The sequence below is a fragment of the Adiantum capillus-veneris genome, chromosome 6 (assembly GCF_014529385.1).
Source record: "Adiantum capillus-veneris isolate H3 chromosome 6, ASM1452938v2, whole genome shotgun sequence".
NCBI lineage: Eukaryota > Viridiplantae > Streptophyta > Polypodiopsida > Polypodiales > Pteridaceae > Adiantum > Adiantum capillus-veneris.
In genome coordinates this window covers 74836621-74908709 of record NC_140936.1, presented here as the reverse complement: position 1 = coordinate 74908709, position 72089 = coordinate 74836621, and the positions used below count along the sequence as shown (strand labels likewise).

General features: G+C 41.4%; 2 protein-coding genes and 2 pseudogenes across 2 annotated transcripts; 2 read left to right on the top strand and 2 right to left on the bottom strand.

The window, feature by feature from the left end:
- The first annotated feature begins 8195 nt into the window (after positions 1-8195).
- LOC147455710 (origin of replication complex subunit 5 pseudogene) lies at positions 8196-9843 on the top strand (annotated as a pseudogene).
- Positions 9844-9899: 56 nt separating this feature from the next.
- LOC147455709 (protein TORMOZ EMBRYO DEFECTIVE-like) lies at positions 9900-11861 on the top strand (annotated as a pseudogene).
- Positions 11862-59522: 47661 nt separating this feature from the next.
- Positions 59523-62662, bottom strand: LOC147455708 (uncharacterized). Its single transcript, XM_086514416.1, has 2 exons — positions 61255-62662; positions 59523-60719 (listed from the first exon to the last, which is right to left on the bottom strand). The coding sequence occupies exon 1, from the start codon at positions 62660-62662 to the stop codon at positions 61775-61777; it is 888 nt and encodes a 295-aa protein (XP_086370542.1). The 3' UTR covers positions 59523-60719; positions 61255-61774.
- A 76-nt stretch (positions 62663-62738) lies between these two features.
- LOC147455707 (uncharacterized) lies at positions 62739-64315 on the bottom strand. The gene is made up of 4 exons (XM_086514418.1): positions 63983-64315; positions 63876-63906; positions 63632-63797; positions 62739-63399 (listed from the first exon to the last, which is right to left on the bottom strand). Exons 1-4 carry the CDS (start codon positions 64271-64273, stop codon positions 62739-62741), a joined length of 1149 nt encoding a protein of 382 aa, XP_086370544.1. The 5' UTR covers positions 64274-64315.
- Positions 64316-72089: the final 7774 nt, after the last annotated feature.

The following is a 72089-nucleotide window of genomic DNA, read 5'->3' as shown; positions in this document are numbered from 1 at the left end:
AGAAGTGTGTATTTAATGTATTTCAATCAAATTTGTTGTATCAACATTTCCACAGTTGAACAATCTTCCGCACTTAGGCCACATTGCTCTCCACATGCAACTATGTCCACACCAACCATTTGAAACATACCGCTGAACATTGGGAAATTGTGCGTACTTGCTTAGGAATACTTGATAGCGTCCTTCAAATTCCTCTTCTGTACCACTATGCATAAGATTGGACAAGCTTGTATAGATGTCATTTCTTATCTCTTTGGGGACCTGCATATAGATAAATCTTAAAGAATTGATGAGAGGATGATAAGGTCATGACAACAATGCGTAAAATTTACTTACTTGTGGAAGAAGATTCTCCACCCATGCTTTCTTTACATGGAACCAGCACAACAACACTAGACAGGAGATTTGTTGCCAAGTTCCATCTTCACTAATGGCCCAAGAATGAGGATCCTCATTTATTGCCGCTAAGCATGCTTCTAGTTCTTGCTGGGATTTATCAATTACAATTGCACTTGGACGGATACCACCCATTCAAGAGAAAATTAGACTTAACATCCTTTCTAAAGCAATAACCTCACGGTGAGACCCCGAATCACATGTGCACATCATAACCATATGGGTAGGCCATTTCCAAGTTGTTTTGGTAAGACAGCAGCATATAATGGTAGAACATATATGTTCATTCTGAAAGTACTATCAATGGCCCATGCATTATTATGTGAAAAACGTATCACCATTTGCAACATCCAGTCATCTTGAATGATAAGTATAAATGGATTATCTTTATCATCAACAACCTCTGGATTATAAGGTTGACAATATAAAACCTATAATATTTCATGATGTTATTTTTAACAAAAGGACGGCAACAAAGGAGTAAAATCACAAAAAATGTGTACATACCTTATTTTGTTTCTTGAGATCCAAAGCTTCATTGTACATTGACTCCCAATTATCCTTGGACACGTCCGCTGCACTTTTATATAGGGATTTATGATCTAAATACATCAATCTTTCTATTACCAAGAGAAAAAGTAAAGATATCTACCTGCCTGGCGTACAAGATACGACAAAGAAGCAATCTCTTGGGGAATCATGAAGAACCTGAAAATAGTGCACTCAAGGAGAGATGCTTTTTGCATATGGAGTTTTTCTTTGTACATAGACATTTGAGCTACATGTCGAGAGCTTCTCACATCAAATAAATCTTGTATACAACTTTCCAATATTGAACGGTGGACAAGGAGATGGTATAGGTCATTTCTGGTTCCTAGTTCATGACCCGTATGGTGAGGATGAAGAAGTATTTGAACATTGTCTAAGTCTTGCTTATACTCTACCTGGACTTTGAAGCTACAACCACACTTCTTGGATGTACGCAATCTCTTCTTGCCTCCTTTTCGTCTAGGTTCACCTCCCCTATGGCATTTATAGTCAACAATGGTTTTCAAAGAGCCATAAGTCTTTGTTGAACGTACTTGGAGCAACCTTGCCTTGTACTCAATCATTATAAACTTAAGTTGCTCTTCCACAATGGTCCTTGTTGTAGTGAGTATCATGGGAGGCTCCCTATTGAGGTCCATCCTTTGGCGCCATGATTGTGGAGCGGTTTAGTTCCTAGTGTGATTGCACTCACATGCATTGACAAAGTCCCTAATGTAAGTAAGGGAAATGCCATGCTTTTGAATACCAACATACCATTTTGACTTCACCTCCTCTATCGTGTCATTAACATCACGATGTCTACCTTGAGTCTCATCAAGATGGGCTTGTTGGGCAATACTTTCCCAATCCTCAATGCATGCAATCCGCAGATTGGGAGCTATCTTAAGAAAAAGGCAAAGAACATTACCTTCTTTCCTTGCAAGCTTTAAATTATCCTTTATTCTTCTCCATTTCTTTAAATCCACCAAATGGGTACAACTTTTGAGATGTTCCAATGTTACACATAGATATCCTTGCAATGCTTCAATCATAAGGTTGTATGTGTCTTTGTTGCAGTAGAGAGAAACATGTGACACGTATGAGAATGGATCAAGAGTACCTCTTTGAGAAGTAGAATGGCTAGCTTCAAGACTTTGAAAGGGTCGCAAAGACCCCCGGTGCAACCCATCATCACTTGAGGATTCAATTGATTCATAGTTGGAAGAAGATGAGGAATAATCACCAGCTTCTTCTCCAAAAAGGGGTTCCATTTTCTGTAGACTCGTGCTCCATATCATGCATATAGATTTTGGGTTTCTTGATTAGCCATGAAAAGTAATGTGAACCCAACTCGACCCGTCACTGCTAAAAACTAATCTCGGGATCCTGAGATTAGATTTACCTCCCGAGTTTAATTTGGTAGGTGGTGCCGTCACATTTGATGACATTAACTCCCACTTTTGTAACTTTATGGGAAAGATCTTTTTTCTGGGAGGATAATATCCTTAAAAGTCTATGACAGCATTCAAGTCATTAAGAGCGCTTCCATCCGTAATCCCTCTTGCCAAAACTAAACTCGGGAAAAAAACTAAACTCGGGATCTCGAGTTCAGTTTTTAAAGATCGACGGGCCAGATTCCGTGCACCCCTCTTTTTGAATGAGCGCCATTGATCCCATGCTTTATACGACCCCGTGGCACTTAAAGGGGAGGGTCCGCGCCGGCGCGGAATGGTGGTTGCAGCAAAAGACCAGGGATGGGAGGGGTCATGTGAGTAGGGTGAACTTTTTTAATGAAACGAGTGTGAGACCTTTAAGTCTTTAATGTATACAACAAAAATTCTGACCTATCCTCCCCTAGTCCCTCCTCGTTGAGATCCTTACCCTTGTTCCATGGCACACCCTATGCTTGACAATAGATGTCATCGTTGCATGAGCTCATAGGAACAACCTCCCTCAAGAGTGGATCCCCTTCGCCTCCCTCGGGCACGTGCCATTGTGGACCTCAAGCCTCGGCCTTCACTTCGACAGTCGAACGTAGCTTGCCTGCCCAATACACCCCAAATAGTCATCACTCACTAAAACTCCAACCAACATGCCAATGAAATGGAGCACGCAACCATCTTGGTTGCAACTACTTCAACTCCCTACTAGAGACAATTTTATAAAAAAGAAAAAACTTGCATTGTTTATCGTAAATATACTGGAACAGTTCCACGCCAGTGCAGGCTGGTTTCAACAGGTTTCACAAAGGCATAAGAGACAATGTGAGAGGCTAGCGATCAGAAAAGGCTTTGGCAGCGTAACCTTATAGTATGCACACTCTACACAAAAGGTGCCTTCCACCTTATGATACAACATGAGCCAAAAACAGTAATATGTGCTTTTTCTAAATATACACTCACTATCACGTGCCAAAGAGGAGGCCCAATGTGGCGAGGTCTTTAATGATGCCACATGCTTATGTCATTGTCTCCACTTTAAACAAAACTGTGAGAACAACCCCAACAAGGGCACATGCAATCTTTCCAATGGGGAAAAGTGTAAATGCCAAAAAAACTACAAGAATCCATAATGCCAAGAAGGAAATGGAGCCGAGAACAACTCCTCAGATAGAAGCAAGACCCATGTCAATGTGCTAAAAATTTGCATGAACGATATTTGAATGGACGTGTTCAATTAGAAAAATTGAGCACGTTCAATATTTGAATAAACGTGCTCAATAAGAAAAATTGCAGAAGTAGGGCAAGGGGTTGATTGCAAAAACAAAGGGTGTCATATGCACATAAGTCAAAGCTACTTCAAAGATACAATTGAAGATCATGTTTTGTCGAGTCTTAACGCTAATACGACAAGTGACTTGTTGTGCATGCTACAATGATGCCGCAATGTAGGGCACCCACAAAAAGTAGCCAAACTTTTGCACTCATATTATAATCATGGGCATGCATAACATGATCATTGATAGCCAGTGCATTGAAAAGGATGTGGAAGACTTAGTGCGTGTGCATGTATGATAGGTACATTAAAGTTACAATTTGCAAGCCCAAAAAGAGTTGAAGGAAGCTGATTGCTCGTCTAGGCTCCATTGATGTCGCTTGTATTGCCAACCCACATTGAAAACTCTACCGTAACAGTCCCACACCAACACAGAATGGTTCCAACAATTATCCGTTGAACGGATTGGGTCTTTTTTTTTGTTCTTATGAATAAATTGCTCTCTTTAATGTCATGAATGTTTTGATGTCATGAATGCAACAACTTGGCTTATTTCTTCATGAATTTGTTGATAATTAGAGTAATTTGCTCTAAATAATAAAGAATTTATGTAGGGACTTGCTCAATTATTTTGTTGCTCAAAAATACTCGCTCGCCAATTTGTATAACCCCAATTGTGCACCCATGGTATTCTCCAAACTCCCCACCAAGAAGAGAGAGTACCTAGGAAAGCTCCTTGTGAGACTTCCAAAAGAGAACTCTCTCTCATAAGGGAAGAAGAGGAGGATCCGTACGAAGGGCTCAAAAATTTACTACTTGATGACACATCTCCTTCCCAAAGGAGAACCCAAATTTCAACGGTAGAGCCCCCACCAAAAGAACGAGAAAGAAGTGAGTCTCTTTCCACATCGGAAGAGATGGCTCCACGAAGACGGCAGGCAAAATGCTCTCCAACACCCCCTAAATGGAGAAGACCATCTCATACCTCTCTACATCATACCTCAAAGAGGGAAGACAAAAAACAAGAGAAGAAAAAGGCGAGAAAGAGGTCACCCTCTTCTCCATCTTCTTCCTCTTCTAAAGAAAGTGATGGTGCAGACAAGGAGTAACAAGGGAAGAAAAAGGCGAGGAAGAGGTCGCCCTCTTCTCCATCCTCCTCATACACTTCCTCTTCTAAAGAAAGTGATGGTGCAGCTCTTGAACCACTTAAAAGAAGAGGCCATAGGAAATCCTATGCTGCTTGGAAGTGGTCATACAAGCTCAAAAGTTCAAAGAGGGAGGAAAGAACATCTCTTTCCTTACCTACGATGGCACCTTTGGTGCTACAGACAAAGTCTTGGCCTTTATCCAGCAATTTGATGCGGCGTTTGGATATGAGGGCTTCACGGATTCCTCTAAGCTACGTCATGTAGCTATGCATTTTCAAAAGTCCGCCAGGCAATGGTGGTCTAGTCTACGAGCAAATGGCGAAGCTCCACGAACATGGAAAGCTTTAAGAGCTTCCATCATGAAGCAGTTTTTGGCTACCGATGCCAAAGACAAAGTACTCACCGAATGGTGAAGCTTGAAGCTCTCTCCCTATGAATCTATTCACAAATAACTTGTAGAAAAGTTTTGAGATTTACACCTCAAAGCCACTGTCTTCAAAAAGATGGATTTGGAGAGGAAAAAAAAAAAATTGTGCGGGTTTAACTGAGGATATGGTGGAGTATGTTAACTCCCAAAGGCCATGCACCATATCTGCGGTCATACACCATACCATGGTGGCTTCAAGAATCAACTTCCAACAAGGGGCTAAGAGAAATCTTAAGCCCACAGAAAAGGACCGTAATAACGAGCCTAAGGGGAAGGACAATGTCCAAAAGTCTCCCAAAGGCAACGCCAACAACAACAAAGCTAAGGAGGAGGGAGTTTATAAAGGCAAAAATAAACTCTCTCCTGAAGAGCTAGAGTGTTATCGTAAAGATAACTTCCGTTTTAAGTGAGGGGAGCAAGGGCATGCCTATCGTGCTTGTTCCCACAAGAATACACGTAATGAGCCTCCTAGAGCTACCTTGGTTGAAATTCAAGAAGAAGATGCTCATCACAAAGGATCTCCTTTATGCCATGCTTGGGGAAAGGTAAGAGAACATGATGCTTTTATTGTCTTTGACCCTGGTTCTACTCACAATTTCATATCCACATAGTTGGCCACCAAGCTAGGCATCCAATCCTATGAGATGGGAGATGTCCTACTTGCCGATGGTGCTTTCAAGGGGCAAGAAGCCTCAGTCACTCCCTTAATTGGGAAATTGAGGCTCCATGTCCAAAGCTACATGGACAATGAGGATTTCTTCATCTCTCGTCTCAAGCATGAGGATGTAATCCTAGGGGCACCATGGTTTGATCGCATGGCTACGAATGTTAAATTCCCTAAAAGGTAAATCTACTTTAGGTTCAAGGAAAAAGATATGTACATAAATGCTAAGGAGTTGGGTAGTACCATACCCCTTGTACATAAGCAAGCTTTCAATAAGTCAATAAAGAGCTCTATTTTAGTGTACATGACTTTTGTTAAAGATTCTCAAAATAAACCTAATGCTTTAGCAAAAGAAAATATAAACAATCAAAAGGAACTAGAGTTATCCAATTTCCTCAAGGGGTTCCAAGATGTTTTGATTAACGATATCCCTTGTGAACTACCTCCCAAATGAGGCAATGACGACCATGCAATTGAACTTCTTCCAGGAAGCTCACCGCCTAATAAACCTCCTTATCGAGTTTCTCAAGCTCAACAAGAGGAGATTATGTGGCAAGTCCATGAGTTGGTTGAGAAAGGCATGGTTAGGCCTAGCTCATCTCCATTTTGTTCACCAATGTTATTAGTGCAAAAGAAAGACGGCACATACTGTATATGTGTCGACTATAGAGTACTAAATAGGATCACTATAAAGAACAGGTTTCTCATCCCACAGGTAGAAGACCTATTTGATATGCTACAGGGGTCGACCAACTTCAGTAGGATTGACCTAAAAAGTGGCTATCATCAAATAAGGATAGTTCAAGACATTGTAAAGACCGCATTTCGTACTACGTTTGGTCTTTACGAGTACATTGTCATGCCTTTTGGCTTGACCAATGCACCAGCCACATTCAACCGTATGATGGAGAAGCTATTCAAGACTCACGGAACCTTTACTGGGGTATTCTTTCATGATATAATCATCTACTCTAATTCATTAGACGAACACAAGCAACACCTGTAGGTAATATTTCAAGTTTTATGAGAGAATAAGCTTTATATTAATCGAAAGAAAAGTAAAATTTTCTTACAAGAGATTCAATATTTAGGTCACATTATCTCTCGTGATGGTATCCAAATGGATCTCTCAAAATTAGAGGTAATAAAAGGATGGCCTAATCCAAGGAATTTGCATCAACTAAGAAGCTTTATAGTATGTATGCATACTATAGATGCTTCATAGAAAAGTTCTCACAAATTGCAGGACCATTACATGACCTAACAAAGAAAATCGTTAGGTATATATGGTCCAGCAAGGAGAACAATGCTTTCAAAAAGCTTAAAGAGAATCTTACCTCTCAACTTGTGCTTACACTCCCGGATCTCTCAAAGCCATTTGAGGTCCAATGCAATGCTTGTGGTGATTTCCTTGGAACTGTTTTGCTTCAAGAAGAGCAAGCCACATCCTAAAAAAGTTGAAGGCTTGACCTTGTTGAGTAAGCTCTAGGGATATATGAGAAGGAACTCTTAGCAGTTCTACATGCTCTAGACTCGTGGAAGCACTATTTATTAGGGACTCCTTTCATTCTGCGACGCTTGTGGTGATTGCCTTAGAGCTGTTTTGCTGCAAGAAGGACAAGCCATAGCCTACAAAAGTCAAAGGCTCGACCCTGTTGAGCAAGCTCTAGGGATACATGAGAAGGAACTCTTAGCAGTTCTACATGCTCTAGACTCGTGGAAGCACTATTTATTAGGGACTCCTTTCATTCTGCAAACGGATCACCAAAGCCTTAAGTAAGCTCTCCGACAAATAAATGAGGTGGGAAAGTTTCCTTTCGCAATTTCATTTTCATATTGCTCACATTGTTGGCAAGCATAATCAAGTGACCGATGCACTCTCAAGACGACCGAGAGTGAATGCGGTATCTATAGCAATTCATAATGATCTATCTTCTATGATAGATGAGTACGCTATTGATCCCGATTTCAGAGATGTGATTTTAGCCCTTGCACTAGGGAAGAAGGAAGAACCATTTACCCTACAAGATGGTTATCTTCTCTCTGGCAATAGACTATGTGTTAGTAACTTACTAAGTGAGAAAGTAATGTATGAATCCCATGCTCCTCCTTATGTGGGGCATAGAGGGATTCAGTTCACCCTAAAAGGGATAGAAACATGGCCTGCCATGAAAGCAAACATACAAGAGTATGTTTCAAAATATGTGGTATACCAGTTCACCATGGGAGAGCATATCCATGGATTTTATCTTTGGATTACCCAAGTCTATCCATGGGAATATAGAAATATGGACGATAATAGAAAGGTTTAGCAAACATGTTCCCTCTCTTTGTCTATGGTGGAGCTTCCACAGGTAAAACCTCCATTCTGCTGGAGATTTTTAGGCAGATGAATCGGCCATTTGCATACACAAGTTGTCGCTCATCTCATACACCCCGCATTCTGTTTGAATCCATCCTCAATCAGCTCAGTAAACATGTACAAAGCCCCTCAAACAGCCTTGCTAGCGTAAATAAATGTTATAAGTTTTTAGACTTTCTGGATTTTCTGATTGACGCTTGCACCTTTGCTATCTCTGACAAAGCTGGAAGCATCGATAAAGGGCTTGTCAGTCCACACAAGTAAGAAGAAGGTATGAATGTCAAAATGAAAAAAAATTAGTCTGACCACAATTTTTTATGTGATTATTAGTGCTTTTGCTCTACTTTCTAACTCCTTAGAAGACAGATGGCTCATTACCAGTGGTCTATTTGATATTTGACAAATGTGGAGCTCTTACTGGATTGGTTAGAGGGGGTTCTGGCTCATTTATGCACTATTGAGGCTCTCTGAGCTCTCTGGGCTGGAAAACTTGGGACTCTTTTTCATCAGCAGCTTGCAGGGCCTAGATGCATTCTTCTCAGGCACAGGCTCGCTAGAAGCTATTCCAATCTATATGAGGGATTATACTGATGACGAGCTACATCAAATCCTATTGAAGAAAAGGCCCAATAGAGAACTATACTCTGCTTTTTTGAGGCAAGCTTCTAAACTCAAAAATTTATTATTTTCTTGCTTTTGCCTTTGACTTCTGGCTTTTGCATTCTCTTTAGTACTTCTAGGTATCAACGCATCCTATGTATCGAACCATGAACACTTTCGAAGAAGTAGAATTGTGGTGTTAGATGTATAAAGGAGAAAATAATGCAAATGACATTGGAATTTTGAGAAAATGAAGATAGATAGTCGTGTTTTTGTCTAAAACCCTTCCGTTTATAATAGATGTTTCTAAGTGGCACATAGATGCCATTCTTGCTAGACGTGGTAGTGGAAGATGGACGAGAATGGCTAAAAACAACGACAATCGATGGACAACCTCTCGACTTTGATGGTGGATAGTAACAACCTTCAAGAGCAACATGCATGCCCTCAATTGCCAAGGAACTACAAGTAGAGGGGGTTGCCTAGGGCAGATAAAGGCACGGGTGCCGGGAGGGCAGCTTGCATGTAACACAGAGATAGATACAGATTTGGCAAAAATGGCAGAGAGAAAATGCTAGAGAGAAAACGCTAGCATAGGATCCAAAGGACATCCCTTTTGGCATGATTCAGGACATCAATGATTTGAGCCAACCTACAGATGATGAGCTGACTATGGCCAGCTGAGTGCGAGTTACGTCACGTCTTAGACTCTATTGTTGATAGAGTAAGATATCACCTTTTGTGGAGGTTGATAGGAAACAAATACGCAAGAGTACTCTGGTGAGTCATTTAAATGGAAATACTAATCTATGTAAGGACAAATTGACCAGGGTGAAAAGTGGGGTTTATTATTCATTTGATAAGAAGGTCAATTTCAAAGTAGAACATGTCTTACAGTAGGCCCGTGACTTTAGTAAGTTTTTGTGTGTCTTTTCACACATGTATGTGGCCCACGGGCCTAATTTCTGTGTTTGTACTTAATTCTTGCAGATTCAAGCCTTGAGTTTCTTCATCAACAGTGTTAAGCTTTTGCCAATACTGCTCGTCTTTACTTGAACGTGCAGGCAGGAGCTTTTTGGTCATAAGGATATTGTACTTTTCCTCGATTCTTGTATTTATTATTCAAGCATCACTTTATTGGCTTCTGGGGGGAAGGATCATTCAGTAGGTATTACAGTTCTGCGGTGCTATTTTATGCTTGTTCTAACAGGCCAGTCAAGCCTTTTGTCATTAATGCTCAAACCATTTTCAGGTCAGATTGTGAAATGTCGGAACATGACATTGTGTAGCCATTGCTGAGGGAGATATGGCAGTTGTAGGACCTCTAGCTTTCTCCAAGAAGACTACATTGCGAATTTTCAATCGTCATTATCTTTTTGCAATTGTTTCAGGATAGAATTGCTCGCATATGGAGGCTTCCAGAGCTAGTCCCAGGTGTCACACTGCGTGGGCATAAAAAAGGTATCTGGTCAGTGCAATTTTCTCATGTGGACCAATGTGTTTTAACAACATCTGGTGACAAAAATGTCCTCATATGGTCTTGTCTTAAAACATTTGAAGGCCACATAGCGAGTGTACTCAAACTCACGAGGAATGAAAATCATATCTGCAGGTAGTTTCTGACATGTTTTGTGGAAGGACTTCAATATTTCGCATAATGTTTTGTGAATGACCTTCAACATTATGCACCATGATGATGTTTTGTGGACGACCATCAACATTGCACACCATGATAAGGTCTCAATGAGCCTATTTATGAACTGATTGTAGGAGCTGATGGCTTGTTAAAACTGTGGACCATCAAGGCAAATGAGTGCATAAACACGTTTGATCGTCATGAGGACAAGGTGCATCACTAGTGATAAGTAGTTTAGTCGAGGAAAATTAGCTTCTTATTTTCTATTATTTTGCAGATCTGGGCTTTAGATGTTTGTGCAACTAACGAAATGCTTGCTACTAGTGGTAGTGATTCAGCCATAAACTTGTGGATGGACTCTGCTCAAGAGGATGAAGAGGAGGCATTGCGCAAAGAGGTGCCAAGTCATCTCAACTAAGAGTTTATGTGGTCGTGAAGCTTTAATTTCTAATCAGTTTTAATTTTATTTAGCAAGAAGAGACCTTGAAAGATCAGGATTTGTCCAATGCTCTAGCAAATACTGAATATGCAACTGCATTGCAACTTGCGTTTGAGTTGAAGTGACCTTTTAAGCTCCTAAATGTCTTTACTGAGCTTTTCAGGTTGGTTCATAGCTGATCTTTGATGTTGTGGCCTCATTCCCTGGTCATGAATATATGTGCTGGCATTGCTTTGTAGGAGCAAGCAAATGGGGATGCAGGTACACAATGTTCTAAAAAAAATAGATAAAGAACACCTTCGATTACTATTATCTTATGTTCGAGAATGGAACACAAGACCCAAGTTTTGCCATGCTGCTCAACGTGTGCTTTTAGAACTTTTTTATGCTTTTCCTCCAAAAAGTTGGAGGTGAGTTCATGCTGCTTCAAATTCAACCAGCACATCTCTTTATTTTACTTATGAAGATTCTCTACCTACTCTTTTTCAGGTATCTAGTCTTCGTGAGCTCATTGAAGGCATTTTGCCTTACACTGAACAACATTTTAGTAGGCTTGACCGGCTACATAGGAGTACTTTCCTTTTGGATTACACACTCGCATCAATGTCGGTATTGAATCCTTTGGAAACTCACAACCCCTATCAGATAGTCAAACACAAACGAAGAGGAATCTTTTAGTACTTTCAATCAACTCACTACAACGGATACTAGCAATTTAAAGCAACTCACTTCAACGTTAGAAGAAGTTAAGCAGGCTAAACTTGGTAGCAATAACAGGATTGGTGAAGGTGAAGCAATTTTTGAGAGTGAGATGATATCGATAACTGATTATCCAGAATCGAACATGTTGCCTAGGAGGTTGAAGAAAAAACAAAGAAATCTTTCCATTAGTGAAACAAATGAGGATTTGCCAGCTAGAAAAAAGCATAAGCAGTGGGGAGGTTAGCTGTTGGCAGTCAGCTTGATAGAACAACTGAAGTTTCTTGAAGGAGACCCTCCCTCTTTTGGGAGTTTCCAAATGCTGTGTAGCCTTTTCTGCTCATGGTCTTAGGCTGTTTTGTCTCCTACAAAATGTTGTCCAATGCAGTGAATGAAGCCTTGAGAATCAGTGATTTGTCTTGGGTTATCAGTTGTAATGGATTGAATTTGAGTCAAGTAGCATGTGCTATCATTGAAGTTTGTGGCATAATTGTTACAAGTATTGTGTTGCCAGTTCTTGATTGACAATTTTTTTTTGTTCTCCCTTTTAAAGCTTACCAACCCCGTTGCAACTTTAAGAACTAAGTTTTTTTGCTGGCCATGGTGAAATGTACTCAATGCTATCTGAGGACTTGCACAATTCTTCATCCTACAAATAACCTCTAATTGGCTATAATAAGAGATCTTCACAAGGTTTGGGGCTAGTCTTGAAGAAACTTGACATTTTAATAAATGTGCAATTCAGTTGCCATTTTCTAGGCTTTATCTGTTAAAAAGTACTTGTGGCAACGATCGTTTAAATTACCTACCACAGTAGATGTTAGGATCTTTGTTAAATGACTTTTTGGTCTCTGCCTAGCCAATGCCTATGTGATGTGTCTGTAAGGCAGTTAATTCACTTATCTTCATTTCTCTTGAAAACGTTGATCCCCCCTCCCTCCCTTCCCGCCCTGGAAAAAAAAAGTAAGCTATTAGAGTATTACCTCATGTGTCTGGTGTAGCTGGTCTCTCTGTGGATTAATCTTTCATTAAAGGTATTTGATTGTTTTGTACCAGACCATGGCTGTAGGGCAGGTTGCAAGAGCTAAGAATCGATCACGATACTTGACCCTGTCACTCACACATTTCAATTCTGAGAAATGTGGAGATGCTTTCTAGGGTAACATGGGTATTTTCAAGGATGGGAAAGGTGCCTCCCCTTCTTCTTGGGACACAATTGATTCTTTCTAAATCGATGATGATTGGTAGGCGAAGCATAGGCGATGGAGCATCGAGATGTTCGCAAGGGAGAATTGTTTATGACCTAAATGTTTTTCCTAGTAATCAGCAATGAGTAGGCACATGTATGGGCTAATATTTTATGGAGTAACAAAGTGTTGCTTGTTGGCCATCTTTGACAAGTCTATACTACAACTCTAAGGCTGCTATTGACTTAGGGGACAATTGTGATATTTTCAACGAAGAAGATGTCCCTAAGGATAACCAAAGTGAGAAAACAGCATCCACCAAACCAGAACAAGTGGGAACGGCTGCTGCAGCATCGCTTTCAGCCATAGAATACATGCTCAAAAGGATGAATGACATGATGAATAACATGCAAAAAGCACCTGTGAGGGGACCAGGGCAAGGGATTCCTCCACAGGGACAACCAATTAGGCCACAGAAATGGTGTGCAATCGAGGATAAATGGACCAACCATGAGACCAATGAGTGCTATTACCGACCAAAGTATGATGGGAATGTTCAATACGTGCCTATGAGATCACAAGAGCAACCCATGTACAGATATCAGCCTAATATTGCCACAGCTCAAAGACCACCGATGAGTATGGAAAAACCTCAGATTGTGTAGGGTCAACAACCTCCATATTTGGTACATAATGCAGTGCCTATAAAGTACATGCTTTCAGAGCGAGTCATAGATGAACAAGCACTAGTGCCTGTTACACCCTATGCTGAGCCTAGTCCATCTACAGTAATGGTAGAAGGAGATTGGTATAATTCACATCTACCACCAATGGAAGAACCTGTGACTTATACTACACCAGAGCTTGCACCAATGTACTATGTAGCTAATCAAGGTGTTAGACCTCCTATGGTAAGACCCATGATTAAGCCAAGAACTAGAAATTGTCGTAACTGTGGTGCACATGATCATTGGAAAAATGAATACCTAGAGCCTGACAAGAACCTCAAGTCAGTTGAAGCTTATTGCATACAATGTTGCAAAAAGGGAGGACACTTCCCTAAAGATTGTCCTAAAAATCCTTTAAACAAGGGAAAAACAGTAGTGAATGTAGTCCAAGTGATACCTAGTAGCTCGTCGGAGAGTGAACTAATTGTTCCAATCAAGGTAATCACCAGAGCCCAGGCTAAGAAAAAGAAACATAACTCCTCTGATGACTCGGAGAATACAAAAATTTCCTCTCAAAAGACCAAGAGAAGCAGAAACAAAAGTTATGAGATGAGAAAACAAAAACAAAGGGCTAAAATCGAGGAGAAAGCAAAGAAACTATTCCAAAAAAGTGGAAAGAAACTGGAAGCGAAATCAAAGAAACCACCGTGAAATCTGGAGGATCAATTTTGGTTGACAAACTTTTTGAGCCAATTAATGTAGCCTTGGAAGCTTACCAAGCAGGACTTAAAGCAAGCCAAAACATGGAAAACAAATGGAAAAACAATCCTTCTCCAAACATGGAAGCAGCTAAGCTTGAAGCTTATCAAAATTTGGTAAGCTTCACTCGAGAGATGCTGGAAAAACAAAAACTCAACCTTGAGAGTATGGAAAAACCTGAGGAGCTTGTGGTAGGAACCAATAAAGAAAAATCCAAAGTGGTAGTAGAATCCCACCTTGAAACAAAAGAGCCAGAACTTATAGTGCCGAGTAGCGAAGATGCCTTAGACGGAATTCCATTTGTAGAAGAAGACTTGCCATGACACTTACGGGAAAAAGTTAGAGATATTAATGATGGGAGCCTAACTTTGAAGTTAGCTCCTATAGAGGAAGTTTGGTTAGACAATCTACCTCCTTATATGGACATCGATGTATAATCCTTGTATGGAGATTGCGGATTTGAAGCTTTAGGAATGTCTAAACCATTGACCTTGAAAACATTACCCTCTTACTTGGGAGATAACGAAGATGAATCCATAGTGTGTAAAACCACTCAGATAAAGAGAGTAGAACAGACCCTAGACTAGACATTCAATCATGTATACACCCATCCAATGCACTCTTACTTTAGGAGAACTGTTAAAAATCTGACCATATTTATGGAATGATCTACAGAAAACTCTAGAGAAGGTGGGAATAATAGGGCTAATCGCCAAAAATCTGGGAAAATTAAAACACGAATTGGATACGGAAGAGATTCAATTTGTTCCAATGAACAAAGTCGGAAAATACTACGAAGGGGAAGAAAGAAACACAATCCTTCCAGTGAGATATAATGATATAGAAACCATGGGGGCAGGCATAGCCATAGCCACGAAAGTAGTATGGGAATCCTGGGGACAACCAGCCATTAGACAAAGTCGAATGAAATTGCAATTGGCTAATGGAAATATCGAAAGACCCTTAGGACTACTTGAAAAAGTGATAATTAATTCCTGTAGGATTGAATATCAACACACTTTTGCCATGGTAGACTTTGGGAAGAAACTTAATTATGAAATTATCTTGGGAAGACCTTTCATGCGACAAGTACAACTCATCCAAGACTAGGGAAACAATTATCTGTACTTGAAGCAAGTGGGATCAATAACAAGGGTTAATCTTAAAGATCACACTTATAGAGACGTCATGAAAACACCCATATAAGAGTTCAATTGAGTCTCTTCGACTGAAACTAAGCTTCCATCTTGGCTGAACAAGGAGACACCTGTTTGGATGTGCGAAGCCTCATAAAACGGGAGCTTAAAACGAGAAGAATGTATCTTAGAAAGGGATTGCACAGATGAAGCCTATGTACCTGAACCCTTTCCAGAGAATTTTTTCGAGCCATTTGAGTGGACTCAAATTTTAGCAACAATGGATGTATGTGTAAATACGTCTATGTCTACTCAATTTTGCAATGAGGAAGTCTATGAAATAATTCCCATACAAAAGATCTCAACCCTTCACGTTGAAGACAAAATTCAAGAATCCAAGGACTTGATGAAAGCTCAACAAGTCTTTTCAGACCTCTACTATGATGCAACAGATGAGTTATAAGAACATTCGGCTACCTCAGATGATTCGGGGTCGGAAAAAGAACATGTGAGAGCTAAGCTACTCATGAAAGGAGGGGAGGAAAAGTTTTTTTACTTTCCAAACCAGAAAACAAGAAGACAAAAATGGTATAGAAGAAAAAGAGACACAAGAAACTTGAAAGCTAGATCTATGCCATCAGTCTCCAGTAAAACACAGTTTCTGATGCAGATAGATGCACATGATCGTGTCAAGGACAAAATCACTTGTAGATATCCTTTAAACAAAAAACAGGGAATGTCAAAAACATTGAGAAAAACAAGAAAGGAAACTCAAGCAAAACCAAAACACTAGGACAAGGGTTCAACCATGACACGAGGACACGGGTTCAACCATGACACGAGTTGAACGAAGAAAGAAATACCAAGAGTTTAAAAAAGCTCTAAAGGAGATATATACAACTGAAATGGAAACCACTGAGGAGGATGGTAATGATGTAATGAGTGTTCCATCCCATTATAAGAAGTATACTCTCCAAAACCAAAAAATCATAGTCGAACAACCTATCAGGGAACTACAAAAACAGGGGGAATCCTACGAAGGACCTGAAAATGCCAAAAAGATAGATTTGGATGAACAAGGGGAAGAGCCTAGACCTTCTTACATTGCAAATGACCTTACAGAAGAAGAAGAAGAAGAAGAAGAGCTTTTGTTAAGCTTACTGAAAGAGTACCGAGATATCTTTGCATGGTCTTATAAGGATCTCAAGGGTGTTGATCCAAAAATTTGTCAACATACCATACCGATGAGAGATGATGTGAAACCAAGCAGACAAAGGCCATACAAATATAATGAAACATTTGCCAAAAAGATTAAAGAAGAGATAGAAAAGCTAAAGGAATCCAAATTCATTTATGAAATTGAACACACAAATTGGGTGTCTCCAATTGTGATAGTCCCCAAGAAAAATAGAAAACTACGAACTCGTATGTGTCAATCTCAAGAAAGTGAATGCAGCTACCATTAGAGACAACTTTCCTATTCCAATCACTGAGCATGTTTTAGAACGAGTTATAGGAAAAGAGGCTTACAGCTTTTTAGATAGATTTTTGGGATACAATCAACTTTTGGTTGACCCCAAGGATCAGCATAAAATTGGCTTTGCAACTGAATGAGGTATTTTTTCCTATCGAGTTATGCCTTTTGGGTTAACTAATTCTCATGCCACCTTTCAAAGATTGATGAGCCAGAATATCTTCAGAATGTCTTGGAAGTATATATGGACGATCTATGTGCACATTCATCAATCCACGCTGATCGTTTTGAACACCTCAAAAAGGTATTCGAAATATGTAGACTTTATAGGATTTGCTTAAATCCTATAAAGTGCATATTTATGGGTAGACTAGGAAAAATTCTTGGACATATAGTGTCTAAAAATGGCATAGCTACTGACATGGATAAAATTCATGTAATTGTTGATTTGCCTTGACTATTTTGATTTGCCTAGACCGACAACAGTCAAGGGGGTTCAAGTTTTCATGGGACATTGTGGATATTACAGACGGTCCATATACATGTACGCTATAATTTCAAAACCCATTTATAGCTTGATACACACTTTGAATGGGTTGATGAGTGTGAAGAATCCTTCATGAAGCTTAAGCAAGCTCTCACCTCAGGTGCAATATTGAAAGCACCATATTGGAATAAGATATTCCACATACATGTAGATGCTTCCAATTTTGCCATTGGGTGTATACTAGCTCAACCAGGAGACATCAAAATTGACTTTCCCATTTCTTATGCTAGCCGACAGTTGAATATGGCAAAGAAAAACTATACCACCACCGAAAGGGAAGGATTAGGAATGATCTATGTCGTAAAAAAGTATAGACATTACCTATTAGCAAACAAATTTGTGTTCTTTGTGGACCATCAAGCCTTATTGTACTTGGTCAACACGCCATGCAACACAGGAAGAATAGTGAGATGGTTCATCATTCTTATGGAATTTGATTTCACTGTAGTTGTGAAAAAGGGCACCATTCACCAAAGAGCAGATTATTTGTCAAGGATTGTTTCATGAGAACCACCTAAGGGAGTAGATGATGATCTACCAGATGCATATCTGTTCTCCGTGGAAATGATACCTCGATGGTCGGAAAGCATGGTATCATTGATGACCATAGCTCAAGTGGATTCGCAAATACCACTTCCTATTACAATTAGATTAATTGAGCAATCGGCTATGTATCAATTACTAGCTGGAAGGTTGTACAAAAGAAATCGAGATGGAATATTGCTTTTATGCATTAACCTTGAGGAGAAAACCCAATACCTAAGTCAAGCACATATTACCATAGTAGGACTTCACTTTGTGGAAGACCAAACTATGCAAAGGATCTTGAAACTTGGAGTATTTTAACCAACTATGAGGAGGGATGTTTATTGTTTTGTGGAAGATTTTCCTCAATGTCAAAAAAAAAACACCCATACCTCATGTGACATTGTTCCAAATATCACTTGTTCCTAAGTGGAGTAATTATCTAGTTACTTACTTATCAAGGCGAACATTTCTTGAGGATATGAATAAACACCTTCAAAGAGCAATTGAAATTGAAGCAAGAGACTATGCTCTTATTGGAAACCAATTGTATCAGAGAGGTAAGGATCAACATTTGCATCTTTGTGCAAATGAAGACGAATATATTCCCATTATAGAACAAGCACATGCTGGATTAGCTGGGAGTCACTTTTCTAGTGAAACCACCGCAAGAGCAATCTTAATGGCAGGCATATGGTGGCCAACACTGTTTGCAGATGCCAAAGAATATGTTCGAAGGTGTGATGCATGTCAACGAGCAAAAATGCCAACCCATGTAGATAGCATGTCCTTAAGACCAATGATGGGGGCTAGAGCTTTCGCAAAATCGGGTATAGACTTTGTTGGGCCAATACAGCCACATACTTATAGAACCCAAGCTCAATATATCATTGTAGCAACGGACTATTTGACCAAGTGGGCCGAGGCTAAAGCAACCCAAAATAATGATGCCATAACCACAGCCGCATTCTTATATGAGTACGTGTTCACAAGATATGGACTGCCAATAGAAATTGTGACTGATAGGGAAACTCATTTCCTCAATGAGATAATTGAGTATCTGCTTAATGAATTCATGGTCATCCATAATAAATCGGCTCCCTATCACCCACAAGCAAATGGACAAGCTTAGCATACGAATAAAATTCTTAGCTCGATATTGACTAAAGTGGTTAGTTCAGGAAGGACATATTGGGAAATGAATCTCCATGCTGCTCTATGGGCTTATCGAGTTTCATTCAAAACAGCTTTAAATGCTACACCCTTTAACCTTGTTTATGGTCTTGATGCAATACTGCCAATAGAATTTCTATTGCCGACACACTAAGGGTAACTAAGGATCTTGAGTAGAATGGACATGAATTGTCAGAGAGACTTGAAGATTTAGAAAAGCTTGATGAGCAAAGGCTAACAGTTGTAGCTCACATCTATGCACAAAAGCGGAAACAAAAATAGTTTTTTGATTCGCATATAATTACAAAAATATTTGAAAAAAGGGGACTTAGTTTTAGTCTATTCCCTTAAGCAACACATTCCCAAGTTTAACAAAAAGGGAAATGGACCATTCATCATTGAAGATGTATTTCCAAGTGGAGCAGTTAAGTTGTCCACCCTAGATGGTGAACCAAATGGCTAATTGGATAAGTGGATGTCGTTTAAAGAAGTACAATTTGCCACTAACCAATGAATTGCTAGAAATGATGCACGCAGCTAAGCAAAGAAAGATAAAATGATAGCAGGTTATTGATGAAGCCCAAGAAGAAGCTTGTCTTTGAGTACTCAAAAGAAAATCTCCTCTCAAGAATCGACAAATACCTATTCCCATCAACACGCTGGAACCAAATGACCGACAATGGGAATTGCAGAAAGATATAGTGTCAACAGATGATGAATGGTTAGATGGAATGGACCTTCGTATCAAAGTACAACGGAACAATTATAGCACAAATGCATTGGTCAATACAGGAGCTCGAGTAAATACAGTCAATTATTCCACGTACAAGAAAGTAACAAGTCAGTCTTTGACAATAGAAATAGCGACTATTAAAGAATGCAACAAGAACCGAACACCAACATTGGGAGTAGTCAACTTAAATGTGACAGGGATGTTCATATCCTCATCAATTTGTATGCTTGCTAGATGAACACATGAATGAGACAATGATTCTTGGAATCTCATGGATGTGGACGTACAAGGCAGTACCAGATTGGGATACCAATCAGCTCAAGCTATCACCTAAAGGCGGACAACTCATGGTTCCAATTGCACCAAGCAAGGAGGAATGGAAAGGAGGTTACCTGCAGAGAAAACCACGAAGCAATCAATCTTCTCCATCCTAAAGAAAAGAAAATACTACAAGTAGCATGCAAGGAGTTAGGAAAATTTGGGTACCAAAGGCACAGCTTAAGGACAAGCCAATTCAAATCTGGATGCCCAAATCATCATCTATAGTACCAAAGACGGCTCCAAGGTTCAAAACACAAAGAGGAGCATCTTCAAACAGGGAACCTAACACGAAATGGATTTGGAAGAAAAAGGAGCACTTATCTTCTCCGCAAACTGTAAAACCAATCAAGCAATGGAGAGTTAAGTCTCAAAAGACTCAACCACAACAGTCTAACCGAAGCAAACCAAGATACCAATGGTGGGTAAAAGCTCGACAACAACCATTATTGGTACTGACAGCTTAGGATATCAACATGCCAAAGCATCCTGGTGGTACAATCAAGCAAAGAGCCCACAAGCTACAAGATTTGCTCTTTGGAAGACAGCAAAAGAAAACCTCGACATCAGAAACCCTTGAGTACTCAAGACCCAACTCTTGCACAGCATAATGGTTTGAACTGCAGTGATCTTCAAAGCATGGTAGAGCCAACTAGGCTATGCATAGACACGATTGTTCAACCCATGCACACAGTCGTCCCGGAGTACGCCATCTCGGAGGGGTGGAAGGGAACTAAGTAATTAAGGGCAATGTTTGAAGAGGGAGGAAAAATTTTGATGTTAACGTGTGATTTTTTGCAAAATTACCTAATAATGCCCTTACAAATCATCAACGGGGAAAATTAACCTGATAACATCTCCCAGATGAGTGTAAATAGAGTATATACTATGAGAAAATCATCAAAAAATAGTCTTTTGGTTATTTTTCATCATTTTTCTTAATATTGGGACTTAAAAATAGAGAAATCCAACAAAAAACAACAAAGCTGTGTTTTTCAATGGATTTTTCTAATTATTGGATTTTTACTTTGCTTTTTTAGAGTACTTTGTTATTTTCTTTGATTTTTTCAATAACCAGGTCAAAAATTAATAATAAATAGCAAATGAGCTCAGATGAAAAATTGAAGATACGCTGATGATCAGAAGGACAAGGCGGATAGACCCATAAAATTCAATCAAATTGGCAGACGAAAGCAAGAAGCCTAAATTAGGCGGCCAAGGCCTCTACTTTTGCAAACTTCTTGCAAAATGAGCTACAAGAATCTGATTGGGGAAATTTTTTAGTCTAACGTAGATTTAGGACTAGCAGAGGGATTTAGGGGAAAATGGTTTAGGTATAGATATCCAGGTTAGTCTAAAATCACCTCATTTCCACTTGTCGCCGCCCTTGGAGAGAGAGCTTTCTACCTTCTTTGCGCGCAATTTTCGGACTCCACAGTCGCCCGTTTACGGCGCCGTCTCACACGAGACATGAGGGGTAAGTTCTATAGTTATCAATGATCCATTCTGTATGGCTAGTAGCTAGTCTAAACCCCAAGAAAAGATCCTAGAATCCGAGCAGTGCACGAAGTCCTATGATCAAAAATTGACCATAGCGGCCTATCAGCTCAACCAAATCGAACGAGACTTAAACTGTAGCATGCCCCTACATAATAGAACACTTCTATATCACCAATTGACCATTTGGCAGGGGTCGAGGGGGGTCCCAAGTAGAAAAGCTAGGTTTTTGGCAGATGCCAGAATTGGATTCTGACTCCACAGACAGCTTATAGACTGGGTCTATATACAATTTATATGGTTGGTTTCATAAAATCAATCAAGGAAAGCTCTTGAAAAGCAGAAAACAGCTCGAAGGCTACAAAGCGTCAAATTTGACATACCAAGTCAAACTGACTCCAAATGGGCCAAAATTGTATGAGTAGCTTCAGGACTATGTAGCGGACAAGTCCATAGCTTCAAAAGTGACTAACCAACTCCACGGGTGTTTGCGGATCGCCGCGACGGACGTCCATAGCATAGCTCTCAAGCATCAACATATTTATCAATACAAGGGAAACGACCAGGATGACGCATGGAAACTCACTAGGACGTCAATCCTAATGAAGTGAACTTGATGAGATGTATCTACCAACTCTACAAGCAAATCAATCGCACTATCGCCAAGTAATCTGCCTATGTCCTTCTACATAGCTCTACAGTCGTCACGCCCGTTTACCATGCAAATCTATTCGGAATCGCACGAAACTTGAAGGGAAGCTACAAGGGACTATCAGGAACATATGCTATCACTGTCACAGCATTCTGGAGAGGTAGAAAGATCACAATCGTTCGTCCCAAAGTTAGCAAAAACAGCGAACAGGTTATCCTAATGGGTCATTTTATGGTCCCTAAAGCCTCTCCTTGGGTCAAAACAACATAAAATATGCATATAAACACTCAAAACAGCGATTTAAGGTCTCAAACTCGTAGTTGAAAACCTACTCCAAATCTTGAATGATTACACTTGAATGGAAGAGCAAAGTAAGAGGAACACAATGCAATAAACGAATCTGAATTTGGATTACCGTAGCCACAATAGCGAAGATTACAAGTTGGAGCAAGAAGGAGCTCTCAAACGTACGCTGCCTTCTCAGTTTCTTATCCAAAAGATCATCTTCAAACTTACCAAAAATGACCTTTATAGTTTAGGTCTTTACAAATGGCTTGTCCGGCCAAAAACTCCTAAACTTCTAACTGGCTCTCTACTATACAAATGCTCCCAGAAAAATACTCATAAGCTCTTTGACAAGTTCTCGGCTTAGAGATGCTCTCTTACAAAAGATTTTTACAAGGGTTGCTCATTAAAATGTGACTCCTCTGGAATCCACAGCTTCGTCGCTTCGTCCACCAAACACTCCCCCCTTCCTTATCCTTGCACGCCCTCGTGCATGTTCAGTGCTTTGGCCGTTGATGGGGTTCCAACGAAGCAAGTGTTGCTGAAAAGCTTCTTGTTCGAAGGACAGCTTCCAGGGCTTCTTGATGCTGTCTGAACGGATTTTCACTTAATGTGTGTTGGTATGCTATGTACCGTGCCTTGAGGTCCTTCACCATAGGATGGAAGATCCTTGAGTCAATTTCGAAGACCTGTGACGAAGGCCTCTTCGAATGTTTGCAAGTAGTGTGAAGGCAGGTACATTAGCCTGGAGTACATTGCCATCAGAATGTGTCGTGGCGGCGAATCCTGGAGATTCCAACAAATCCCTCTGTGTCCTTCCAAGAATAGATTCCACGGATGATCGTCACCTTCAGTGTCTTTAAACACCTGGATGCAGGTGATGATCATCCGGGCTATCTTTACTAGCATTTGACAAGCTACATCGGGGACATCTTGCAGCAAAGTGATCATCGAATTCAATGTGTTGACCACATAGGCTATTGTAGGAGGCTGCTACGCTGTCAAGACTGGGTAGTTCAGCTTTTGCTGCCTTGAGCCTTTCCATGTGGCAAAATCCCTCCATGTGCGTCTTCTAAGGACTGGGCAGAAAGTAGGATCTATTTGTATATGCTGAGGAGCGTTGTGGTAGTTTGTTAGATCCTGTAGCCGTTTGTCCAACCACTTCTGCCTCCACTTTGGGTGGTCGTCGACAAGTATCTAGGCTTCTTCTGCTGTCAGTGTAATGCCTTCGTAACCCCCTTCATGTTTCGTGGCAGGGCTGGCCGCATCTTCTCCTTCCACAGAATTGCTTCTTCTTCTTTTCATAGAGTAGGTAATCCTTTGTTGGTCCCTCTGGCATGTCCTTAATTATCTCAGTGAGCTCATCTCTAATATCTAGATCTGGCCCTGCAAATTCGTGTTCTTGTTACCCTTGGTGTGATGTTTTTGAAAAATCAGACACTTGACTGGACAGCAGTTTGCGGTTGACTCTAGGCTTTGTCTGCTCTGATTTGTTGAGAAATCAGATCTTCCTTTTCCTTCAGCAGTGTGCCACCGATCTGCTTCTGAGTCTCTAACTATGCGCTTGCTTGTGCGAGTTGTTGCTCTAGTTCTTTTATCTTTTGCTCATTTGCCGCCGTTTGGGCCATCATTCCTGATAAGAGCAGCTGTCTTTGAAGCTTTTCTTGCTCTAGCTCCGATTTCAGTGCCGTTATGGTGTTCATTACTGTGGCATTGTCTAATGTGGAGACCAATGCTTCAGCAGGTTCCTGGTTTGCCATCAAGATTGTCAGAGTGCTTTTGACAATGTTGTAAGAGCTATTAACTCACTGAAACCTTGCGCTTTCGTAAGCAAGCTGTTACGTTGCTTTTTGTACCTTTACTGTCAATTCTTGGCATTCTTTCTCCTTGGTGGTCAAATCTATCCTGACGTCCACCAAATCTCTGATCAGAGACTAAGCCTGTTGTCGCTCAATGTCTCTTTCCCTCGTTGTGAGCTCCAGTCATGCCCTCAGGCTTTCTAACTCCTCTTGCCCAGATGCTTGCTTTTGTTGGGCCTCCTGTACCTACTTTTCCTTTTCTCTCAGCACCATGTGCTGGCATTGGAATTGTCTTTCTAATTCCTTTAAAATTTGCCTGTAATCAAAACCCAGCCTGGTAGGCTTCGTGGTATCCGATTGCTTCCATAGGAGGTATAAACTCCTTTTGCGAGGTTGAAGGAGGAGGAGTTGGTGGTTTTCTGGTTGGTGGAGAAGGAGGAGGAGGAGGAGGAGATTTCGGTGATGGAGGTGGTGGTGATTTAGGCGAGGGAGGAGGTAAGATTTCTTCTTCTCATACATGCCTCTTTTTGGAAGCATCTCCCCCCGACTGTGAAGCAGACGCTTCCGCTTTTCTTTTCTTTAAAATCTTGATGATTCTTTGGCGGGTCAAGTCCACCGCCCGTCGCACTTCCACATTCCTTTCTCTTTGAGTTTTCTTTTGCTGCTTTGCCTGGTTTGTATCATCAGCCGCTTCTTTTTCCTTCGTTCCTTCAGTGGATTGCGAAGAAATGTCCACTTCTATAGCCTTTTGTTCCGCTTCTAACCTTTGCTTTTCGGCCCGTATGCGAGCTGCATTTTCTATTCTTTCTTGTCTTTCCTTCTCGAACCTTCGTTTTTGTGTTTGTTGTGTTGCAGCAGCTCTTGCTTGTCTGTCAGCCCGTAACTTGGTCCTTCTTTCCTCGACTCTTTGTTGTGCTTCTGCATATGCTTTTTGGAGGTCAGACTGTGGTACTACACTTATTTCCCTCCTTTTTCTCTCGAGCGGCTTTGTGGACTCTTCCTCCTCGCTTTCTTCAAACTCTAATGGCCCTTTGCCTTTCGACCCTTGAGAATTCCCTTCCTCGTCAGTCTCCATCTTTTCTTCATCACTCGATCTTTTGTTGGATGCTTTGGCTGAGCGCGATGATGTTGCGCTAGTGGTCGTCCTTACTGAATGAGCAACCAACTTTGCTTTCTGAATCAGAGCCGTTTGAGAACTAGCTGTCGGCAGATCTTCAATCATTCCCAATGCTTGGTATGCTATTCTGGTTAGCATTGGCCCTGCGTTCATGTAGCTTTTTTTTTTTTGCCGAGATTTTCAGATTTGCTTCGACCAGGTTCTCCAAGATGTAAGAACCATAATCGCAGTGAATGGTTCTATTTTCGGCTAGAGCCATGACGACTGCAATGTGCAGGATTGACTCGGTGAGCGAGGAGGCTTTTGCACCCTGAAATGCTGAGAGATCAATCTCATTGGCAATTCCAGCTCTCCGTATATCATGTCACTGTATTTGTACTTTTTTCCTTTTGCTTTGATGAATGCCTTCTCGTTATCTAGTGACTTGGTCTTTGCCAGCAAATCATGTTGCCCTGGAAGGAAATGCAAAGCTTTGTTGATGATTTCTTTCGTGATCTTTACTTTTACCTTTGATCCATCTTTGTCCGTGAGCATTGCCTGCCCATCATATTGTATCGAGCTCATGAGCTCGTGGGCCCTCATGTAGTATGTTCCCCATGGCTGTAGTCTGAAAAATTGCTCCAAATGTACCGCCCGCATTGCTTCTGTGACCTCCGGCCTTCGGTGGAGATTCCATATTTCCCGTGGCATGATGGTCATCTTTATCATGTTACCATCAGCATCCCTAAACTTCGTGATGAAAATGTGAGCAGGGATCTGAGCTAGTATTTCATCCGAGATGTGAGCTTTTTCATTTGTAGCGAGCTCATCCACTTCATATGGTGCTGTTGTCCACTGACTTTCTTTCTTTTGGCAAGGCATTCTATGTCAGTAGAATCACAAGCTGTTAGGATTTTCCTTTTGTCATCAGTCGCATTTAGACTTTAGTAAAAAAACAGTTCAAAAGTTAAAACTGATCATAACTTGAACAAACTTCATCCATTCTTGTCCATATTTCACCAGTGGGACTAGGAAGACTAGAGCTATGACTGATTAAAATCTGAGCCAATTCTGGGCGTGAGGTACACCGATTGCGATCGTAGTACAAGGGCCAAAATTAGATTTGATCACATGAGTGGTTTGTTGATAGTTAGAGGGTCATTTTGGTCCACTCTGTGTTTCATTTGAACCACTTTTGAGTTTATAGGTCCCAATTTTGGGTTACAAGGGAGTTTTCGATTAGACTTTGACTTTCCATGAGTTTCTGATGTCCAAATGGATTGAAACTTGATGGGTGACTTGAACAAGATGTGTACAAGGGATCTGTTAGGTTTTGGTCAAAATCTGATGCTGAGGTATACCGATCACGATCGTAGTACCTGGGATTTTTTGGTGAAAACTGGATGGTCATGGTCCCCTATGCCTGCCTAGCCCACTGATGATTTATTTCCAAGTTTGGACTTAAAATGACCAAATTAGAGCAATTTTTCACTGTTTGACCCTATTTTACTAAGTCTAACCATATTGGGTTTTCGTTATGAATTTTGGTTGGACACTGGAGATAGTTGAAGTTAGTTTTAGAGCTTTCACTGCTTCCATGATGTGCTGCTATCATCAGCCTACTCCACTGTCTGATTTTGACTTGATAAGGCACTTTAGATCCCTGTCTATGAGATTTTCCAGACTTGTGCATTTTTCAGGCATTCTTTGGATACTAATGTGATATTTGAGCATCCCTAAGTCATCTTTTAGTCCTTGGCATTGGTTCGGCCAAAATTCTTCCTTTGTGTGATCATTCGAGACAGAAATGGTCAAATCTGTACTTGTGGGAGATTCTGAGATCCATTCGAGGTTTTCTACAACTCTACTGACTCCTAGCCGGACAGGTATGCCTTTCAAACCATCCATCATTATTTTTAGCCGAATTTTGGTAGTTGTAGGTCAAATTTTCCCGTTTCGGTTGTGTTTGACAAATTAGGCCCATTCTATGAGCAAAATTTGTGCATTTTCCTTGAAAATTCAAGAGAGTGTATCTTTAATTGAGTTCCAAACCTGGGCCAAATCAAAAGCTGCAAAACCTGCATCTGGGGGCACCAATCGCGATCGTACCACAGATGCCAAAGTGATTTCTAACACCTGCAGATTGTAGGCGAGGCTGAGGAGAGGTTTTTTGCAGATTCTGTCCCAAGTTTTGTCAGTGGGGTACACCGATCGCGATCGTTGTACCTCCACCAAACTGAGATTTGATCACATGGCTTTGTTCCTGACCTTGTGGGGAGCACATTGATGTGTTATGTGCTTGAAAAAAGTTTTGTCAAGATGCCTCTAAGGGCCCTTGACCTATTTGACCCAATCCGATTTTGATTTGATCCCTTCGCCCATTTGTGCAATGATTCGCCCTTGCATGCGTAATAGACTTGATCTTTACTTGGTAAGGAACATACCTGTGAAATCTGGTATGAAATGCTGGCTCTAAGAGTCCGTACGGGGTAGAAATGCGGCAGTTCGCTCCAGGTCAAGAAGCTCTCTTCTTCTCTCTCAAAATGTGAAAATAAACAATGAGCTAGAATTTGGCCTACCTGACCTATATCTTCCCGAGGTTCTCATGACATAGGCCTGATTTTCCTTACCTTGATCCGGATATAATCTGCATACCACCTGTGGGTCGAACCGCTTGTCATTCCGGCGTCGTATGACCATTTGATGCGATTTTGGTGAAATGTAGTCATTGAAATTCAACATCTTCAGATTAGCTTCATATCTTTCATGCTTGATAACCTTATCATGATACTTCGACGTTTGCTTCCAGAACTTGATTCCGACACTTGTGAGTGATCTTTTTTAATTTTTGATGTTTTATTAACGAAAATCAAACAAAATAAATTGAAATTACTAATTAACTGGCAAAAATTAACCAAAATTATTATACTTACCCCTAAGCATATATTTTCACTAGAAGCATCCCAATGCTCCGGATTTTTTCATTACAGCTCATTATTATGCTGGTCGGATGATAAAAACGCTAAAAATGTCATATTTTGATCAATTATGTTCGAAATTGAACTCTAAAAAGTGAAAAACACACACATTATGTACATATGTACATGTTGGACCCTTTAATGGTCCTGACTGCTGCTAGATTGAGCAGTTACTCCCCCCTTCCTAGACTGAGTCGTCTCGTACAAAGCTTAGGTGCATGTGCATGGGTTTTGAAATCTGTGTCTATGCACGGCCGTGTAATGTGGCCCTATTCTCATGTTTGAGACAATGCGGTGGGTAACAAGGTGTTGTGCAAGATGCGGGGGCTGAATGTAATTTTCAGTGGCTTTTGATGGCGAGGATAGCTGTGTATAGAACAGAAGAGCTTGTAGTCGAATTGCTCTTTCCCTGATTGTTGGTGTTTTACTGGTAACTCTTTTTGGAACCCATTTGTATGCGGTTTGTTGCACCTTTATAGATTCTAATTTAGTTTCCTGAATTTTCCTAGGTTTCCAGTGCCATTTGGGTAGTTCAGGCTTCTGACTTATGGGTTCCCTTCGAGCTTTGTCGCCGAATCTTTGGTTTTCTCCAGCTTTGGTTGCCATTTCCACTCTTGAATAACTCCTGAAGGTCTTTGATATGTTGTTGCTTTCGTCGGGAGTTGTTCCTTGGGCTATATCTAGCTCTGTTTGTTCCGCATGATTGTTTTCTTTATCTATACTTGCCAAACAGCCGTTTTTGCTGTTTTTGGCTGATGAGATGGTTGCTTTTCCCCAATGGGGATACTCTGCCACGAGTGATCTGTTTTGGCGAATGGAGTCATGTACGTGTTAGAGTTGTGTGTGTACATCAGCGCATGTTCTGACCATTCAGTAACTGCATTGTACGTTCTCATCCATGGAACTCCCAAACATAGTGATTCTCTAATTTCTCCGTCTTTCATTACGAAAAATTGATGAGGACAACTATTTCCATCAATATTGATTGGTAAGTTTACTATCCCCAATGTTTGCATTGTTGCCCCATTTGCGGCTTGTAAACCACATGTGGATTGCACTAGGGGTTCATCTGTAAGCATTTTGTAAGTGGAGAAGTTGACCACATTGACTCTTGCTCCTGTGTCAATCAATTCTCGTTGACATCTGCCATGCGAAAGTCTGACATTGATGCGAACATCGATTGCCATTTCCCATTGCTCATCGGTGTGAATTATAGAAAGAGGAATTTGAGCCATATCTGTTGGTTGAGGAAGTCTTTGTTGTTGTAAGTTCTGTTTTCGTTTTAAAATCCTGATTCTGGCCTCCTCCTGCGCTTGATCTTTTGTCGCATTTGCTTTGTTCTTGCGCTCCTTTGCGGCATGTATTTTGGCAAGCATCACTGAGGTTAGTGGTAGGTTGTACTTCTTTAGTCTGCAACCACTAATCCAGTTAGTCATCTCCTCTCCCTCTAATGTCGTAAGTTTAATGGCACCGCTAGATGATATGTCATGAATCAAATAGGGTCCATTGCCTCGCTTTTTTAGTTTTCGGGAATGTTGTTTCAAGGTATACATTAAGACGTAATCCCTCGTAGCAAATTCCTTGCTGATAACATGTTGATCAAAGAATGATTTCATGTTTCGTTTTTGCACGTAGATTGATACAACTGCTCTTAATCTGGTTTCGTCCAGTTTTTCCAGGATATCTACATGATTGGATAATTCGTGACCCGTCCATTCTAATTCTTTAGCGACCCGAAGCGTGAGGATAAGAAATTCAAGTGGCAAAATCGCTTGAATTCCATAAACCATATTGAACGAAGTCGTTCCGATTGATGTTTTGTAAGCTACTCTATATGCACATAAATCTAAATGCAGCTTTAGATCCCAGTCAGCTCTTGATTCGCTAACAATTTTTGTGAGAATCGTCACCAAAATCTTGTTCGTACGTTTCGCTTGGCCGTTAGCTTGTGGGTGATAGGGAGCTGACTTCCTGTGAATTACCATGAATTCATCCAATAGGAATTCGATCACTTCATTGACGAAGTGAGTCCCTCTATCACTTAGTATCTCTATTGGTAAGCCATATCTGGTGAAAATGTTCTCATACAAAAACTGTGCTGTCGTTTTTGTATCATTTTTGGTTGTTGCTTTCGCTTCCACCCACTTTGTTAGATAATATGTTGCCACAATAATGTATTGAGTGTGCGTTTTTATCCAGGAGGCGCAATCGGTCCTACAAAATCTATTCCCCATTTCGCAAACGCTCTTGCCCCCATCATTGGCCTCAAGGTCATATTATCTCTGGCTCTAGGAATCTTTGTCCTCTGGCAATCGTCACATCGTTTCACAAACTCTTCGGCGTCCATGAATAGTGTACGCCACCATATGCCAGCAATGTTTTGTCAACTGAAAAATGTCCTCCAGCTTGTCCGCCATGTGCTTGCTCTAAGATAGGAATGTATTCCTCTTCAGTCGTGCACATTCTCAATTGATTGTCTTTTCCCCTCTTGTAAAGATTGTCCTCAATCAGTACATAGTTTTCTGCCTCTTTCGTGATCGTTTTGATTCGCGATCTACTCATCCCTTCAGGCAGTATCCCGGTGGTGAGGTATTCAACAATGTAGTTACTCCATCGGGGTGCTACAGATAATTTGAATAGAGTCGCGTGTTCTATCGGTTTTTGAAAAGTGCAGCTAACGCATGATTTGATATGCATATGAACACTTTGTTGCATTTGTGGCCAATACACACCCATTCTCATCAATCTTTGATACGTCTGTGCATGCCCATTGTGAATCCCCGTTGTTTGTACATGAGTCTGGTTTAGATACAATTCCCGTTCACTCGATTCAACACAAAGCCTAAGGATTTGATCCGATCCCTATTTGTATAGCCTTCCCGCCAACATTATCAATGATCTAGATGCTGCAATGGTAGATGGTTGTCTTGTCACATTCAATGACCCAATAGTCAACAAAGGAATTACATACTCGCTCCATCTTGGAACCATTTCTATGTTGAAAAGATATGCATCTGGCAAATCATCATCAACTCCTACAGGGTTTTCTCCATGCATCATTCTAGATAAATGATCGGCTCTTTGTTGTGTAGTTCCTTTTTTGACTACTACCGTGAAGTCAAACTCAAGTAGTATGATGAACCATCGTATAATCCTCCCCGTACTGTAAGGTTTGTTTACTAAGTACAGCAGTGCTTGGTGATCAACGAAGAATACAAATTTATTGGAAAGTAGGTAGTGTCTAAACTTTTTGACATCATAGATCATACCCAAACCCTCCCTCTCAGTTGTTGTGTAATTCTTCTCTGCATTGTTCAGTTGTCTACTGGAGTAACTGATTGGAAAATCCATGTTGTTCTCTCCAGGTTGTGCAAGTACGCATCCTATAGCATATGTTGATGCATCTACGTGGATGTGGAATATCTTTTCCCAATCCAGAGCCTTCAAAATTGGAGCGGAATTCAACCTTTGCTTCAAAGTTTGAAAAGCTTTCTCGCACTCATCTGTCCACTCAAAGTTAGTTATCAACGCGTAAAGTGGTTTTGCAATTATAGCGTATGAGTAGATAAATCTGCGATAATATCCACAATGGCCCATAAATGCCTGTTTATCCTTTACCTTTACTGGTCGTGGTAGATCAACAATTACACTGATTTTCTCCATGTCTGTCGAAATACCATTTTTGGACACTATATGTCCTAATATTTTACCCTGTCTTACCATGAAGACACATTTCTCCGGATTCAAGCAAATCCGATACAGTCTGCATTTTTCGAACACTTTGGTCAAGTGCTCTATGTGCTCCAATCTTACGAGAGAGTGAACGCACAAGTCATCCATGTAAATTTCTAAGAATTGTCTTAGATATTCTTTAAAAGCATGACCCATCAGCCTCTGAAATGTGGCTGGTGCATTTGTTAAGCCAAAATCCATTACCCTGAATGCAAAAATGTCCCATTCCGTTGTAAAAGCCATCTTGTGCTGATCCTCTGGCTTTATTGCGAGTTGGTTGTGCCCGAAAAGCCATCTAAGAAACTATAAGCTTTTTTTCCTGCCACTCTTTCTATTACATGATCAGTAATGGGTAGGGGATAGTTGTCCCGAATTGTAGCAGCATTTACTTTCTTGAGATTGACGCACACTCTTAGCTTTCCATTTTTCTTCGAGACCACCACAATTGGTGAAACCCAATCGGTGTGCTCAATTTCGTAAATAAACTCTGCTTCTTTAAGCTTATCTATCTCCTCCTTGATCTTTTTTGCAAACGTCTCATTGTAAGTATAGGGACGTTGTCTGCTAGGTTTGGCGTCATTCTTAAGGGGTATTGTGTGTTGACAGATACTTGGATCCACCCCCTTAAGATCTTTGTACGACCACGCAAACACATCTCTGTATTGCTTAAGAGTAGCTACCAAAAGCTTTTCCTCTTCCTCTGTAAGATCCGTGGCAATATATGCAGGTTTTGGATCTTCTCTCGGCTCTGCTAGATCTATTCGTTGGCTTTTTCAGGACTGTCGTACGATGTACCAGGTTCCTTTAGTTCCCTCATCGGTTGTTGCACTATGATTTTCCTATCTTGTATGGTATACTTCTTATAATGGGAGGACGCATCCATCTTGTCAGAATTCGTGTCCTCGTCTGTTTCCAATTCAGTCGTCCATATGTCTCTGAGGGTTCGTTTGAGCTTGTTGTACTCCATTTTTCTCTCTGTTTTGGTCATTCCAGACCCTGTTTCCCCCCCTGTATGTGTCCTTGTCGTTTTCTTTTCGCGTCTGTTCTTCTTGTTGTTTTTCCATGGTTTAGTTTTGATAAACCGACCAGTGACCTCGTCTTTGACACAATCATCATCTTTGACAAGCTTTAGATATCCCATTCTATCATTGACAAGAGGCATCGGATTATGCTTATTCGCTCTTGATTTTCTTGTTCTCTTGGATTTATACCGCTCTTGTTGACTAGGTTTTTGGTTAGGAAACTAGTAAAACCTCTCCTGTCTCGACCTATATTTCCTATTCGTCTCTGATCCACTTGATCTTTCGTCATCAGAATCTATCACATGGATTTCATCACCCAGTGATGGGAGGTCACCGCTTAGTGAATCTGTGAATACCTCCTCTATTCGATTCCTATCTTCCACTATAGATGTCTCATCAACTATTCTTTTACACACAGTATCACGTAGTGGTTCTACTTGTTCTTCGTTCTCTGATCCTGACTCAAGGATGACGCTAGCCATTTGCAACGTTACTAGGTCGTATCCTTCATCGTCACAAAATTTTAGGTGTGCATTCGTTAACACATACATCCAGTGTTGACAATATTTGAGTCCACCCAAATGGCTCAAATAAATGTTACGAGAAAGGTTCTGGGAGATAAGCATCATCTTCTACGGATCTTTCCAATACGCATTCCTCTTTGATTATGTCCCACAATCAGATGCTCCACACATCCAGACATGTGCTTTCGTTTGTGACCATGCAGGTATTTCTTTTCCATTTACCATGGTTGAATTAACTTCTTGCACCGGTGTTTTTGCAACGTCTCTATAGCTATGATCCTTCATGTTGATTTTCGTTATTAGCTCTTCGTGCCTTGGGTAAATTTGGTCGTACCCCCAATCTTGTATCATTTTGAGTTGATGCATAAAAGGTCGCCCCAAGATAATGTCAAAGTTGTTTGTTTTCCCGAAATCCACCACGGCAAAGGTGTGCCCATAGTTGATTCCACACGAAGTTACAACTATTTGGTCTAGGATTCCCAAAGGTCTCTCTACATACCCATCTGCGAGTTGCAGTTTCATTCTCGTCTTTCTGAGAGTTGGACGGCCCCACTTCTCCCAGATTTCTTAGTAGCAATCGCAACCCCCGCTCCACTGTCTAGGATAGCTATCATCTTTATATCCTAATATTCAACAGGTAAGGTTGCATTACCTTCCTCACCTTCACAGTAATCTCCGACCTTGTTTATGGGCACTGGTTGGGCTTTGGGTTGACCTTCCCGTTTGTTTTCTTCCACTGTAGGGTTTGTCTGAAGAGGAATCTTTACTCTTTTGTTCTCCAAATGTTTCCCCATGTCTTCCCATAAGTGTGGTCTGACCCTCAAGAGTTCTGCCAGTGTGATTGTGCACGTTATAGGCGTCGACAGCATCTCTTGAAGACTTTTTGAGTCAATCATTTGTGGAATAGCTCTCATCTGGGATGGAACTAACCTTATCTCTGATCGTGCCTCGTGTTCACCTATAAATGAAGGCAGGGTTTTCAAGGATTGAGCTTTGCTTTCCATTGAAACCTTCGTTCCCGCATCTCCATACAGCGATTGTATATCTCCTGGATAAAATCCGTTGTCCAAGTTAATCTCAGAAATTGGAGCAGACTGTAACATCACGCTTCCGTTCTTTCTACTTCTAATGGTTCCCATAAGTGTTGTGGCCATGGTTCTTCAACTTCTAGAATTGGCATTATAGTCATTGACTTAGCATCAACAGTGGTGTTCGGCACCACTCGGTGATCCAATGACATTGTCGTTTCAAGCCTAGGTCCGTTTACTCGTTTTGGTTCATCAATTTTTTGCTCTTTATGAATCATAACTTCTTGTTCTGGGGTTCTCATCGCCTTAGGTTCCATCAATGCCTAGGCTGTTTCAATGAGGTGTTTACACATTTCCAAACACTTCGTTTCCATTTCTGGTTGAGGATAAGTCAACCATCTCTGGTCTAAGGTTTGGTTTGTTTTTAGCCTTGCTTCATACACTTGTAATAGAGCATCTAAAGTCTCTAGCACCTTCTCAACCAAGACTGATCCCTCTGAGGAAGCTTTCCTCGGCTTTTTGTTATCCTCAGTAGTTTTACTATCTCTCTCTCTTTTCAATTGCTCTTTCATTTTATGTAATTCATTTTGCATGGCATTTTGGGTTTTCAACCTTCTTGTTTTCATCCTGTGTCATTTCGCCTTCCAGGATTTTCACTGTGTTCTCACAGATAAACTCTCATTTTCTGTGGGTATTGGCAACTCGACATTTTCTTCCAATGGCTTGTTTTTCTCTAAGTCCTTGGCTTGGGCTCTGGTTATTGCATTGATTTGGATCATGGGATCGGTTTTTGATCCACTGCTTGCACTTGGTAACACCCCCACAATATTTACAATTGCTTTTCCTTTGTTGTCCGGATTCCTTGGGCAATCTGGCAATATGTGATTCACACCACATCCGTCACAAAACCCAAAAAATTTCACTCTTTCACCTTTGAAAGGGCAGCTACGCTCCCAATGATCTGTACTTCCACAGTTATAGCATTGTCCAATTGGTGGTTAATTTTGAGGAGGTGGTCCAATAGGTTGTCCCGCCCTATTAGGATATCCTCTTGGTTTGTAGTTCTGGTTCGCAATGAACATTAGCGTTCTTTTGTCCACCAAATATTGATCCCTCGAAGGTTGTGCTACATACGTTGGTGGTGCCATACCCTCGCTATTTCCCCACGGTTGATAGGCTTTGTCTGCGTACATTTGTGATTCAGGTTCTGTTACGTAAGGCTCATTCAATTCCTCATAATAAGAGACTTGAAGTGTACTATTTGTTCCTGGCGATGCTTCACAAGGTTGAGCATACCTAATCATGGCTCTATTTTCCTGTGGTAATGGAGGTTGTTGACCCAACACAGGCTGAGGTCTGTCTGCTCCTACTACCATATTCATATTTGGTCCAACTTGATATCTTGGAGGAGGTGGCTGGGGTGGTCCTGCTGGAGGTCCATACGGCCTTTCCCTCACATAGTTTTTGTTGTAAAAACACTCTTCCATGCCATGGTTTGTCCATTTTTTCTCTATGGCGCACCATTTCAGTACTCGTCCATTCGTAACTGGTGCTTTCAACTGTTGTGTGCACCACTACGTCGGGTGATCCCCCCCACATATGTCACATTTCCTTGTCTGAGGCTGTCTCATCCCCGGATTTGATCTCATATGTTGCTGCATTCTCTTCGTTACTTCCTCTATCATTTGATCAGCTGTTGGCATCATGGAAGGTTGAGCATATTTCTTGGTAGAGGGTTCGCTCTTAATAGATGAAGAGCCACTGGTTACTGAATCAGTATCCTCTGACACTTCCCCATATGCTTTGCAGTTATCAACAAGATATAACACTTCCCTCGTAACCTGTTCAAATGTGCTACAAGCTTTCAAGTGAAGGTCCTTTTTCAAGGTTTCGTTCCTAAGTCCTTCAATGAAGAGCACAGACAATCTCTCGTCCTGCGGTAATTCTCTCCTCGGGCACCTCTCAATGTATTGCTTGAATCTCAAGGATGCTTCCTTCACTTTTTCGTTCTCCCTTTGTTTAAAAGCATATATCTGTGATACAATATTATGCTTTATACCCCGTTTTGAGAATTCTTCCACGAACTCTTGCAATACATGTTCAATATTCGGGCAAGTTTCAGGGTTCAAAGGTTGAAACCGTGTTAAGGCCGTCCCTTCCAAGGTCAGCCCAAATCCCTCGTATTGAGTATGGAAATCAGTGATCTGCTCTGCCCTTGATACTTGCTTGAAGAGCGATACATGGGCATATGGATCCCCTGATCCGCTATACTTCTTCGGCATGCACTTCGCTACATGAGATGGCCTAATCCGTCTATGGTCTGGGACCTCATTGCTCCCGTGTCTCGACTTAATCGTTCTCGTGCATCATGAATGTCGTGGGTTGCCCTCGTTGGCCCCCCTGCCTCGAATCTACTACTAGGAGGCAAATGTGATGGTGTGGCTGCAAATGTCGGCCCTACTGCAGTATGTGTAGAGATAGGAACCGCACTACCTCGATTCGTAGCCATTGATTCTCTGGAATGTAGCGTTCCCATGGGGCTTGGCATAGAATACTGAGGTTGACTGAAAGAATCCGCTACATGAGTTCTCTCTCCACCTGTTGCCATCGGGTCTGGCACGATAGTTGTAGGTGCTGGTCTTAGTGGGCTTGGAGTGACACAATACTGGTGGAGTGGACCCCCAAAGTACATATATCCTTCCAACTCCTTTTTATCGATTGTTGTGTATCGTCTTCCATACTTGTCGTATGCGGCGATTTTCGTTTCTGCTCCCTCTGTGTAGGTGAAGGCATAAAGTCTTTTCCGCTCAGTCATCTCTTCGACGTGGGGTTCCTCACATCTATAATAGAGATCTTGCTCTCCATTATTATACTTGTATAACCCCAAGTAGACATTATCCGTGTTGACTCTCAAACTTTCGTTTTCTCGCCTTAACCTCGCATTAGGGAAGCTCATTGTTGGTGCCTTCTCCTCATGTTCCTCATCTATCTTGGCTTTCGTGCCCATCAATCCCCACTTGTCTACAATGTTAGGATTCAGGACTACCAAGTACATGATACCCTCATCATCTAGGTATCTATCTCCGCTATAGCTCACAGGCACTAAGTCCCTGAACTCACTTGGTCTATCTTCTATTTTCACACAGTAGCGGTCCATACCATCTTTGTATATCTTGGCACCCTGCTTGTTGTCGTATTGATACTTGATGAACAATAGCTTCATTGCGGCCGAAGGGTCTGATGTTCCTGCTGCCATGTTTTCTCTTCCGTTTAGTTTTAGATGTTCCAAGTGTTCCGTGAAATACTCGTAAGATCTCTCTGAAGAAGTATCGAAGATTCTCTCTTCAAGGATCGGCTCTAACGGTCGCACTACACCTTGGTTTACACTCTCCTCCGTCGATAAAATACTTGCTTGATCCGCTAAATTTTGGTGTTGGATGTTGATTTGTTTTCCCGATCTCAAAAACAGGAAGAAAGTGGGATTTACTTACTGAATCCAAACCTCTTACATGGAGATGGAGTGATCTTCCAACTTCCGCGACTGCATGGATTGTTACTTGATCGGTCTCTGCAAATGAATCCACTCGATGGCTATGAGATCACTGTATCATTCCAATTGTCAGCAGATGCAACGCTTTCACAATGACTTCAACACAATTTTGCTTGCAGATTGTTGACAGTATGTCCAATTTGGGTTTTGACAACTCCTGATATGTTAAATAGTCTAGGTCTATGAACAGGTAAAAAATGAGTCAATTCTGGCACAGAGGTACACTGATCGCGATCGTAGTTCTGAGCCCAAATTGCATGAAACTTCACCAGCTTGTTCACTAGGCTATTTTGAGGCTACCTCTCTGAACTTTTGTATTCTAACTCTAAAAAGTCAAGCTTTTACCAGTTCTTGGTTGGAAGTGTCTGTTTTCCAGAGTCTGTCAGTTTGATCTAATTTTGGTACTTGATTAGGGATTTGGAATCTATCTGGGGTTATCCTGTGTATAGGCTATCCCTCTGTGTAGTTTCTTCCCAGTTTTGATGTGTTTTGATCTACTGAAGATCAATTTCTATACCAATTTAGCAGTTTTTGACTTGGATTTGTATTCAGATGGTTTGACAGGTAGTTTGAGGTTTCTGGCTCTAGGTCCTTTAGACTTTTATGTTTGTATGCAACTGAGGATCCCACAGATGTAATCTGGTCCAAATCTGGCACTTAGGTACACCGATCACGATCGTAGTTCTGAGCCCAAATTAGACGAAATTTGGCATGCTTGTAGACACTGATGTTTTAGAGCTATCCCCCAAGTATTTTTGCATTTGGATCATCAAAAGCCAAGATTTTGCACTTTCTGGGTCTGTCAGGATAGTTTTACCCAAGTGGCCTGATTTCCTTGATTTTTGATGTTTTTGGGTGTTGCTGCTTTAGACTAGGAAGGCACACAATAAATCTGGTCAAGATCTGCTGGCACAGAGGTACACCGATCGCAATCGTAGTACCATGGCCAAATTTGATGAAATTTGGTCTGCTCCCTCTGACAAGTATTTCCCAGTGTTTGGTGCTACCACTTTGTGATTTGAATCAATTTTAGCTCTGTTTGGTCAAATTTCCAAAATTTCAGAGTCTTATGGCCTTTTTGCCAAAGTTATGGTTTTCTGGTTTCTTGACTCTAACTTTTGCCCCAAATTTGATTGGAATGTGATTTTCTTATCCTACTCCTAAGTACATAATTGAAAGAACATAAGGAAATGAATCAAACAGAACAAACACGACGAATTTCGGGTTAGATTTCAGTACTGAATCGACTTAGAGAAATTGAAGAGCAAAAATGCTTTGAACACTCTCACTCACAGCTCCCTAAATCTCCTAAGAGAGGATCTAGTAGGTCCACTGACCCTAGACTCCACTAAGCTCTAAACCCTTGTCTAGCAGCCTAACTGAGGTGTAAAATGGATTTGTGGATTGATCTTCTTTTTAAAGAATCTAACTGCACACTCGATCACTCATCACCTAAGGTGCATTCCCCGGCAACGGCACCAATGTTTGCGGATCGCCGCGACGGACATCCATAGCATAGCTCTCAAGCATCAACATATTTATCAATACAAGGGAAGCGACCAGGATAAGGCATGGAAACTCACTAGGGCGTCAATCCTAATGAAGTGAACTCGATGAGATGTATCTACTAACTCTACAAGCAAATCAATCGCACTATCGCCAAGTAATCTGCCTATGTCCTTCTACACATCTCTACAGTCGTCACGCCCATTTACCATGCAAATCTATTCGGAATCGCACGAAACTTGAAGGGAAGCTACAGAGGACTGTCAGGAACATATCCTATCACTATCACATCATTATGGAGATGTACAAAGATTGCGATCGTTCGTCCCAAAGTCAGCAAAAACAGTGAACAGGTGATCATAATGGGTCATTTTAGGGTCCCTAAAGCCTCTCCTAGGGTCAAAACAACATAAAATACGCATATAAACACCCAAAACAACGATTTATAACTTGTAGTTGAAAACCTACTCCGAATCTTGAATGATTACACTTGAATGGAAGAGCAAAGTAAGGAGAACACAATGCAATAAACGAATCTGAATTTGGATTACCGTAGCCACAATAGCGAAGATTACAAGTTGGAGCAAGAAAGAGCTCTCAAACGTACGCTGTCTTCTCAGTTTCTTATCCAAAAGATCATCTTCAAACTTACAAAAAATGACCTTTATAGTTTAGGTCTTTACAAATGGCTTGTCCGGCCAAAAACTCCTAAACTTCTAACTGGCTCTCTACTATACAAATGCTCCCAGAAAAATAATCATAAACTCTTTGACAAGTTCTCGGCTTAGAGATGCTCTCTTACAAAAGATTTTTACAAGGGTTGCTCATTAAAATGTGACTCCTTTGGAATCCGCAGCTTCGTCGCTTCGTCCGCCAAACAACGGGCCATGTAGTCACAAAAATCGGTGAATTCTGAGTCGACAAAACAAGAAGTGATGCCGACAAGACAAAACTTTACCAAATTTAATTTAGGACTTGTTTTACGTGTATTGAATATGGTTAGGTCAAAACTTGTCAAGTTTAGCAAAAAAAGTTGACTGTTGTAAATTATCGTGATTATTTACTTTTGCAAATTTTTTGGCTTGAAAATGGTACCTTCACCTCACCTATCACTTGTACACACCTAATACATGCCACATTTCAAGTATGAGCCAAAATGATCAATGATAACTTGGAAAATTGTCAAAAATACGCAAAAAAAGTCCTTTCAAACCAATTTTTGAGTTATCTATCACATTTTTTGATCCAAATCACCTCATATCTCATACTCAAGAGTCTACATCATGCCTAGAACCAACTTGCACCAAAAAATGTTCACTTTGATGAAAAAGTTAATAATCGCGATTATTTACTTTTTTGCCAAGATGGGGAGAAATTGCAACTTGGACTTCATGGGACCAAAGCACATGATGTCCTAAGCCCACTGACCAAGTTTGAACAAATTTGGAGCTCAAAATCTCAAAATTCCTTTATATCTACTATTTCAAAGATCGAAAGCCTAAATCTGGCATCATTTCAGCCCTGTGCACTCAAATGAGCTCACACTTCACTCAGAGTATATAATTGCTACATATTTCAAGCCTGTCATGCCAAAATTGCAAAAAGTTGAAAAAATTCCTCAGCTGTAAATAATCGCGATTATTTACTTTTGTTGCAAATTTTTGCTTGGACTTTATGAATTTGATCTTTACATGTTTTAATGCATCTATGCATGTTCAAAAATTGATTTGAAGAAAATTGGACTCAATTTGTCAACAATTCTGATTGAAGGACATTTCAGAGCGGAAATTGCAAAAATTTTCTAACTTTGGTACTCTTTTCACTTAACAGGAGCAATGCAAGCTGCGGAGAAGGCCAAGAGGAGGGTATCCCAAAAAGAGAAGCTGCAAGAGATGCCACCCTACCAACTGGACCCCAGTTCAGTAAAGACGGCCAAAGCAACGTACTTGTCCAGAGAACAACTTGAGGAAAACAATACAACGATTTTCACCGGCAGGTTTAAAAGTGAAGAAGGACATCAAGTAGAGCTACACTTACTACCAAAAGAAATCTATGATGTTGCGGCAAAGCCTGACACAAAAGAGGCCAACAAAAGGCTCGGCCTCAGAGAATTCTATGACCAAGAACCATGAGGTGTAGACTACCAGAAAGCCTATGAGCTCTTGTCTACAATTAAGGAAGATGGATCATCCCAAATTATTGACCAACAAGGGCAAAAAGTCGAAGTCGTGATCAAAGGAAATAGTGGCCGAGGCTTTGAAGTTGCCAACAAAGGGGATGACAATGAGGCCCATGACAGAAAGATAGCAGGCACTTTCACCAAGGAAACTACTGCGGCAACCTTTGTTGATCTCATCCAGAAGCAAGTGGAAGAACCAACATGAATATATCATCAACACTTCCACTTTCTAGCAAAGAGACCGCCAAGGTACACAACGCCAAATCATGCAGTTGCGACAACATTCACACAAGTGTTGAAGTCGACAACCAGGCAACCCATTCATCACGCACAGTATGTGCTATCAACGCTGAAGGGTACTAAGAAAGAGGGTAAGATCACGTATCTGGGTGCACCTGAGGTATTAACAAGAATATCATACCATGCTATTGGCATGGCACATAATTTTTCGCCTGTCCCATATCAGAACACATGGATCGTGTCGGCACAGCCATCTCTAAGAACCACCCGCTCGACAAAGAGAGTTTACAAATCTAATGAAGAGTCGGCAGAAAGCTCTCATGAAGCACATAGCAGCGAAAGTTCAGACAATGAAGAGAAGAGAGCTAGAAGAAAAGAGATGAAGAAAAAAGTAGTGGTTTCACACCAAGAGAAACCTCAGCAGAAGAAAGCGAGGTTTGAAAGGGAAAACAAACCTACGAAAGAAGCCGCCAAGCTGCAGGAGAGGACCCGAAAAAGTGGGTTTCAAAAGAGATAAAGGGACCTAGAACAAAGAACCATGCAAGGAAAGAAGCAGAGGACCCCACCAATTTTCTTGAAAGGGTGTATGGAGAGGTAGAAGCACTAAGGCTAAAAGAAGCTCAAGAGGCCAAAAGAAAAGCATGAGAAGATGCAGCAGAGCAAGAAACTCAAGCGGAGACTTCTGCACAAAGCAAGGCACAACAGTACCACGAGGAGATGTCTACGTAGCCTACCTCACATGCTATGGAACAACAAGACCAACCAATGCCAAGCCCTCCACCTTCACCAACAGTTAGACCCACTGAAGGAGAAGCACCCAAAGAAAAGGAGCCTTAACCAGAGGAAACAGTAGGTTTTGAATAACAAGTAGCAGGCTATAAGCATGTTAACTTGTCATGCTTTTTGGTGTCCCGGACAATGCTAACTAGCACAATTTTGACATATGCTAACTAGTACAATAACATGAGCTACATCTCCAAGATCTATGACATATGATATATCAGTAGAAAGCTCTTGAAACAAGGAATCCAAATGTACAACCTCCGACAAATTTTGATACGAATTGTAAAAATTTTACCGGACGCCCAACTTTTTTAAGACGTGCTAACTTGAAACTGCTAACTAGCACAAAAAGCGCGACACGTTAACATGCTTTCACCCAACAACCACTTTTGAGCAAACCAAAGCAACAGAGGCAGAAACCACACCTTCTACCACCACCCAACAAGAAACAGCCGAGGCATCCATGAAGCGTCGTGAAGGCAAAGCAACCGAGGCAACCACACAGACTCAAGGAGAGGTACAACCCCCGCCACAACCACAAGCCACTGCAGCCCCACCCAAGGATCCACACATAGAAACGGTTGAAACATCCAGATAGCCTACAGAGCTTGAAGATTGACAGACAAATGATGAAGTTATTCTACAAGTAAACAAATATGCCAAGCAGATGCAGGAAATGACAGAGAAAATGCAAACAGTAGCACTTAGCCGCAATGCTAAGGCTAGAGAACTGGAGATGGTTATAGTCGCTCTCCAAGGAGAGCTAGAGGATAGAATGAATGTCATCTCAGATCTGCAGAGACAAATCCAAGAGCTGAGAGTTGAAGCTGAACAACACCAGCTGGCCAAAGAGCAGCAATAAAAGGAAATGGAGGAATTGGACGAACTTCTCACAAAGTTATCAAATGCCTGCAAGACCAAAGACGAACAACTGACAGAGGTTACCAATGAACTCTTAACTACAAGTTTGTCACTATAAAATATCCAAGTGCAGCTCGACGTAGCAAATGCTTCACTACAATATTCAGAGCAAAATATCAATGATCAAGCAGCTTTCTTGAGACAGATAAGTGTAAACTTTTGCAGTTGCCTCGATCAAAGGTATCGATGAAGTATATAAGGCACTAGAAAAGAAGAATAAAGCTCTTGAACTCGAGTTCAAGCTAGAGCAGTCATAATGAAGAGATGTAGGTACAAAGAGAAGAATAGTTGCTCAAGGAGATAGCCAAGCTAAAGAGAGTCAATCAGCTGCTACGAGACGGACAGCCAGAGATGCAAGAAGAAGCTGGTACTTTAGAGCAACCAAGCATTGAAATTCCCTCAGTCTCTTTCACTGAGATGGAAACACAGCCAGTAGAAGGGCTAGGAGGAGAGGAAGATTTCCAGGTACCACTAACAGATACTGAGCAAGTGCCAATGGTCCAGCTGTCAAAAGCTGAAGAAGATGCACTCAAGGAGTAGGTTGCTCAGGAGACAGATGAACAATGGAAAGCAGCCATGGATTGGGAGTTAAGGGTTCTCCATTCAGTCAACTTACTCAACTCACTCCCAGCCAAATCAATGCACAATTGCATCATCAATCATTGCCATATCCTTTGATCAAGGTAGAACTTTTACAAGTCAAAGAAAGATTATACAAAGATATGTAGGAAGAAGACGCAGAGGAAGTCCACCCCAAGTGGAGAAAGAGCTAGCTGAACAAGAATCCCATATATTTGATTCTGCTCACAAGAGCACTTGCAGGCCTTCAGAAAGACTCAACCTTTTGTCCTGTACCATGGGTAAGGATATGGAAAGCACATGAAGCACTAAATAAGAAGCGGCCTACATGGCTCAACTATCCATGATTGCCAACACCAGAAAAAGGAACACCGACAGAGGAATACATGGTGAAAACCCTAACGGGTGCCATGACATTCTTCAAAAGTCTCCTTGATCTCTCATGTGCTATGCTCTACAAAATTTTCCAAATGCTGCTCACTAGCATTGAATCTTTTCACAAGCCAGAGCAAGCAGGAGCTCCGTGGATGTCATTCCTTGAGGGAAAGAAGGGTCTTTGCTACGACCTAAGCGGCCAACCTTTTGAAGAAGTCCTTTGTGGATTCTACGCTCGATGTATGTTCTTGCCATCTAGCAATATGTTGGCGTTTGAGAAGCGTTCTATACAGGGTTCTTCACTTGGCGAACAAAGATTTTTGGGCCAGTGATCAGCAACCTAACCTCCAGATTTGTTGGCTACTCAGCCATTGAACTCAAAAACAGGGTTACCATGCAGTTCTTGCAGGTTCCAGACAAAGAAAGAAAGATCAGATATGACAAGGCACTCCATGCACTTAAAGACTGCCTTGCCAACCGTCAATCCGAAGATTACTTCAGTCCATAAAGCTGTGTGAAGAGACGACACGGGCGAGGAGGGGGGAAATGTTAGCAGTAAGCTAACTCGGATACCATTTTACGGAGCTCTCATTGTAGAAACATTTATTATCTTAATGAATCGAGAATATTGTAACTCCTATTTTCCAGATAAATATTGTAATTGATAAGCTGGGGCTACAAGCTTCTAGATTGTATCAACCTGCCTTTAGTTAGAGCTCCTAGATTATTAGTTTTGACCACCAACAACCTTGGCTAAGGTATAAGATCCAATTTTTGTAAATTTTTCATAAGTTTTGGATAATGAAATACACAACGTGAGCTAACGGCGCCCACTTCTCTCCTTTTCGTGCTTCTTACTCCCTCCCCGGTTGTCACATTGTAGTCGTGTCTGTTGAGTTGCAACCGCAGGTAAGAGCTCTACGCATTGACATAAGCATTTCACGGTATTTCGTAGCTTTTGGTGTCGCCGACCCGCGGCCTAATCTCATCATAAATAGGAATTTACACTTCAAAATCAAAAACTAAGTATAGGCGGGGTATTGGGGCATCATTGCTAAGCATTTAGATGCATTCTAGGTCGAAACGACTAGATCAAAAACTCACTGCTGTTAATAATCGTGATTTTTGCACTTGACCTAAAGTGAGGTTTCAGACCATAAGCATGTATACTTAGGTTTTATAAAAATGTCCTAGAAGTTCCGTTACGTTTGGATGTCATTTGATGCTGTAACGGATGTAATTTGTTTGCCGATGAGCGATTGGCTTCTGCCTGAGTTAGATGCGAGTTGTTTGTTGTTTTCTAAGAGATTGACAACCTCTTGTAGCCTCTATGCACTAGTTGAGTCAGCTTCATCCCATGTATTGACAATTTATTCGTGGTTCTCGCTATGTCTGCAATAAGATAGGAGTGAGGTTAGACACCCGTCCCACAGGGAATGATGCCAAGAGACAGCAATGATGGCTTCCTTGCATATACATAACCATGTATAATTCATTCCCTGTTGGCACAACCCTTGGCAAAAACTCAATGGCAGAAAAGCCTACTGGCAAAAAGCCTCATGGCAAAAATCCCTTTCAATATCATGCTCACATCCTTTTATAGGGGGGGCTAAGAAACCCAAAAAAAAGAAAAAAGAGAGCTTCTCTAGCTCGTACACTTCAACTTGAGCTCACATTAGAATTCTCCTTGCATGGAACACACTTGGTTCACTTTTTTTTTGGAAAAAATTGCATGGGGGGACATATCGCCATGTTGCCCGCTTGGAACTCAGACCCTGTCTGCTGCCGCGGGACCCCCCCCCCCCCCCCCCCCCCCCCCCCCCATGCACTAGCGATATCGCTAGTGGTGGGTACCCTTCCCCTCAAAAAAATTGGACCCTCAACAGCTATGTGAACTGGCCCTAGGTGGGCTCCCGTGCCACATCATCACTTGCACACTCAGCTACCCAGTGTGCGCCACCAATTGTCCAAAATTCTAGCACCGTGCCCCCCCTCAGGGCCGCGAGCATCACCAACACAGTGGGCCGCCATTGCCACGCTCAAGAGGAGCTCCCACTCCCTTTTGATACTCCATTGAGGACCACGACTCAGTCTATATACTCCACAATGTGATGTGAGAGTTTTGCTTATGGGGAACCTACGTGGTGCCTCTATAGCATTCACTCCCACGCTTCAAAACCTCCCAAAAGCCTCACAAGGCATGTAAACAAACCCTTTTTTGCCCTGCTTACCCACAGCCACCTGGTGGTCCGATTCCCGGTCCGCAAAGGCCGGCGACAAAAGCACATGGTTGGCTCCGTACTCCTCCAACTTTGTCACATTTCAAGATTCTTCGAGACCCCGAACCGAAACCGCAAAAACATAAACTTTCATCTGCAACCAACATCGAGCAACTGCATCCAACCTTCCAATTGTTATAGCTTTCCGCTTCGGGCTTTGTTTGACAAGCAATCAATTCCTGTTAGCCCCATACACTGCATATCACCTTCTTGAACTCTATCGAGGCCCAAAAAATGCCAGATGGCACGACTTCCCACGTGATCAGGTGGGCACAAATCCGGCCCCGACAAAACATCAAATGGCCATAACCTGCAATCCATAGCTCTGATCTGCAATCTGAAAAGACGAGCATGCTCCATAACTCGAGCACTACGTGTCTATACACTGACATCCACTTGGGCCACTTGTCCCCAGCTGCCTTGCCCAGCAAGAATCTGCAACGCACTGCACCTTCAAACTCAAGTATCTTGAGCTCTGTAGCTCTGTTTGATGAGCCGTCTAGATTTGCTCCTTCAGCACCTCAAGCTCTACATTTCTAGGCCCAAATATTTCACCTTGAACCTCCTTCATCTGCTACTCAAATTAGCCCCTTTTGGAGCCTTTCTTGGTCTATAAACCACATCAACCATACATATCCGCTGCTACCTGCCTGCCCAAGATCTTCGTAGCTGCTCTAGCCCTTTGCCATGCATTTGCTAGACTACACATACTTGCCCATGCCATCTTCTATGGTCGACCAACTTTGGCTGCACCACCGCGAGTAGTACAGAATGGGGGGGCGTGACCAAAAAATGTGGCTATTAGCATGAGAATGGATAAGAAGTCTTTAGAAATATGTAAAAATTCATCTCCTTGGGGAGCAAGTCACATGTAGAGCAAGAATAGGCCAAAAAATTACTTTTTTTTCTCCAAAATAGGCAAAAGGGTTGCTTTTTCCAGGCTCTCCCTCCTCTTCTTTCTAGTGCTTCCCTTATTTTAACATAGATGAGGTGTGTGCATACTTTTATTGCATAATACCAACAAGACTCATCATCTTCTTACCCTCGACCACCTTAGCTCTCTCACTTCTCATGCTACTGCTCTATACTATACATATTACATTAGCTAAGGCAACAGGTACTATCCTGGGCTTCTAGCAAGCCAATAAGAGGATTCCATGTAAGCCATACAATTATATGATCCTCCATGCTTCTTGCCCTCTTCCTTCTCACCGCAGGAACTCTTGGCTTGTGCAGCCTCATAGTCCTTGAGAGCAGAAACTCTTAGCAAAGTCTCCAAGCATTTATGTTTACGGATCCTAAAGCTCCATAGCCTTCTTGATTTGGACTGCATAAAGAAGTGCTCTTATTGTTTATGTATTCTTTCCTTCAAGAGGAAAAGTAATAAAGTTCCTTTCAAGAGGGGGCCGGCCTCATAAACTCGACCCTCTATAAGGTGTCGTGTTTCTTTCTTTTCAAGTTTTCCTATGTGTTATGATGATATTGTTGATATAAATTCAATTTCCATGAGTTCAATTAATCAAATTCTTTACATTATAGAACCTTCTACCCTTCCAATTTTACTTATTTGACTATTTTAGATTTAATTAACTAATGAGCACTCAAGTGTGTGCACAATTTGAACGAAGGTTCATATTTTAGTAGGCGGGATTGTAAAAAGCCACACTATATTTAATTGATGTGAATACTCAAGATATCTCAACTATATGTCTAGGTACTCCATAACAAAGACATTACATTCGACCCCTCTAAAACAGAAACAAGATATCCTCATCTTGATCGTAATTTATTCGTAAGCCAACACTTAAAAAAATTAGCCCACTCTTATGATAAATCTTCAAGAGTGGGTTTGGCATTGGTAGTGTAATCATAAACACTTGTCCTAGGGTAAAGGAGTAGCCATTTCTTCATCGAGGTCTGCTAGAATCGAGTCACCAATGGTGGTTGATGGTGGTTGCAAGTAAGGGGATACCAACTTTTGGCTATTTTGGATCAAGCATGATATCAAAAATTCATGTTCGGTCTACCTTGATTTGAGGTCTATAGTGTCTTCCGTACAGATTATGAGCTGACCTTATATTGCCAACATGGATACCATGTGCTTATCTCATTTCAAGGTGCATAGACACCAACATGGGTGCACGTGACCTTTGACTCGAGGTAAGTATTGTGTCAACTAAATGCCATTCGACCATTCGAATGTCCACATATATGCCCACATGGATTGGCTGCTGCGCCTCTTTGTCAAGCCATGTGGATGAGGGATATTTTGGCACCGGCCCCTATCAAAGCCTCTCCTTATAATCCCATTCTCATTGGACATGTCTCATGCAACTCCTGTCCAATTTTTCACCCTTTATTCAAGGTTGCAAAAAAAAAGAAAATCATAGGCAAACACAATCCTCTCTTAAACGATATGCGATCGTTTTCTTGTTTCTTTGTCTACCTCAAAATGAGTTCCTAATTAAAATAAAATCTTCTTGTTTTAAGTACTAAAGCCATTGAGTGACTGGTTACCCGTGGATGTAGACCACATTGGGTGAACCACGTATATCATGTGCTCTCTCTCTCTCTCTCTCTCTCTCTCTCTCTCTCTCTCTCTCTACTCTATAATCTCTCGTGTGTGAAAATTTGTCTCTCTTCATTAAGTAATCTACTCTACTATCTATTTAGCTACGTCCTATTTCCTATCAATTGGTATTGGAGCAAGGTTTACTCGTAGCTAAGGTATCTCAAGGAAAGGATTCCTTGAATTGAGTGGGAGTAATGGCGGAGGAAGGGAAACTCAAGATCGAGAAGTTCAACGACAAAAACTACTAACATTAAAAAATGCAAATTGAAGACTATCTCTACCAGGCGGTCTTGCAAAGAAGCCCGCAACAATGGCAGATGAAGCATGGATTTTCCTTGACCGAAAGGCATTAGGAACAATCCGGCTAAGCTTGGCGTCAACGGTGGCCTTCAATGTTTTGGAGGTGAAGACCACGGAGGACTTGATGGAGTCACTTGAAGGCCTCAACGAGAAACCATCGGTATTCGATAAGGTATTTCTCATAAAGCGCATGTTCAATCTAAAGATGGCAAAGGATGGTTCAGTTTCAGAGCACCTAAATGAATTTAACACCAACATAAGTCAACTTCGATCGGTGAAAATAAATTTCAATGACGATGTGCGAGCTCTCCTTATACTATCGTCCCTATCGGATAGTTGGGACAACCTTGTGATGGCTATAACTAACTCTATCTCTGGCACAAATACTATTAAGTTTTATGATGTTGTGGGTGTTCTCCTAAGCGAGGAAATACGAAGGATAAGCACGGGTGAATCATCAAGTGCTACATTGTCAATGGAAGCAAGTGGAAGGCCTAAGGAGAGGTTCAACAATTAAAAGGGTCGTGATCACTCAAGGCGTAGCAAGTCACGCACAAATTCAGTTCTTGAAAGTTGGAAATGCGACAAGAAGGGCCACGTCAAGAAGGATTGCTGGTCTAAGAAGAAGGAGTCGGAGTCTCAAGACAACAAGCCAACATCGGAGGCCAATGTTGAACAAAACAATCATGGAGTGAGCACGAAGCATGCGGCTACATGCAAGCTTACCACTTGAATTTTGGATAGAAGTAGTAAGTACGTTTGTGTACTTAATCAACCGGTCATCCTCAACGACATTGGATGGGGGAGTTCCAAAGGAAGCATGGACAAGTAAACCAGTGAATTATTCATTCCTCAAAGTGTTTGGGTGTGAAGCTTTCATGCACATATATAGAAGCCTAAGGTCAAAGCTAAATGCAAAGTCCAAACAGATGTACCTAATCTCTCTCTCTCTCTCTCTCTCTCTCTCTCTCTCTCTCTCTCTCAAGCTGCACCTAATCTTGCTTTGATAAATTTTATATGTAATTATATATATTTATTTATATTTATATATTAAACAAGTGATAAAATCACGAGGCCTGCTAAAAGTTTTACATAATTGCTCCAATGTGCATACAAAGTTCCACAAGAAATAAACCAATAATACAATGGCTATGTAAAAGCCTTCTTGAAAGCTATGGGACGAAAGAACGAACATTTAAGGTGGACTATGTAGTCCATCAAGTGTGGCAATACTACACAAAATTTAAAAGTGGAAGGCAAGTATCACAGTCACCATGTTTTCCAGAGTCACTATGGTGTCTTCTCACATTTTGAGATTACACAAGGACATGCATGATCTAGAGATTCATCAATATCCTTGCACTCATATCTTGATTATTATACAAGATGTAAAAACGAGAAATAACCTACTAGATGCAAACAAATCTGCAATCCCTTTACTTACGAAGGACTTTACTTGAGGGCATTTGTATTCTTATGAGGTTAATATACATTTTCTCAACTCACAATTGTGAGTATGGCAAAAAAAGAAAAAGGAATTTACTTCCTAGAATTAAGATGGATGCAGTGATGATACTCGTTAGAGCATCAAACAAAATGCATAAGGGTTGCCTTCGCTTTTATTGAATCAAATTATGACTTGGCCCTAACTTTTTGGGAAGTATAAATATTGATTGTGACCCCAAAGCATATTGAGCATATAGGTTCACTAGTTACTTGGTGAGCCAAAGGTCGTTTTTTCCATCTTTGAGCCCACAAGTGGCCACTTGGCATGATCCAAGCCATTGCGCACAACTTGAATCGCATGGCCAGGAGCCTCGCAGGAAACACAGCGCTGCTTTTTACTCGTGTTTGCGTCGATGCTTTTCTCTCGTTGTGAAAGTTTGCACAAAGCTGGCTGCCAAACACTACAAGTGCTTAACGAGCTTCCATGTCATCTCTTGGAATGCTCAGATCGTGGGATATGCCCAACAGTGGCAGGGCCAGGAAGCTCCGGACTGTTTTTAGCAGATGCAAAGAGAGGGCAGCTACAATCACCTGAAGGAAAATGGCCTAGAGCTTCCGAGACAATGCCCAGCTTGAAGGCATCTAGCATGTGCAAGATATTGGTATGGGCAAAAGAGTTCACGGTGATATTGTTCATCAAGGGCTCTTGACAAAAAACATCGTGATTGGCACTGCCTTGGTTGACATGTATGCCAAATGTGGTGTAACTTTTGAATCACAAAAAGTGCTTGACGAGCTTCCATGTCGTCTCTTGGAATACTCTGATCGCGGGATATGCCCAACAGTGGCAGTGCCACGAAGCTCTTGGCTGTTTTCAAAGAGAGGGCAACTCTCCAAATGCAATCACCTATGCTTCTATCTTGAAGGCATGTGGCATTATGCAAGATGCTGGAATCAGCGAAAGAATTCATGATGATAATGTTAGTCAGGGACCGTTGGAAAAAAACTATGTAATTGGAACTACCTTGGCATGTATGCAAAATGTGATGCACTTGAGAAAAAAGTGCTTGAGGATCATACTGTTTGGAGTGGTGTCCCTTGGAATGCATGGATTGCAGGATATGCACGACAGGAGCAGGGCTAGAAAGCTCTAGGTTGTGAATCACCTATGCATGCATCTTGAAGGCATGTGGCTTACCCAAGCTGCTGATATGGGCTCTTCCATGTTGTCTCTTGAAATGCTCTATTCGCGGGATATGTCCAATAGTGGAAGGGCCAGGAAGCTTCGGGCTGTTTTCAGCAGATGCAAAGAGAGGGCAACTCGCTTCTATCTTGAAGGCATGTGGCATTATGCAAGATGCTCGAATGTGCAAAAGAATTCACAATGATAGTTTTAGTCAGGGACCGTTGAAAGAAAAACTACGTACTTGGCACTGCCTTGGCATGTATGCCAAATGTGGTGCACTTGAGAAAGCGTAAAAAGTGCTCGACGAGATTACAATTTGCAGCGACGTCTCTTGGAATGCATTGATTGCAAGATATGCACAACAAGAGTAGGGCTAGAAAGCTCTAGGTTGTGAATCATCTATGCATACATCTTGAAGCCATGTGGCTCTACCCAAGGTGCTGATATGGGCTCTTCATGTTTTCTCTTGAAATGGTCTGATCGCAAGATATGCCCAACAGTGGAAGGGCCAAGAAGCTCTAGGCTGTTTTCAACAGATGCAAAGAGAGGGCAGCTCTCCAAATGCAATCATCTACGCTTCTATTTCGGAGGCATGTCACATTATGCAAGAAGCTGATATGGGCAAAAGAATTCACGATGATATTGTTAGTGAGGGACCATTGGAAAAAAACTACGTACTTGGCACTACCTTGGCATGTATGCCAAATGTGGTGCACTTGAGAAAGCACAAAAAGTGCTTGAGGAGCTTGCTGTTCGGAGTGGCGTTTCTTGGAATGCATTGATTGCAGGATATGCACAACAAGAGCAGGGCTAGAAAGCTCACCTATGCATGCATGTTGAAGGCATGTGGTTCTACCCAAGGTGATTATATGGGCTCTTCCATGTCATCTCTTGGAATGCCTGGATCGTGGGATATGCCCAACAGTGGCAGGGCAGGAAGCTCTGGGCTGTTTTTAGCAGATGCAAAGAAAGGGCAGCCCTCTAAATGCAATCACCTACGCTTCTATCTTGAAGGCACGTGGCATTGAGCTCCGCTCCCGATGCAATGACCTACACGTTCAGCTTGAAGGCATCTAGCATCCTGCAAGATGTTGGTATGGGCAAAAGAGTTCACGGGGGGCTGTTGACATAAAACGTCGTGTTTGGCACTGTCTTGGTTGACATGTATGCCAAATGTGGTGTGCTTAAAGACTGTGCTAAGCAGAAGGTTTTGTAGCAAGGCTGTAGGTTTCATGTTGATATTCTGATAGTGGGTTACTTCAAAAGAATGCATACTTAAGTCTTAGGGAAAATGTTGGTCAGTATGTATGTCAAGTGCGGTGCACCTGTCAATGCACAGCAAGTCTTGACGAGCTTTCGGTGCGGAATGTCGTCTTGTGGAACACACTGATTGCAGGATATTCCCAACAGAGACACAATCACCTATGCATGCATTTTGAGGATGCTCGTAGTGTTTTCAACCACCTCTCAGGTAAAGATGTTGTAATATGGGAATCATGCTGACAGGCCATCTGGAGACTAAATTAAGCAAAGAAGTCTTAAACTTAATGCACGATTTACAAGATGGTGGAGTTGTTGAATTGAATCACATTATCATGGTTTTTTCTCTCAAAGCATGCTCTATTCTAGTTGCACTGGATGAGGGGAGGTTGATCTATTGAACTGCATTGGAAACTGGTTGCAAGCTAGATGTGTACGTGGGAAGCGCATTAATCAACATGTATTCCAACTGTGGGAGTGTGCCTTGGGAGCAGAATGGGAAGGAGCACAGAAGTCAAATGGAGCGAGCTATATTGTGCCTGTACGCCTGGTGTTAATGAGAGGGAATGGAAAGCCTGCACCATTAAAAATACATGCCGAAAGCATTCAATGACATTGTGAGGCAAAACCTTGTCATACAAGCTCTGATCTGTAATGCCTTATTCTGAGGTAAAATTACACCCATGATGTACATTTTCTATGGTCCGCGTGGAACAGGGAAAACCTCCTTCGCTTAGATTTTTGCAGCAACATGGTCAGTATGTATGTCAAGCATGGTGCCTATCGGTGCGCAACAAATCTTTTGATGAGCTTATTGTGCAGGATGCTATCTTGTGGATTGCACTGATTGTAGGATATGTCCAACCAAGACAGGGCTAGGAAGCTATGGGCTGTTTTCAGCAGATGTGTAGCGAGGATCTATCTCGAGACACAATCGCCTACACATGCATCTTAAAGCCATGTGCATTGTGGCTCCATGCAAGATGCTGATATGGACATAGAAATTCACAATTATATTTTTAGTCTGAGGCTATTGAAAAGAGATGTGGTGCTCAGCACTGCCTTGGTCGATGTGTATGACAAATGTGGTGCACTTGAAAAAGGCTTGAGGAGCTTTTTGTTTGGAACAATGGCTCTTGGAATGCACTGCTATTGCAAAAAACTTATGTGATTTGCAACGCCTTGGTCGATATGTATGCCAAATGTGGTACACTTCGGAAAGCACAAAAAGTGTTTGAGGAGCTTTTTATCCGGAATTTCGTCTCTTGGAATGAATTGATTGCAAGATACGTGTAATAGGAGCAAGCTATAAAGCTCAAGGCTATTTTCAGTGGATGCAAAGAGAGGGCCTCTCTCTAGATGCAATCACATATGCGTGCATCTTGAAGGCATGTGGCTCTACGTAAGATGCTAATATGGGCATAAAAAAATCACGTTGATATTATTGGTTGTCGGCAATGCCTTGGTTGGTTGTTTGCTAAATGTGGTGCACTTGAGAGAGAGAGAGAGAGAGAGAGAGAGAGAGAGAGAGAGAGAGAGAGCTGCTAGTAGCGCCTACTTGATTACCGAGGTAGAAGAGAGAGTGTTTGTCTACTCCTATAATGTAATTGGAATGCATCTTTTTTAACCTTCAAGCCTTGCCCTAAAGAGTGCGAGTTTGTGTATGTTTTTGTGTGAGCCTACGGACAGACAATACGGTAGATTCAACCCACCTTGAGAGCAAGAACATAAAAAGTAGTGCGGGTAATGGTAAGCATGATAGCAAAAGTGAATGCAACAATCCACATCTTGGCGGAAGTCACAGAAGGGATGACGATGGAAAAACACATACCAATGGCAAGGTGGTATAACAATGAAGGGAAGGTTTTGGAGGCAACCCATCCAAGGTTGTACTTCGATGCATACAACCAATACCAACGGTATAGTTATATTTTGTATTTCGATTTTCACTATGTGAATACGGAAGTACTTCAAATAACAATTTCATTGTATATGTATTTCTCTCTAATGTTTTCTGCAAAGGATTCTTGCTTCTCAATCTTCTGTGCGAGGACATGCTAACCCTACTACTTAGTACTGGTTCTTGATCGTGTCACCAAGCACTCAAGATTGAGCCAAAAGGCTTGAGATTGAGTTGCTTGGCTCCATCTTGAGCATCGAATAAAAAAAATTATCCAATGGTGCAAAGCACCATCCTTACAGTACTCCCCAAGAAAAAAAAGCACCATTAGCCTTGTTGTCGTTGAAAAAAGGAAATACTACTATCTTTTCCCTTTTGCTCGTCTCGTCTTCACAAGAGTTGTCATGGTGACTTACAGACTTCCATGGTGGAGCGAAGGCTCAAAACCGAACCCTATCTTTCTAAGTAGCTCTCACGATTATGGGTTGCGAGGAGGCTGAGTTAAATTGAGTCTAGTGCGCAGTAGTCTAGTGTGCAGTAGCAGTGTGCATATGGCATTGCCTTGGTTGACATGTATATTTGAAATGTCGTCTCTTGAAATGCATTGATTGTGGGATATGCCCAACAAGGACTGGTCCACAAAGCTCTGGCTCATTAGTTTTAGGATGCAAAGCGAGGGCACTTCTCGCACTACATAGAAGTCCAATACATTTATGATGTAGAACATAAAGTTAGCTCTACTTCTCTTTTAGGTTTAATCTATATCTTGCATCGTTTCTATTTGTCTTAACGTGTGTTTTGTGTATGACAGGGAGGACATATACTCACAACACTAGACATTTCAATTGCACAAGCCCACCAACCTCGACTCAAAAACACTACAAGGTTCGTTATCTGTATCCAGCACCCCATGACTTTGAGTTTGCTTGGCGCAACACATAAACGCTACGGGGCAGGGCACAGCTTCCATTTCTTATAATTTTTGGAGAGACCACAATGCCAACTCTCCACCATACTTTTGTATGGCACCTTTGCATGACGTGCATTGTATACTTTGCAGTTTTAATCCGTGACATTTCATTGCAAGACAATATGTTTAACTATTCACATTGCTTTTTTGTAGCTTGACTCAAACATTCGGCTTGCACAACTGGATGACATTCGTACACAATTATCAGGTCGGTAGTGTAGTTTTTTTTTTTTTAGTCTTCCTATGCTTTCTATATTTTTGGTTTGTCAATGCTTCCTTAAGTTTAAGTTAGCCATAAAAAAACCAAAGGCAACAACAATCACAACCAGCTAACCAAGTAACCAGCTGTGCTCCAAACTCTATCAGATTACGTACGACAAAGGCCCACCAAGCAAGACTAGTTTCACTAACGCAGAGTGGGGCTATACGCCTTCAAACCATAAAATTGAACAAGTGCTACATCATAAAATTGGAGACAACGTGATCTAATGACAAGAGCAATACAAAAACGTACAGTCAACTGTCCATCAGCTTTCTACTAAAACAAAATGCCCCCAAAAAGATGCGAGTTGGTGCAAAAACACAAACTATAGGAATATGAAAGTCCTTCGAGATCTGCTTCAAGGAATGGAAATAGGCTTTGCTTTGCCACCGCAAAGGCCACGGCAATCCTTACACCATAGGCAAGCAGCACCAACATTCTTAGCCTTGGTGTTGAAGCATGAGGGCTATCTCCACATATACAGAGAGCCCTAGCAACCGCCACTTGCACTGTTGAAGCACAATTAAAATACACATTGGCTCCAAGCTTTTGAGTTGCAGCACCACTTCTGGAATACATGGCACTCGTGCATTGTCCTCCACATGTACATTAGCCCAATAAGACATATCACACAGTGCACTCCTTGCCATGTTAGTACTATATGAGTGAAACTGAATGACAGAATAGAAAAAATGCAAGACATCCCATCCATCACTAAGCAAACAAAATACAGATTTTTGCTATTTATTATCCATAATCTAAATCCCAAAGGTAGTCATCACAACACCATACTCTATAATTAGTGCAGAAAAAAGGGCATACAAATAAATTGCAACGACGTTATTACAACCAAAATACATGGATTTGGCAGGCTCTCTAGAACAATCACAACCTCTTTACACTACTCTCGTAAAGGCCCCTACTCCATAGTAGGAACGTATCCACCACAATAAAGGGGTCATGCCTTTAAAGGACCTTTTCTGCATGCAATCATTTTTTTTGTTGTGCTCTATATTGCTCTACTATTGCCGGGGCAGTTTTAAATTCGACAATAAGCTGGTGGGTCCTCTCATAGTCACAGCTTGTACTCTCTTGGTTTATTGTTCCTCCCACTTTGTAGAGGATTTTCCTATAGTTTGATCGTAGAATACGCTAACACTGTTCTTCAAAGAGCTAATCAGAAACTCCTCTATCCTCTCATAGCTATAGCTCACTCTTTGGGACTTTGCAAAGGATTTTCTTGTCATTTGATTGCAGAAATGCTGCTCTTCGACAAGCTAAATAGAAACTGCACTAACCAGTTGCACCCCTTCTCAAAGCAAGAATTGTGTATCTGGAACCAGTAAGCATTTCTTCCTGGACTTGGGATGCCTGAGGTTTTACAATTGGTTACAGGACAGAGCTTACATTGTGAGAAGGCATGCACACTACTCTCCGAGTGTCTTCAAGGGACAAATGTTTATCAGCATCAGCCAAAACATTGTGTAACTGAAAATTTATATGTTCAGGGGATGCTTGAAGGCAGGGTTGTACATTATACTCGGTCTGATCAACCCTCGAGTTTGCCTTTCAAGAGTGAGGGCATGGCTTCTGATAAGCTCAGAGTCCACCATGCTAGATAAGCTATCATCGAGGGAGGTATGAGGGTCCGCGGGCTGAACATGGCAGATGCACATGCAAGAAATAAGATGCATTACCTTTTTTCGCAGCGGTAACCTCAAATAGAAAACGGCCCTTGTCTTCAACACTTCGGAGATTGCAGTATCACAAATTGAAGCCTGTAGCAAATGGTTGTCAAGCTCTTCACCATGTCCAAAAGGTCCCTCTTCTACTACTACCATTCCTCACCATAGGTGCGCCCAAGTTAAACACTACTTGTGCCCACATTGGCTGCCCCCTACCTACCCTTTCCCCGACGTGCCTGTCTCCCTGTGGACTAAGGTAGGCAAACAAATTGTGTACACCTGGCTACCTGGCAGCTGATCAATTGTTGTGATTGCACAAGAATCTTGAATGTTTTCCTTAGCTACAAGGCTAGAAGTCTGGTCCTGTGGCGGGAATTGATCAAGAGGAGACACACGGAGTTGTTGAGAACATTGATAATGGGATAGCTACTACTTGACGCACTATTGGTGGAGGAAATGCTTGTTTCAGATACCAAGGAGTTATCATGACATGCTTTGACAGCTTCATGTTGATTATGATGCCACTGCAAATCGACTTCTCAGCTGCTCGTCCACCATGTTCATAAAATCTTTCTAAGATTTGTAAATGACTGCAAATGAGATAACTAAAACCAAAACAATGTTGAACAATGTGCCTAAGAACCTGCACTACGAGGTTGGAATTTGCACCTAGGATACAAAATCCTCATAATCTCCCTGTGCATTCAAGAAATTTATCACTTCAAAAATGCCATAGGACCAAGCACTCACCAAAAAACACTTGAAGCATATGAGAGAGAATGGAAAAGATAATAATGTGTACTTTGATTTCATCCATGTCCTCCTTGAAGCCTATTGAAAAGGCATCATGGTCTCTCTCAAAGTCATCAATGTGCTTTGTGAATGCCTAAAATAACCAGCATAGCACTTGTTTAAAAGTCTAAGATGTGTAGGGATGGCGAAAAATCTCAAAGAACCAGCTGGATTATTGAAATGGAAGAAACGCATCCACATTGGAACTCAAGGATATTAATTATGCACAGGAAAGTAGCTCAGTCATAAACGACAGTGTGTAATGCACTAAGATTCACCTGCACAAAGCAGCAACTGAGGAGAAAATCAAGATCAAGCATAATGAAGCTTGATAGAAGAAAAGACCTAGAAAGCAGGAAAAAAAACCATACTCTAAATGGGCAAAAAAAAACGCACCTGAAGAAACTTCGATATACAAGATGATTTAGTTGTGATTCCCTTTGAGAGCGGCATGCATGAAACCAAGCAAAGCACAGCAAGGCAAGAACTGGCAGCAAGCTTGGGAGGAGTGGACTGTCTTTGAGTGAGGAGGGCCCTGGTGGCGTTTAGCTCCTCTACTTTCCATCACGAGACCAAATCCCTGTTAGTATGAAGTTATTATAAGACTTCACTGCCCTTAGGGGCGCCTGCAACACCTCCATCGAACATCCACCTTCTGTTCATCGTGAGCTCATCCATAATTTCTCCCGCCTGTCGGGTATCCCTTCTCTGCTTTCCTCATGCGCCCACACCCAGAGAGAGAGAGATGGATGTGTGCCGAAGGGCCCCCCTGTTGCCGGAGCTCTCCTCCTCTCGTGATTCTAATTTATGAAAAAATGGGCTTTCAACAAACTTACACGGCATAGATTAAAGCAGAAAGTACCTATTGAAGCAACACCACCAAGTGCTATGGCCACAGCCTTAAGAGGCAAGCGGTCTCAGAGGAGAATATAAGGCAAGTGCTTTTCAGCAAGGAGAGGGCTGCACTCCCTTGGAGTATTACAATCACTCACTTCCTCTACTGTTCATGAAAAACAGCCCAAGCACAACTCCCCCTTCAAGCCTTTCCTCTCCTTTGCTTGCCCTGCATCAAAAGAAAAGCTGGCCATGGCGATGGTGGGTTCCAAGCTGCTTGTTGTGTGCAGCCCATTGCCACACCTCCCACGACAAAACACTCCTGTCGTTCGCCAACAAACGATGCTACAGAGCTGTGAGGAATTTGAAAATCAGTATGCCAGAAAAACTCATTGATATCATTCATCATTGCTTTTACACGCTCTTCATTTCATGAGTGCCCACTATCATATTCAACCAATCAAACTTTTTCTTTACAAAAATAAAAAACTGAAATTGCCTTTAATTTTTTTGGTATTTTCCAACAGCAAAAAGGAAACCCATCTCTATAGCCTTTGCCTTCGGCAGGCCAAAAACTCAATCCAATGGTCTATTTGAAGGGAGGTTTTGTGTGCACTTTGTGTGTCCCTCTGTAAACTAAAATACTTCAATAAGCTTTGATAATACACCTCATGTGTAGGTTCAAATCAGTTGTTCTGTCAGTGCATCTATATATATATATATATATATATATATATATATATATGTACATACATGAATGCATACATAGGGATGTGTGTGTGTGTAACACCAGTCTTAAGCAACCAGCATCCCCTACATAGCAACAGCAGCTTGAATTTATTTTGAATGTTTATGCAACAGTACTTTTCGTTCGCTTTTTTTTCCCACCTGCTTTCGTGGATGCTGCTCCAGTGATTGGGGGAAGACGACGCAGCAATGTCAACACGAAAGCTGGTTTGTTCAGCATCCGATGCTGAGAGGACATTCTCTAGCACAAATTTTCAAAATTCAATAAAATCATTAGAATTGAGGCGCAATAGCAGGAGCTGCAGGACCAATGGCAACAAGCACGAACCATTTGCATATCAGGCCCTTGCAGCTCACAATTGTGAGTGCAAAAGAAAAAAAAAGTGGCTACTCAAAACTCTGGGGCAGTGCTACTCAAAACTCATCAAAGTTCTCCATTTTGAACATCTCTTGGAGACCAGGTTTTTGTAGATCCAATAGTTGTTTGTGAAGGTTGTTACAACTATCCGAAAAAAAGGGGGATCTTGATGTTTTCACAATTTGTTTAAGCTGCTCCTTCAGTCCTTCATCCAGCTCAAAAGCCTCCAAGCCCTTTACAACCAGGACAGTCTGCAGATCTTTACCTCTTCTCTTTGAACCACACTTTCCAAGCCTGAGCAGCTCATCCCTTCTGTCCCCCGTCAGCTTCCATGAAATCATCGTCAGGCTGCTTCTCTTTCCTAGTCTCCTTCAGAGCATCTTGGATGGGTTTTGAAGCAGATGCTTCTACCGCAGCAGAAATAAGTGTTGCATCTACCCAATTTGCACTTGCTTTATAACCTTTATCAAACACATTCATATATAAGCTCATATAAGGCATCTCTGATGCTACACGCAACCCTGCATACTGAGGAGAAGCCTTGGCAACAGTTACATTGGTTGCATCATCTTTCCCCCTTAACTTCACCTGAACATAGATAACTGTTGTGTTGTTCTGTGTCAATTCATCACCATCATCGCCAGTAAAGGTAAAAATGATGAGATCAACCCCCCATGCGCCTGCAATACATTGGACTGCACAGCCTCGCTCAGCAAAGTGCAAAAAGTCATCAAATGTCATATCAGAGAGCTTCTTGTAAATCCTTCGAAATGAGTTGAAATGCAACTGGGCTTTGGCTAATTTCTTTTCCTTGTCAGTCAGTGGTCGCGTAATCAATTCTGACAATGACTTTCCAACCAAGTGCTTGCAGAAATTATCCACAGTGCAGAGGCCAGACTGACTTTCCTCTCCTTTCTTTTCCGCCTCTAGAAGTATGATCTTAGCTACGAGCTCAGCCGTAAATCCCCTGTCAATCCAACCAGCTGCCAGCGCATTCACTAGTGAGGTATAAAGTTCCCGACTCCTTCCTGATCCATTCAGACGTCTAATGGCCTCTGCTGCAGCACTTGATACAAGTGGCTCAGAGCTCCACACTGTCCATACCAGTTCTCGAGATGGCGAAAACAGAAAGAACTGACAGAAGATGGTTCGCCACCAGTTTTGACGCGAGTTCAGAGCGGGGGTCGACATCAAGTCCAATGGTAGCTCCTAACAAACTCAATGCTGCCTCTTCCGGGAGGTCCTTGTCGTCAATGATGTGTTCAAGTCATTTACCAGACCCTCCCAACAGCTTATCTTGAGCAAGGCGGCGTGTTACCTCAAAGGCACATAGCTTAGCATGCTCTGAATACTCCTCCCCTTTACGTAAATAAGGCAGATGAGACCTGAAAGTAGCCCACCACAATGGCCTGCCGTATCTCACAGCCCCAATTCGACTAGCAATGCTGTTAAGAGTTTTAGCGGAAAAGAGCTGCAGTGAATCCTTTCCTGAGATGTCTGCTGAGAAGGTCCCCCAGATTGGAGATGCTAGCTTGACATTACCAGCAGTTACTCGGTCCGAAGGGTCAGCCAAATCCGGAGCAGAAAAATTTGATATTTCAGAGGATGTGTCTATAAACAGAACAACAATTCCACATCCGCCAACTGCACGCGTGGCTCTTCTGATTGGAAGGAAGCAGTTCAACTGATCATCATTCCTCACCAGATGCCTAGCTTCATCAAACACAAATACATATTCCAGCTTCTGAGCATTCTTCATCAAACTGTTTGGCCAAAATCTCACAAATTCTGTATGAGCTTCGATTTCCCACGTGGCCCATGTAATCTGCTTGCTTTGCTGAATTTTAGTCAAACCATCTTTTCGACTGAGCACAGCTAGAAATTTCTCGGTCTGCTCTTGCACATCCTCCCAATAATTGTTGCCTTGTCTTGTCTCGATCAAAAACTTTTCACGATTCCAATACTATTCTTCACTTTATTTTCCAGCACACACAAGCATGCACAGAAGTAAGCCAAAGTAAAATTCATGCAAGCTAGTTGCCCTCGTAGGCTCTCATCACTGCCAAGATGCTTCATAGCTTGCTGATGGAACCATTTCGCTATCGGAGATATCTTGGGATAGCCAGTCCCAGCTGCAAACGAACAATAAACAACCCATACATCCTTCTTCCACAATTCGCATACCACCCTGCTCTTCCCCCAACCACTAGACTGGAAAAGGCCAGCAGTCGGAGCATAGCCATACCCCCTCGCATTATGCACGACAAAGCCTGATGCATAGTGGAGACGTTGTCTGGGTTCTGGAATTCCAGGTTAAACGCCTTTTCTAAAAGAGCATGAAAAAGAGAAAACATCAGAGAGCAAGGGGCGGAAAGCTTTGCTTATCTCCAGTCAGTCGGCTTACCTGTGGTACTCAACTCATCAAGTTCTATCCGCTGTTTTTGGATAATCCTGAAAATAGAGAATGAAGCAAGATGAGAGGTGAATTTCAATCGGCAAAGCCCTACTCACAGACACAGACAGAACATTACCTCCTGGTTCGTCAGATATGAGAACGTGCACGACCTCGGGCCACGTAAGGGACATCGGCTCCACTTCTGAGAGTGGGAGCCATGTCCCCGAACCATAGAATTCTACAAACACTTCCTTCACCGCATGCTTCACCCGAAGCGTATCCAGCAACCGAAACGTGCAGCCCTCAAGATCATCAGGCACAGGCACGCGTTCCACTGCTCTCTTGTCGAGCGTGTCTGCATCTCTGGCTTTCTCGGCTGCTCGGTGTAGCGCGACTTCTCTCACCATTGCTGTGTGACCTAAAATAGGAGCTAGAGCGGAGTGGCAGCGGGCTTGCCCTAAAAGTGGAGCACCACAATTTGTTTTTTTACGTGTAAGTTTTTCATTGGGTGGAATTTTTTTTGGCTTTTTCAGTCTCTCTCTCTCTCTCTCATGCTCTCTCTCCTCTTCTCTCTCGATGTGCATTCTCTCTCTCTCTCTCTCTCTCTCTCTCTCTCTCTCTCTCTTCTTCCTTGCATGTGTCTTCTTGCATAAGCCTTCCAGGTGTCGTGTGTAGGAAAAAAAAGGGGCAAGGTTGGAGGGGGAAAAAACATGATTTCGTTATGGTTTCTTTGATCTTAGAGAAAAAAGGGAGCATTTTTCATATCCATTGTTGTGTTGAATTCTCCGACCTTAAAGAGAAGCAAGTATTTATTTCTTGTTGTGCTGAAAAGATGATTTTCCCTATGCATTCCTGATAATAATTGTGTTGCTTTATGTAAAATGGAAATTGTTTTGTTGCATGTTCATAACTTGTGTTACAAAAGTGTTTATTATTCATTGTAGAGTCGCAAAGAGTTGCATTTAATGCAACCATTCGTGCGCACACGCATTCCAAAGGGATCAGTCAATCACCTAAACGTAGCATGATTGACATTAGCGAGTCATCGACAAGTTCACCATGGAAGAGTCAAAGAAAGCAACTTGTTGTTGAGGCAAAGGTGGACTCAAATACACATCCAAGAGCGTACACACAAAGTAAGTAATGGTTTGTTGTCTTATCTTTCACTTTTAAGAAAATGTACCTAGGTCTTTGAGTTTTTGATTCGAAATTGTTCTTTTTTGTTGTGAGGAAAACAAGAAGGAAAAAATTGATAAAATCACGAGGCCTGCCTAGTAATAATGATCCAAATTAATGTTTTACAATAATGTAGTGCATGCAAGATTGAGAGAGAGAGAGAGAGAGAGAGAGAGAGAGAGAGAGGAGAAGCATCAAGTTTTTATGTTGCAAGAAATAATCCTTGGGGAGAGAGAGAGAGAGATGTGGAGAGTCAACCTTTTCAAAAACAGCATCAATAGTGTAACTATTCAATTCATTTTGTGTTGAAGCCCTTAAAAACAGCTAGTGGAGTCAACACACATATCCCACTCCTTTGCCTCGCCTTTGAAAGTTGTTTGTAGTTAAAGAGATTACACACATATCCGCACACATCCTATTATTTTCACACAAAGACAAAGAAACCCTTCATTCCCTAAAACGACTAATTTTTTCACTCATATTTCTTGTGAAGCCTCCCATTTTGTCTCTCTTAAACTTATATTGCAACTTCTCCCCTCCTCTCTCTCTCTCTCTCTCTCTCTCTCTCTCTCTCTCTCTCTCTCTACAATGCCCCTCTCCTCCTTTAGAAAAGTGTAGTGACAAAAGCAAGCATTGTCATCGGTGTATACATTAGCACAATAAGATGGATCATAGTTGTTAGTTATTTGTGGTGCCCAACCAACCCACACCATACAATACTAGCAAACAAGGGTGTGCTCAGCTTGGCCAATTAGTATTCTTTGCCTCTAAAGGCATGTAGTGGTTTCAAGGAACCTTCAAACTTTTTAGAAGAAAAGGGATTCTCTTTCTCTTCTAGAACCATTTCTAAATTGCCTCAAAATTTCACATAACCTAGCTGTTAGTAGTGGCTAACACAGACTACACCAATTATGCACCAAGCTGTGGATGTGCCATAGTGCACAGTATTTACTTTTCATTGTATAGGGCTTGGGCTCATTTAGGAGTTCCAAAGTTGTATGAGTCTGGCTAGAGAGCTCACTTTATCCCATAGTTGAAGGGTTTGAGGCCCAAAGCTATAAAAGAGCCCAATGCTTAATGAGAGGTCATTCTTGAGTGGTCCTTTTGAGAACTCTCTCCCTAGAGGAGGTCTTGATGGCCTAGCCTTTGAGCTTAATGCCCATGCTTAGAAGGCTAGTGCTAATCACATGTAATTAGTGTAATCCTCTCTTAATTAATATAGTCTTCATTATGTTATCAATCATGTTTATCTACTTTTCTTCATTGTTTTGAAGTGTTGATCTTTTCTAATCTAACTCTTACTTATGCTAAGCTAATCCGATTAGTGGTCCTTATCTAACTCTCTCGATTAAGCGGAGTGGGTGTACTCGTGATTGAGGGATTAGAGTTGTCCTCTAATGGTGTGCTTGTGCGTGTGTAGGTTTAAGAAGCCTTGAGCTTAATTTGATTACGTGTGACTTGATTTGGACACCATGATGGGCATGGTTGGGGTGGCCGACTTGAATGCGATCTTGTGTGCGTAATCGTCAATGCATGTAATTAGAGTTGTGCTTGAGAGATTTCAAGATTAGTGTGTTTCACTTCGTTGCTTGATGTGTGTAGATGATTGCTTGAAATTGATGCTTGATGTGCGATTAGCATTAGTTGATTTGGGATGATTTCTATTTGCATTGGAGGATGCACGCTCTTGAATTCTCTCAATCTTTGCATCCAATGACGCTCTCGCACATTCTTTGTGTGATGCCTCCAAGCCCTAGCCGGGTCATGCTCTCTCTCTCTGGATTCAAAGATTTGTGGGAGATTGCCTATGCTATGGCGAGCCTCCAACATTGGCGCCGCTGCCGGGGACGGGTTGCCTACGCTAGTGGAGTTGAGGTTGCAAAAGATAAGAGTAATTTGATTACCGATTTCTTGTAATTAGGTAGGATTTGATTTTTGTGTAGTGTAATTAGGTTTAGTTAGATGTGTATAGAGTCATTTCACCCCAAAAACCCCTAAATTCTCTTTTGATTTTGCTAATTTTACACTAACCTTCACTAATTTTGCATCCATTCATGTTAATTTCGTGCTAATTGTACTAATTCCATGCTAATTGTGCTAACCTAACCACTAGTTTTGATTTGGAATGTATGCTAAATCCCCTTAATTGAGGAGGATCATCACTCTTAATTGCTTTAATCTATACCTAATCATGTGATTGAGTGTTGATTTTGGTCAATTTTTTGATCAATTTTGGATTGAACCGGAGTTGCACACATGTGTGTGCATGATGGAATCGTCGTGTGGAGCAAGGATTAGCTTGGATGCAATCAATTGTAAGTGGATTGACCTACTCCGTTCAATTTTTGATTGATTAAGTTGATCCTATTGAGTTACTAAATCATTGCTAAAATTAGGTGTGCGTGCCTAATTGATGGAATTTACACCTAATTTGATGAAATTGGAGTGAAATTGTAATCAAATTGGATGCCTAAATGCTTGTAGAATGGTAGTTTTGCATAAATTGTGTGTGCAAATCACTAAATTGATGCATATGTGAGGCTATTCCGGTCATGGAGTAGGCCTAATTGCCAAAATTAGGGCAAGATTTGAATGTGTGTGCCCATTTTAAATAACTTTGATGAGAAGATTTATGGTCAAATTGAGCACCTAAATGCTTGAAGATTGATGATTTTGCAAGAAATGTGTGTGCAAACATTAGGAATTGGCCTAATTTCGTTGCTAATTGAGCAAAAATTTGGATTTGTGCACCTAATTTTTGTGTGTGTGCAATGCTAAATTGAGTTAAAATTGGATCAATTTTTGATTAAAATTGAGTTAATTTAGCATGTATATACTCATGTATGGGTGATCATATGTGCAATTGATGAAATGCAATGAGTGTTTAATGAAATTTTTGCACAAATCGACGGCCTAAATTTAGGTGTGTGTGCCTAATTAATGGCCAAATATGCCTAAATTGGGGATGAATAATTGGTAGCACGTACCAATTATGATGATTAGTAGACCAACAAAAGATTGGTGTAAAATCGTTGAGGACTCAATTGATATGCAATTGGGGATTATTTTGTGTAATACCATTGTAGTGTAAGTCTATTTGATTGAAATGGTAAATTTTTTGTTAAATTGTGCATTCGTAAATTCCATAATCAAGTAGCCTCACAAACCAAATGACAAATCCGACAAGGTCTGGATGATTAGAGATGTGGGATATGAGCAACTCCTAAGTTGCAATGATTGAAAATTTGGTTATGCAAATGAGAGAATCGGTATACTGTGTGTTGCGTGTATGTAATGCTTGAGCCACAACCACGTTTGATGTCATTGAAACTTGCATTATACATGTTTTTCTTGTATGCTCGATGTTGTGTGTCAATCTTTTGGCTCATGTGTTTTATGCATGCACAAATTCTATTTTTCCCAGTGTGTCTATGAATGGGTACTAAAGCAAAAGAGTATTTTGGTGATATTGTGTATGATAAGCTCACTCCCAACCCCTTTCTTTCGTAGCCATGAGAACCGCTTCTTAAGGTTGAGTAAAAGAAAAGAAAAGAAAAAAAAGAAAGAGCCCACCTTTAAATTTTGAAGGTGCCCATTTTCGGCCTGGAGTTGCTCACACCCCACACACTCACACACACCACATGCCCGACTTCAGCGCTGGCATATTTTTTTTTGGGTGTTTTCATACACCACTTGCCGTTTGGCTTGACTCGTACACACACACACCAAGCCAGGCTGGCTCACGCAGGAAAGGCACAGCACGTTCTCATGATGGGTTTGCGCCAGGTGTGTCGGTTGCTTCAAACTGGCGTTTTGCTTCTTCACTACCATCGAGCCTGGACGGGCTTCAACACCCTCCCTCTCTGACTTTCTTGCCCACTTGCAAGTTTCCACGAGGAGACCTGCTGATTGGTGCACAAAGCTCAGCTGGTCCTGGTGGCTGCAAACCCCCCCACACATACACTCCCGTTTTCTTGACAGGGTCCTGCTCTGGCCCACGCTCAATTGCAGATGACCATGACCTCTCTTGTAGGTGTTGCCGAGATAAGCACTGCTTGAGGACGGTCCATTGGGTGGTAGTTGACTCAATACACACACACAAGCCGAGTCTTCATGAATCCCGACTCCCGATACCTCGCAGCCTGGTCTATTGCTGGCTTGGCGTGAAACACACACGCTCAGTGCTCACTGGAGCTAATGATTACTCCAGTAACAAACACTACAAGTCTTCGTGCGTCGGCTGATACTGGCTGCAAAGTTGCACACACTGCTTCATAGCTTGGCTGGCTCACACACAAAACACTGGCCCCGGTGACTCGTCACCTGCTCTACCGCTTGCAAGGATGCAGAAAATGCGCCTGGCTTGTAGCTCCTGTAGCCCCGCAACTCGCCATGACTTGTCAGACCAGTCACACACACACTCAATCTCGTGCGACTTGCCCTCGCGAGTCTATGGACCCACACACACACACTCTTCATAAGGCTGACCAGCCTGCAGTGCTCTTGCGGCAGATTGTGCCTCAATCAAGCTCACACCCATACACACACGCACTGCCTCCCCACCGCCTGGCTGCAGCGAGAATCCATTGAAAAAAGAAAATCATTTATAAAAAAAAAGTCAAAAAAATCAAAACACAAATCAAGGGGACATTCCCACCCTCGAGCTCATAAAGGGTTTGCCCAATGTTTCTTGAAAGCGAGCAACATGAGGGTTTATTGTTGTCATCAAGTATACCGAATTACCCATCGAACTCCGAATTGTTATGGAGAGAATGAGCTAATCATTTTACATGAATTCATGGGCCACTCACAACTTCTCTTATTTCTGCTAATTTGCATAAAAACATGTACTACATGATGAACATATGGTGCATTGCATTTTGATAGTTTGGATTTTAATGGAGGTCGTAATTGTTTCAGGTCTTATGGCTCACAATTTTATTGAGTGCTTGAATTGAACAACATCATGATTCTACATTGCACTAACAACTGGAGGGTGATTGACAGATTCGGAGATTTGATTGACCAAAGAGGGGTTGACACGGTAGTATGTTATGAAATTTGGCTATTAAAGAGCCATTTATCATGAATTGGGGACATCTCTTGTGCATTATCTCTCTCACTTTCATATATCTGGGGGTTCATCAACTCATAACCAATTTGGCAAGAGCTAAAAATTCTTTTTAAAAAAAGCTCTCTCTCTTATACTATGTATGTCATATTTTCTATATAAGAGCAAGGGAGTGGGCTTCTATCGAGTGTGTGCTATGCTTGTGTAGTCATTTTCATGCATAAATAAACTCTCATTCCACATATTTTTGGGGTTTGTGCATAGTTTGATGCTCGAGTGCATTGGAAATTCATTGCACTACATGAACAAATCTTTTTGGCAAGCATATGAATGGTGAAAGCTACCATTGCTAATGCTTTAATGCTTGGGTAACATTGTGCATTTTGAGCTTGATATTGATTATGCATTTTAGTGCTTGAATTGAATGAAAAATTGTTGGAAAGTGCTAAAATTGAGCATGTTTGATAGCCAAAAGAGATCATGAAAGTTTGGGCTTGGTGCTTAATTTGATTGCAAATCACTGCATAGCACTGAACTTTGAGATTTTGTGATGACCAAGAGAGAGCATTAAACTTTTGGGGTTGTGATTGATAGTGTATTTTTAGTGCTTGTGTTGAAATTCCAAATGCATAAGAGCACTAATGATTTGAGTTATTTTGAAGGGGTGTGGCAGATGTGTGATTCCAAATGATCCAAGAAGGGGTCATCATTGCAATGTATTGCAAAATTTGGCTAATTAGAGCCATTCCAAATGTGTGGATTAAAGTTGTAATGCTAGCTCATAGCTTGGTCTAAAAATGCAAATTTTTTCATTTGAGCTAGTGTTTAGCCAACTTTTGAGCTTTCAAGTACAAATTTGGCTAGTAAGAGCATTCATTTCATTAAGTTGCAGTCATCTCTAGCTCATAGCGTGCTCTTAAAATTGAAAATTTCATGTGAGCTAGCTGTTAGCCAACTTTTTGAAAAGCTTTAAAATGTAAAATTCGGCTTTTGAGAGCCACTTCATTTCGTTCAACAGTTGCATTATGTTTTAGCTCTTGGCTTGTTTTAAATTCCATACTTCAAGAGAGTTAGAAACTAGTCAACTTTGAATCATGCATGAGAAATGGTAAAAATTGCAAAATTTGCTTATGTGGAAGCATTTTATCTCTCATTGTTGTTGTGTATGCATAAATTTGCTACATTAGAGCATCATGTGCATAACCAAAGGCATTTTTTCCCTTGGGTTTTTTCCCTTTGGCAAATTCGGGTATGCAAGACCCTAGCTTTAGGTTTTCATTAATGATTTTTGTGTGGCTTTCAATAATTGGCTTTTGTAGCTTGTGTTTACACTTAGCTTCAAAAGGCTTCTTTTTGCAAATAAAAAGGATCAAGAGACTTCTCTACACAAAGGATGCTTGCTCAAGGGTGCTCAAAGAGCATGAATAGGTGTAATCCTTCCATGATTTTGCTCTTTGTTCATCTCTCCACTCTCTTGCTTGGTTTAAGTGAAATTTTTCTTCTAAGCTATGGTTTTTTCAGGTTAGAAAGCTAGGCATCGTAAAGTTTTAACACCCTACTTTGTGAAAATTAACTCACAAAAAATTAGGTTTTATGTATGTAAATCATAGGTAATTATCCTTGACCTTAGGATAATGTAGGTTCATTTCTTGCTAGTCCTAGATTCTTAGTGATAGTCGTAATATTCCACTCATTTTTGTCATGACCTAGGGCTATGATTAGGCTTTAGTCTTTTTTAGTCCAATTGCCACTAGTTCTCATAAAGGAAGCAATAAAAATGTGCTAAAAAATGAACCATGAAGCAAAGAAGTGTCCAAAAAAGTAGCAAAAATGCTACTAAGGCACATGAAAATAAAAATTCTATGTTATGATGTGTCTATGTGAGGCCTAGCGCTTTATTGGCACTTGGTAGGCGAGGGGAATCACCTTGGCTCGCTTGGTCAAGGCCCTAAACCGATGCCCTGGGCTGATAGGGG

What these genes read in the sequence shown, in the direction of transcription:
- LOC147455707 (XM_086514418.1), bottom strand. Translation starts at nt 64,273, where the DNA reads ATGGTGAGAGAAGTCGCGCTACACCGAGCAGCCGAGAAAGCCAGAGAT. An exon ending in GTAATGTTCTGTCTGTGTCT is followed by an intron (nt 63,907 to 63,982) that starts GTGAGTAGGGCT and finishes ATCCAAAAACAG; the next exon opens with CGGATAGAACTTGATGAGTT. An exon ending in GCGAATTGTGGAAGAAGGAT is followed by an intron (nt 63,400 to 63,631) that starts GTATGGGTTGTT and finishes GATCGAGACAAG; the next exon opens with ACAAGGCAACAATTATTGGG.
- LOC147455708 (XM_086514416.1), bottom strand. Translation starts at nt 62,662, where the DNA reads ATGTCGACCCCCGCTCTGAACTCGCGTCAAAACTGGTGGCGAACCATC.